Genomic DNA, 72,089 nt, shown 5'->3' with positions numbered 1-72,089 from the left:
GTGTTTGATGTAAAAACTTGGGAACAAGAGGGGGAGAAAGAGGGGCAGCGTCCAATGGGGATACTAACACCGCCGAACTGATGGCTACGTGTTGGCTGGTGACTGAGGCTTTAATATCGTGGCAGGTGGAAAAGAAAGTACAGAATGCTGCTGCTCAGGCGGTAGTAGCAGCCGAACTGAGATCGGAGCCTGCAAAGTCACCAGAGCAATGTAATTTCATATACTTGGGGGATGACAAGGAAGAGGGCTGTGGACCACCGCCGCTGAGCCCCTCCCCACTGCCCCCCCTTGGCTCCCACCTCGCCCACCCCTGGTAGCGCCTCTCTGGGGGCCCAAGCTTTCAACCTGCGGGAAGGATGGGAGCAAGTGCACCGGGATGCGCTGAAGGATGGGGACCAGGTAGGAGTGCCTTTCCTGGTGCAGGTGCAACCCAACGGTCCCAATGAATATGACACCTTCCAATGGGACCTAATTAAAGAATTAAGGAAGACTGTGACCACACTGGACTACACGCGCCGTTCACCCAATTGCTATTAGAAAATGTGATGACCGGTCAGTTGCTGGTTGCGTATGATTGTTGCCAAATAGCCACCATGATCCTCACCCCGACTCAAAAATTGTTATGGGAACAGAAATGGAGAGAACTGTGTGAGATAGAGACACTGCAGAATTTAGAAAGAACGTCAGGCGACCCTCTTATGGGTTCAGGGCCCCTCAGCTTATGGGGACGGAGCCATTAATAGACCCATGATTACAAGCTCGGCTCAACGATGCCATCTGGTGACAGTCAGCCCAACTGGCATTACAAGCCTTGCTGAAACTGCCAGAAGCAGGAAGGAGCCAGCCTTCTTCGACTACCATACGACAAGGGGTCAATGAACCTTATATGCAATTTATAGATAGATTGAGGGATTCACTGGACAAGCAAATAGATAATCATGAAGCTAAAGAGGCTCTCATACTGAAACTGGCGATAGAGAACACTAACACAGATTGCAAAAAGATTCTGCAATCCATGCCTAATGGGACAACTTTGGTACAAATGATAGAGGCTTGCAATCATGGGGGTCTGTTGAACACTATATGACTGCACTAGCCAGTGTGTTTGCTGCAGCATTAATAATGGGCAATGATAAGCGATGTTTTCGGTGTCAACAGATAGGACATTTTGCCGCTAATTGCCCACAGAAAGGAGGGGGCTCTGTGGCGAGTAGTTTGGCCCCTCCTGGTGTCTGTCCCCACTGTAAAAAGGGATGGCACTGGGCCAGCCAGTGCCACTCGAAGTATAATGCAGAGGGCCAAACCTTAAAACCACAGAAGGGAAACGGGAAGCGGGGTGCCGGGTGGGGCCGCGTGACAACACAAGTGCCCCGGCCCTCCGTGGTGGGCCCCGGGGGATGGTGACCGATGGGCTACAGCCTCAGCCGCCTGCTGCTCCAGTGGTTCCACTGACTATGTCACCATGGACTCCCCCACCGCCCAAACCCGAGGCAGCGCTGGGTTGGATGTTTCCACAGTAATGAACCGAACCCTTTGGGATGCTTGGGTCTGTAAAATACCTCTTAGTGTAAAGGGACCAGGGGTCTTTTTGTGCTGCCCAGAGTAATTGATGCGGATTATGAAGGAATAATACAAGCAATGGCATGGACTCCCCCTCCTCCAATGCTCATACCAAAGGGAACTAGAGTTGCTCAGCTGATTCTTTTCCGAGCAGTAGTCTGCAGGAGTTGGTTCAAGAACAACTCCAACAAGGACATACTGTTCCGACAAACAGCCCATGGTATTCACCATGTTGTTTGTCATCAAGAAGAAGTGCGGGAAATGGAGATTACTGCATGATTTGTGATGAATCGATGCAGTGATCGAGGGCAATGCAACCAGAAAGCAAACAAAACAAAACAAAAGAGAAAAAAAAAAAAAAAGAAAAAGAGGAAAAGAAAAAGAGGAAAAAAAAAAAAAAGGATAAAATAAAAAGAAAAAAAAATGAAAAAAAAAAAAAAAGAAAAAAGAGAAAAAAAACAGTACCTTTGAATATTGTATCGGACTCGCAATATACTGTAGGTGTTGCTCAGCGCATTGAGAGGGCACATTTGAGACATATCCCAAAGGACAACTTGTTTCTAAAATTTAAGGGGGTGTTATTTTTGGTGGAGCAGCGAGTGCACCCGTATTGTATTATTCACATGTGGAGCCACACCATATTACCTGGTATTTTCGCAGAGGGTAACACACAGCTAGCTGCTGACCAGCTAACTAATATGACCCTGACTGCCCCGGTGCCTCAGTGCTGCAATCAGAGCAGGCCTTAGTAATGGTAAAAAATTTAAATACAGGTCTTTGGGAGGGATCCCAGCCTCTATTAACTTGGGGTCGAGGGTATGCTTGTGTCTCCACAGGTCATGGACCAAGATAGGTACCAGCAAGGCGAGTAAGGCCGTGGCTGGCCTCCTTACAATCACCACTGTTGTTGGCTATCGCCAGCCCTGGGTCTCCATCCAACCACACTGCAACATCTGGGTCAACCTCGCCAACATGACAGGACAAGAAGCGATGTGCCTGTCCCTGGCTAGTGCTAATGACCCGTTTACGACATGTCTGGTGGCTGGTGGGGAACCCAGCAGATAACAAAGACTGGACTGTCTACTTGCCACAAGCACCCCTAGAGCCACAGGAATTAGATATTCTGGGATGTGTAACAGCAACAGCATGTGTAAGGTTCAGTTGCTCCTTATTGCAATGCATCTCTTTGGTGTAATTATACAAAACTATAATAACATCATTCCTTTTGCTAGGAACTACTCTGCTTGGCTGTGGGATCGACTGTGGAGTGGACGCCCCTAGGTACACCCTGAGCTTTTTCCTTGGAGGGGCCTCCTCTCTCAGCCACTCACCGCGGGAGTAGACAAGGACCTCCACTTATTTTAAGTGATATTTTCCTGTGGTATGAAAGGGAAGTGCAAGAGGCCTCATTGCGTGATTGTGTGATTGTGCTGTGCAAGTGAGAAACAGCATCGCTGCGAAGCAACATCCCTAGCACTTAGTGGCTTGTTGACTGCTGCAGATTCTAGTAGGCACGCTACTTTACAATCATAATTCTGCTTGTGGTTTTTACCCTGTTGCTTATTGTACCTTGCTTACTGCAATATCTGCTGTGCTTGATAGAAAAATCTATAGAAAGTGTTTGGTTGGTTGAAAATAAAAAAGGGGAAATTGTGGGAAAGGAATTTGCTTTGTGCTGTTTCACACGTCCCTGAATTAGAGATAATGAGGAAACAAGCAGTAGAAACAAAAACTTGAGCAAGGTCGAGATAAAGTAACTTGGCTACAGTGTTAAAAATGAGCTTGGCAGTGGCCAATTGCTAGCTGGCATGAGGCGCATGTCTGAGGGTCTCTAACCAATTTTATGACAGATTCGGGTGCGTGGACAGTGCACGGGGCTACAGGGAAAGTATATGTAATAGTGAAAAATGGCAATAAACGTCTCCTGTTCAAGAGCCATCAGGAGTCCTTGTCCTTTATCCCTTCAGAATAAGAGCATGATAGTTGCGCAATCACTAGTATAGCCACCAATGAGCAAGCTTGCCAAGCAGTGTAACAGGCAAGTGCAAAGACGCTAAGGATAAAAAAGCAAGAATGCATACTCAATAAACGCTTCAGTTGCATACCAGCCTGGAGTCGTGTGCTTCTTTCCCTTCACAAAACAAGTGTTAATACAGAAAAATAAATGTAAGACAAGAGTAATCGTTCTCCATCAGTACTCACAGAAATGTTAACAGAACCTGTTTACTTGGGAAAGACTGCCAGCAACTTGTTTATCTGACTTAGAAGTACTTGAGTGAAAAATGATGCCAGCTGGATTTGTTATGTAAATAAAACTTTCAACAGATTTTTGAGTATTTTTGGTTTCAGTAGAACAGTATTTAATTTGTTAGCTACAGGGATATACGTGCTGTACGATTTCATGTTTTGGCACGTGATGATTCTATTAGTACTTTCACAGAAAAGAGGTGTTTGTGAGGAAATGAGTGCATTCCATTTATTTCCATGCAGTTTTTAAAGCAGTCTAATCCAGGTCAGACTGGCTGCTGCTTAAAATGTGTCTCAGTTCTAGCACAAAGTAGTTCTCTAAGTCTGAAATAAGCTCTTGTAGGTGATAATGTGCAATTCATCCATCGCTCTAGTCAGCTGCCAAGAAAGAGTTCAGTAGCTTTCTCTTTATATTTTTCTGATTGATGAAGTGTCCCTAAAGAAAAAGCTGTTAGATTTGCAAGTGTTTGTGAGAAGCAGAGAGGATTTGAAATGTTCAAAAAATATAATACCCAAATCACTAGCTGAAATTTCATTAGCCACTTATAATTTTGAGTTGATTATATGCGAACTTGAACAAAACCCATACAGCTTTGCAGACAGTTCAGCAGGGAAATGCTAGGCCTCTCTTGAATTCTACCTAGTCCAGACAGTGAACAGTTTGTTTGCATTACTCCTTTTTCCTTCAAAATCTGTTCTTTACTTTGCATTGTTCTAAACAATGATATCCCATTGGCTGTCCCCAGTGGGACTCCTGATTTGAAGTCATATTAACCTAAATTACATATATGCAACACTTAATAGGTTTATAAATAGCAATTAGTTACATTTTCATGAAGTTAAAACTTTCACCAATGTTAAATACTCAAATACAGGGTAAAACTTAGAAAATGCAATTTGTATTTCTAAAGAGACTTAATCCTTTATGTGCTGATAAAATCGATAGAAGTTACTGTTTTATCTGTTACCTCTAATTTTTAAAGTCCTAGGTTTAGACTTCTAAATCTGAATGCTTATTCCTAGAGTCGCTTTGAATCTTTCTCCTGTTAAGTGAAGGCACTGACAGCCAGTATTTTTGCATTTTACACTTTTTAAATATGAGGAAAGAAACACCCACCTTCTAAGGTTTAGTGTTTTAAACATGTCAGAGAACCTCATTTTGTATGGAGACATGAAGACCAGAATGACATGAAGACTAATTTGTGTACTCTCCTTAAAGAATACAAAAAGGAGGAGCATCAGAAAATAAATTTAATTTTGTTGTTCCAACAGAAAATGCTACCTTGACTCAGTTAGTTTTGTTTGTTAGCAAACAACACTGGACTCAGCTTTTGCACTATTAAGTCTAGAAAGATGTAAGGCTCTTGCTTGTTCAGTAGAGAACTTTCTGGAATAAAAAAACACTGAAGTTCTCCTTCAGATGATTGTCGTCTATGAATGTGGTAAGCCTGCAATTGCCATTTCATCTGTAGTGCTTGGCTTTGAGCATCCTATAGCATGGATTATTCAACTGATCGCGTGGTGCAACAGGCTTGATTTTTGTAAAAGCTGTTGATATTGGCAGCTTTGACAAATTGTTTAGTTCCATCCTACAGCCAAATGGTTGATAAATACCAACAAGTATCCATAGACGGTTTCTAAGGGAACTTGCATATTAAAATAAAAATATTAAATGTGCCTTTCACATGCATAATCACTTGTTGGTAACAGTTGAAAACGCTGTCAATTATTTTAGGTTGTTTAAATATTTCTGTATATTAATAGAGTTTATATACTTTGAAGGAAATAAGTGAATAGAGAAAATGAGGTAGTTCAGAGATAAAAGGTACAATAAGTAGTCTATTATACTTGGAATGCAGAGTCAGTACCTCACTTAATTTGCCACTGTTCCTGATTGAGGAAGAACGATGTAATAGCACTGGTAATATTCACTAGGTTGGGACTGATATTCTGAAGTTCTCATTATGGAAGCAACAGATGGAGTTACCACATTCAGATCTTTGAAATGCTGAGGGATAGTTCATTTTGTGTGCCATTTAATGCAGTCAAGGTAGTGAATATTTACAATATCACTGATAACTAAAGTAAAAAAAAAAAAAAAAAGAAAATAGTCTGTTTATGTATTCAAACCTACAGTATAATTGAAAATAGAGAGCTTAATTGTTGCTTTCACTTTAAGTCATTTTAAATATTGATGTTTGCTAAGGAAATCTAGGAACTGCTTGTCATCAAGTGCTCCATTGTGCTGCCCCTGTCAACTCAGACTGGCCGTCACACCAGTCTAATAGCTTTCCCTTTTCTTCTTTAAAAATATTTTAACCACTGGGATAACTGTAGTTAGTAATAAATTAAGAACTCGTAAATGTATGCAGTGTAAAGAACTGTTTTTTAAACAAGATTAAGCTCTTGGGAACTTGGAACACAATATTCTACTACGTGCGCATGTAAAAGAAGTACTGCATGCCACGAAGAATGGTTGCTTGGCTGACAGCAATTGAAGAGTGCTTGAAGTTTGCATTGGACTAGTTCCAACAATCTCCATATAAATACGTTTAAAAAAAAATCCATTTAATTGATTTAGGGATAGGACCTTGAAAAGTGAGAGATCAGAGCAGGATTTATTCTACAAGTTTCCCAGATGAGGAATTTGCTCAAACTTGACCTAGTTCTGATAACTTAAGAAAGCAGTTTCACTTACCTATATATCTGTATGAATGAGGGGGATCAGTAAGGTTTTATAAAAGCCTGTAATCACAGTAATAACGTTTGAAGTCATGAGTGACATACTCAAGGACTATTCAGTTTTTGTCAAATTAATGCCTGTTACTAATCTGTGAGCCTATGAGCTTTTCTCTTTAGATGTACCTCAGAACCATAGAGGCTTTTGGCAACAGGATTTTTATAGCACTAAGTTTTCCATAATGATCTTAGCTTGGGAATATTGTGCCTATGTACGTGTACAGGTAATGTAAAATAATGGAAACCAAGAAGGAATCTCTAACTAGGATAATTAACTGTAGGTGCTAATTTTCAATACATTTAAAAGCACTGGGGGGGGAGGGGGGAAAGAGAGAGTCATAAATTTGAGACAGCTTGTACAATTATATTTTCATGCAGTGAGGATCAAAAAGTAAGTACTGCAAAGATCTTGTAATTTGTGCTCATACCTGCTCAAGACAATGTAATATGTACGTGTAATGTACAAACATAACTCTGCAAGGAGAGTATTCGTATGCTGCCAAAGAAGTACGTATTCCTGTACTTCAGAGACTGTTACAATATTGCTCATTAACGTGACTGATTCATTTTCAGGTGGATGTCCAAAACATTTTTTCTTCCAAACAGGTGGAGGGAAAAAAATAAAATCAACCAAGAAATGGTCTGCTAGTGACTTACAGCCAAGGTACAGCTCTTGAGTAGAGCTGTGGCTCTGCATTGGGACTACCTTGTGGGACTGGCTGTGCTAATGGAAAGGCATCTGTGGGAGAACTCGAGCTCCAGTGGAAACAGGTCACTATGGTACACAGCAATACACACACACCAAATTAAGTAGCAGGAGTCCCCTGCCTATGATCTAGTCTGCAAAGTATGTCATACACATCTTCTGTCTCTTGGCTGCAAACTGTTGCCATGACCTGTGGAAGGTTGCTATGTTTCGGGCTGTTTATGCACTCATTCTAAGCTGCAGTTCATATTTTCAAGGGTTTTTAATGGTTGATGAAAATAATGTTGGTTCCTCGGAAAGGATTATTTCTGTGTCTGTTAAGTGAATTCAGTGAAGCTTGTCAGATCAGCTGAAATGAAGTTTCTTTAAAAGAAAGACAATTACAATTGACAGACTGGTGAATACGTGAAACCAAGAAGATGAGGAAGCAGCAATGTATTGGATTGATATGGTGGTACAGCATCATCTTGATACAAGAAAATAGATGATGTAGATACTCAAGATCCCCGTATGCTGTTATCTACCTAAGCATTAAATCTACTTCTTTACTAGCTTTGGCTAGTGATGCAATCTCATGTATGTGGTGGGACTGTCAGGTAGGAGGCAGTGTGATTTCTGGATATTTTTTTTTTCACTCTTCTTGCCCCTTTACTTGCATTTTAAATATAATTGCTTCATCCTCCTCCACTTTCAGCCTAAGGAAAATGCTCTAAGTTGTGTTTGTTTTTTAATGTAATTGAAGGAAGAAATTGATAAGGTCAGTCACCAATAAAATGGATTTCTTGTTTTATGAGGAGCATATAAAAAACAAAGAGATCTATTGCTCAAGAGTATATTGGGGACAAACTTTTCTTGTTTAACTTTCCCACAGCTGCTTTGTAAACAGGAGCATTCTTTCACCTTTTACACAACAGAAACTGTTTTGGATTTTTTTTTTGTTCCTGAATTCAGGATTAATAATCTAGTCATTTATGTTCAGAAAATAACTAATTAAGCATAATTTATAACACTAAAGTGATGCTGACTGTAAAGACCATGTCAAATGCTTTGCCCTGTAATGCTGTGTGTGACGTGGTGAAGGCACACATAAAACAGTAGCAAGAAAAAAAAAATTCACAAAATGAAAAACAAACAGTAATTTTTTCTTAACATGGCTACAGGAATATAACATAAAGGAACCTCCTGTCAACAAGTGATTTGTTGGGGGTCCAAAGATCCCTGAAGCTGATGGTGCATTAGTTAGGCTGGAACACAGCTACTAGAGTCTCTGCATCTGCTTTTGAAGATGGTAGGAGTGTGTAAGTCTCCACAAAGAAAGCACGTTATTCTACTTAAACTGCTATATGGCATGTTACTTTTGGGGCAGATTGCATTTTCTGGAGTGTGCATTAATGGAATAAAATTGTGGTATTCCATGTCAAATGCTTTATGTTGTGCCTTGTTGCACAAGGCCTGAAACTCCCTTTTTTTTTTTTTTTTTCCTGAGATAAGTATTTTAATGAGAAACCTCACACTCCATTGGTGGTAAAAGGCTGGTTTCAAACAGCATACATGATCATGAGTACCAATTTACTGTTCCATACCACTTTTCACTTGAGAACCTCAAGGTACTTTGCAATCAGTAAATCTTTACTCCTCCCCTAAGAGTTCACAGAAGCCCTCTGAGTAAATCCAGGGCCTCTTTTCTGTCCCTTTGTGTGAGGTCAAGGAGCCACATTGATGCTAGGGCTACCAGAACTCCAGCTCTGCTTGGGGACGTACTTCCTTGGCATGGATTTCCCACAACAAATACATAAGGCTTCCCAAGATCATCCAGCCAAGAACCGTGTGGGTAACTGCTTGAAGCAAGAATTTAGCTGTGTTCTGGGTTTGTCTGCGACATTTGTTGATATGTGGGCACTGCTGAGGCTGATAGGGCATACTGAAAGGGCCGTCTGGTGAATTATATGGGGACTTTCTGCAGCTTCCAACACATTTCAGGCTGGGGAGGATGCAGAGATGGCTTTTTGTTTTTACTGGATTTATAAAAACCAAACCCACTAGAACAGTTATTTCTGTGTTACTGTAATGTTATTGCAAATTTATGCTGTCTAGTTACTTTTAAAGATAAGGAACTATTATTTTTAAGTTAAGGAAATATGCTATACCAACCTCTGTGCAAAAGTGAAAAAAAAAATAAAATCTCCTGTAGTGTCCTACCTATTATTTGAATACAATTTTCCAACACAGTTCCTGAAATGGTTACTTATGCCAGAACTCCTTAGCTTAGTCTACATAAAAGGCTGCTATTAGCACTAAGTAACTAAAACAGCACATGGAGTTATCACTCCCCTGAAACAGCACCTAAAAATGAAAGAAATGGACTAATAGTGCTTATCTGGCAACAGGTTCTTAAAATCTTTAAGCTGTTTTCAGTCTCCACACTTTACTGCATAATACACAGGTATTCCTTTTTTCCAGAAAGACTGTACAGCGTGCTGCTTTCTCTTTCCTATAATTAGAGCAAACATTTGGAGATTGCAATAACACTCTCTCAATATCTTTGCAAGAAAGAAAATAACCTAAAAAGGGAAGAAAGGCTAGTCTAGGAAGGAGCACAGCTAATCTAAACATCAACCAAAACTTGCAATCAGGGAAAAAAACAAACCCAACCACTCCTAAATGCCTTCCCTTCTTCAACCAGATCCTTTCAGGATCTGTGTTTTGGTTTTGTTTTTCAAACTCTGTCTTCACTACAGATTTCCCTACTTGGAAATATTATCATTTGAGATCACTACAGCAACAACAGATAAAGCTGTGCCAAACTGCAAACAGGCCCATGGTGTAAAAGTTTGCAATCTGTAAAGGACATGCATGCTACAGACATAGGCTATCCTACCGTGGAAATATTACGTTAATCTGTCATTTCAGTAGTGTTCATGTTGTTCAGAGAGCCGTGTGCTATTTCTGTATTTAGTAGACACGTCTCAAATAAGAAAATTGTGAAGAAAAATTCGGCTTGGAAAGTTGAATTGTAGATTGTCAAATTCTAGATTACTGTCTTTATTATAATTTCAGCCAGTGATACTTTTGCTATAAGAAAGGGCTTTACTTTTCAAATTTCCCATAGGTAACAAATGATTCAAAACGCTTAAGTTCATGAAAATAACAGGACAACTTTGTGCCAGGAAAAGACAGCAGAAGAAATCATAGGGCCTTGTGTAGCTTTAGGAAACTACAAACATTGCTGTGTTGTTAGTTTGTTGTTAGATTTGAAGCAGCTCTAGGCTCCCACTTAGTAGACTGTGTTGGTCCAAGTATCCTGCTTGAACCTAAAGTGTAAAGGACATGAAAGCACAATTTATATTATCAAAATTCAGACAGGCCACAGTGTTCAGATGGTAGTTTATTCTCACAGAAATGAACAGTTAACACTAGCTTCTGGGACACTTAAAAGTGATTTGATTATTAGGATTCTGGCATGTTTACACCAAAGCTTTTTGATGAGACCTGTAAGGCTTGCCAATTTGGAAGAAGGACCTAATACAACAAAACCAGGAAATGGTCCCGTCTAAGTTTGAGGTTGCAGAAGATGATCAGCTTATAGGGAAGGCTTTTAGGTTTGAGAATAGTGTTGAGAACTGCAGGGAAAGAGTGCTGGTCATGCAATACAAGGATAAGGGGTCATTTTGGCAAATGAAACTGTTTTTTTGTTAATGCCTTAGGGTCACACTTAAAAGTAGATTTAGGTTATAGCAATGGCCCAACAGTGAAAAGTACTTCTTCAACTCCTGCAATCCCAAATAATAACAGTATATGTAAGCCCCACCATGGGCCTTTGACTCTTGCTAAAATGCTAATTTAGAGATGAGAAATCCATAGACCATGCAAAGCCAGCAATGGAAATAAAAACACATTTTAATTTGCTTCTGAGCTTGAAGCCAAACCTTATGGTACCTTTAGCTCACCAGTGAACTAATTAGATCCCCAGATCCAGTGATAATCCCCTTCATCCTGCCTGCAGACCTTACCCAGGCCTCAAATTGATAGTATTCTTCAATAAATATTGTTCTATCTGTGCTGCCCCCAACCCACAGGACTCCAGAGTCCCAAGCCAATCTCCAATTCTAATTCTTATCTCAGTCTTGCAGCATTCAGCAAGAAATACAGTTTTTCATTTTTTCTTGTTTTCTCTCCCAGTGTTAACCCTAACCTGAACTATAACCACAGCCTGGAAACTATACAGCCATAATCCCTTGACAATTCAACAACAACAAAAAATAAACAAAACAAAAACAAACAAACAAAAAGCTCAAGTCTTCACTTAGTACTTTGCGAGAATGGCCCCCTCATTTATTTAGGTATAGCCTGGAGACCCATTACTGATAGTCATTTACCTCTCTCAGTCCCAAACACTCCTCTTGACCCTGTGGGTTTCTGAGGGAGGAATGTGCAGGGAGTCAAGCTTGTCACTTCCTGACATCTTCAACCTTAATCCAATACCCAATATTGGCAGGCCCAAAATGGATTAAAGCAGGATCTGGAGAAGAAATTGATTAAATTAGCTTTAAACCTAGGATTTTGCACACAATTAAAAAATTTCTTATGACTCTACATAGCTTACAGGTCTAAAGTGAGGGCTCAGTACTTACAGGCACAAAGAAATTAATGTTTGTCTTAAGGTACATATGTGTTGCTGGTCTCTTTAAATTAAGGCTTAGACAACATCCAGGAACTGAATTATTGGATTGTTGGATCCTTTAATTTCTTGGCTTGAACGGTGCCTGGAATGAACAGCAGCATATGGTTTTAGATAGATGCAAGATGCTTTTAAGGCTTGAATTTTGGGATAGAAAACTATCATCACATTCTGTATTGCCCATAATATTAAAATGAAGGTATGCTAAAGGAGTAGATATTTGAAAGACGATTATGAGATAGGTTATGGGTGACTTGACTGTAAGGTTGAGGGAAAAAAAAAAAAAAAAAAAGATTAAAATGAGTTGCTTTGTTTGACAAAAGCAGTAGCGCTCCAGCAAGGGTTGGTGCTAGCAGAAATGGATGGAGGACTGCCAGAATTCCCTCAGCTTTGGTGACGTCTGGGACAGTGGTGGCATGTCACTTACACAAGTTCAACGAGGATCAGGGAAAATGAGCTAAAGCATTCTTAAAAATAAATTTGGCTGCACATAGTCTTCAGCATGTCATCACCACTGAATGCAGGGAGCAAGCAGCCACCTTCTGAGGCAGGACTTCTTTTGACTCGCTGAAAGGCTTTCATCCTGTTCCCAGACCCTGACCTACATAAAGCTACTGCTCCTCTGTTTCTGTCCTTAAACGCTTCTGCAGCGGGTGTATTCGGACAAGGACCGTCCTATAAATGGTTGGATCGCCTCCTTTTTTCTCAGCCTTTGTGTAAACCCTGAGTATTGCTATAGGCAGGAGTTGCCAGATTACAGCCAGCAGGACAGACCTGCATGCATGCAGTTGGGAGGTGATTTTTAGGCAGCTTTGCAAACATTTCTCCCCCGAAAAGATACAAACAGAGAACATATCAACGCCTTGAACACCTAGGCTTTATTTAAGACTATTCCTCGAGAATTGCTTGTAAGGCTGCACGACAGCAGGAATTCAACAGCGTGCGTCCTGCACTGAGTGAAGCAAGTCCCTCAGGTCCAAGTGCCGCCGCTCCAGTCACCCTGCACGACGTGCAACCGGGGCTCACAGGAGCTCAGTTTCGGAGCCCCACCACGGCTGCCCGACCCCTCAGGGCCGTCCCCATCCCCGTCCCGGTCCCCATCCCGGTCCCGCCCCGGAAGGCCGCGGCGGCACGGAGCGGCCCCCTGGCGGCGGCGGGGCGGCGTGAGGAGAAGGGAGGCGAGGCCGGCTCGTCGTGTAGCCGGGCGGCAGCCATGCTGTTCCGCTTCGGCGTGGTGCTGCCGGGCCGCATGGCGGAGGGCGACGGCGCGGTGCTGGTGGCCGGCTCGCGGCCGGAGCTGGGCCAGTGGGACCCGCAGCGCGCCGTGCCCATGAAGCCGGCGCGGGCGGCGGCGGCGCTGTCGGCGCAGGAGCCGGCGCTGTGGCTGGGCGAGGTGCTGCTGCCCGACGAGGAGGCCGCCAGCCCCTTCTGGTACAAGTTCCTGCGGCGGCAGGGCGGCCGCCTGCTCTGGGAAGGTAACGCCGAGCTGCGCCGTCCTGGCGGCCTCAGGGGGCTGGTTGAGCTTTGCCACAGGAATTACAGGGAAAAAAAAAAAAAAAAAAAAGAACTGGGGAGAAGCGCTCTCACGTCTTTTCCAGCCCCTTTGCTGTCGCAGTCCTGCTTACACCGTGCTTCTCCGTGCGGTGTGACATGCTGAGCAACTTCGGCATGCAGGCGGCTTAGTGAGCTGGCCTGGTTTAAATACTGTGCATAAAGTAACACTGCAAAGCTGCCCCTTTGCCTCTTGTCACGAAGGAAAGGATCAGACTTTGTGAACGAAGGACAGATGACCTGAGAATTCGTGACTGTCATAACATAAAATAGTTTTACAGGCCGTGCACAAAAGTGGCACGTTACAAAGCCGTTTCTTTTCATCCATTTTAATGGCACATACCATGTTTCCAAACTTTTATATGGCCATTCTGCCATATAAATTTAAACATGGATATCGTCATAGCTACTGCATGAAAACACAGTTCATGTCATGAAGTACTACTTACGTCATGTCATAGCAAATGTTTTATTTTTAGTTACAATAAACCTTACATTCTGCCTGTTTTAACCATGTTTTTCTTTTGCAGACGTGCAGGAAAAGTGAATTTATGAAATAAAAATCTTTGCGTCTGTCCAAGGAAGCAGAATTTTTTTTTTTTTTTTTGAAGGTGCCGAGTTCTACATAACATGTCAGTGATACTGGTGTAGAGAGAGTGCTTCGTCACACATGATATAGAAATAATAATTAAAAAGAAAAGAAAAGAAAAAAGGTGTTCCAGTATGTAGAGAATCTGTAATTGTAAGGTGATGGTTACTGTCTAGTTCAGAGTAATGTTCCCTCAGGGTAGTTGTCCATAGCTGGGAGTGCCTTTAGTACATGTAGTAGCTTGTCAAAACAGAGTATTCTTATTACTCTGTAGTTCTATTGATCAAGTTTTAGGATTAACCTCTGTGGAATTTTGTTCTTGTCATTGTGTATGCTCAGCAGTTTGAGCTTACAGGTTCACTAGAATGATAAAAGATAAACTGGAATATCATCCAAAAGTAGTTATTTTTAGTTAGTCACTCATATTAACCCCTTTTTTTCCTAAGTTGTTATTTACAAAAAAAGAACTATGTTTGCCTAAATCCTGAAACTTATTGTTATTCATAGCTCCCATGAAGGGAGTTTAAGAATGTTTTTCTATTTAATAAAATAAAAAAGCCTGAAAGATATTGTTTGTCATTTTTTCTGATTTTATTGAGCTATAGTTGAAGATGCTTGACTGTCATCTGCTTATTCTTGAAAAAATCGTAGTTTGAAAAGACATCTACTGTAAAAATTTTTTTTTTTTTTAATAAGTAAGTGCTATACTTTGGATATTTACTATTCTATGTGTTTAGAATGAAGATGTGCTTTGGGAGACACTTAGCAGATACAAAACATCTGCAAGAAAGAAGACTTAGGCATGAGGAATAGAGGAAGGTGCAGAATGACACTTTAATTCTCTAAATTTATGAGTTGAGGCATTCATGTATTACCAGAGAAACTCTTGATCAGTTACGGATGTCAGACGTTTACATATTTTGGATGTGAAATAATACAAAACTTGACAAAGTGTTGTATTTAAGAAAATTCCTTTTTTTTTTTTTTATTAATATACTTTGCATGAGAATTCCACTGCAAATTATGCATGTTATTTTTACAACCCTAGAGCATATGTTGCATCATATATTTTGAGTATATATTTAGCTCATCCTCATAGCATTCAACGTGATGGGGAAGCTGAAACAGACAATGAGGATTTGTTTCCATGGACTAGAAGAGTCAAAGTCTTGGGCCAGTGTTTGGTGGCTTTTGGGTTTCGCCAGATGGTCTGATAAGAAGCCTTTGGATCAGGCTTGGCCTGTGGGAGGGTTGCTGGCTTGACACCTGTGTCTTGGGGGAAATAGTTTCCCTCTGTAGGAGGATGGGGTGGGAGAGGAGACTTTTGTGCCCCCAGGGGGTCGGATACTTACCTCTGTTGGTTCAGACTGTCCCAGGGTGATGATGCTGGTCTGCATCCAGGGCCTCTAAAGCTGTTGGGCTCCTCTGTCTCAAGTCACGATTCCTGCATGTGCTGTGGTCCAAATAAGGTTTATTGGGAATGGTGCTTTGCTTACCTACTGTGAGTCCAGATTAAAGGCCTGAAATTCAGGAGGATTTTGAACCATGCTGCAGTATTTGTGGAAAACCGGTTGATGGTAATGAGCCTCAGAATCTGGGAAGAGTTTCACCCATTAGAAAAGAAAAGTTTAGAAAAAATAAGAGGTTTTTTTTGTTTGTTTGTTTTTTAAGCTATATCCTGTGTAGCTTTCTGTACTCTGCTTTTGATGTAGATTCTTCAGAACTGGGTTTATGCATCTCTGAGTTTGGAAAGTACAAGTATATTGTGCCTGATGTCAAAACTAAATAAATTCAAGATGGAGCTTATGCTTGCATTTATTCTTGTGAGTTCATGCCTGAACACTAACCATGCTTTTTTTTTTTTTTTTTTTTCTTTTTTCTCTGGTCTAAATAAACAATGCAAGGTACTATGTAAGATACAATGTTCCATAAAAGAACAGACAAAATGCCAAGGGTATGCCCTAAACTGTGTTTTGATATGATCAAATTCAATCTCCTGACATACTTTCATATAACCATTGGTTTGAGATAGTAGGTGCTTGCTAGAAGCTTTGCAAAAGATAGAGTCATGCCAGTTAAAGCTTAGAAGCTGGGTTTTAGCAATTTGTGAATGTGAGCAGAGCCTTAATTCCTTACCAAAAAAAAAAAAAAATCAATTCTGGAGAGAATAGAAAAGGAAATGTCTTGTTTAAATTCACTTGTAACTATTGTTCTCTGTGGTTTCTTGGAGGCCCCAAGCAAACAATAACACACAGTTCAATTTAGAAACAACTATGCTGCACAGCCTCTGACTCCCTGTGTTGACCTTCCAATGTTTCCAGCTCGTGCAAGCTTGTTGGTTACAGTATAAGCCCTCTGTTTGATAATGAATGCTTCTCATAACAGTTCAAAAGGACTGGTAAAGTTAGGGTATAATAATATTTTTCATAATATTTTAACAAAACTAGTGGAAATATTACCAGAACTACAACTATTTGCAACTAAATTTTGAAGTATCAAGCACTTGATTAGTAACAATTAGAGCAGTTTGCACGTTTTGCTGTGCATGTGTCCTGGTTTTCTTCTGCAGTTTAAATGCAGCCATCCAGGAGTGGCAGCTTCCTGCTTCTCTTGTCTGCATGAGAAAAAGAAACAGGTATGTGGCAGTGGGATCCTATTCTCTGCTGGTTGTTATGAAGAGTTGAGTTTTTCCCCATATTGCAAGAATTGTTTTACCTACTTTCCAGTGCTGTATCAAGAGCTTTTTTCCATGCAAATAGGAAAAGGAGCTGCTAGGAGCTTTGATCACTATCCTCCAGGTAACTACACTGCAGCTGAGCCTCAGGGATTACTGGGTGCAGAGAGGATGGGGTGCTTGGTTTCTGGGGGAAGCCTGCAGGTGTGGGTCCCTGTTGTCCCTGGTCATGTCTGGCTGCAGGGTGCTGTGCCCAGTCCTGCTTGTAGTGCAGGTCAGACCATTGGGATGAACCCCCTACGTCTCCTGATCCACCAGGCTACAGGGACTGTGGCTTTGTTGCTTGTCTTTGACAGTGGCCACTTGCTTCATAAAGTGCTTCTACAGAACATTTTGCCCTTAGATCTTCCTTGCTGGATCTGCTTGCCCAGGGCTTGGTGCTGCAGGGGATGAATTAGCCGCCCTAGGGTAAGTAAGGCTTGCAACGCAGCCTCTGAGCTGTGCAGAGCTGGGGAAGATAGGGGCTATTGGTATTTTCCTGGAAATGGCAGAGCTCTTCACGGCAGTTGTTCTCACAGTTTAGTCCAGCTGCATACAAAACGAGGGTGAGCAAGTTATTATTATTATTTTTTTTAATAGGTGTTAATTCATTTTTAATGTGGCAACAGAAGCCAATCTTACCTCTTGGCCTCAACTGTGTAGAACAAGAACACTTGCTGATTTTAATGCAGTGATGTTTTAAAGGCAGAAAGGGAAGTTAATACCTAGTTGCCATTCAACTTCAAGAGACTGTAACAGAATAAACAAACAAACAGGGCTAAACTGTAGTGGTATAAGGCACAGTAAAACTTTGAGATAATTCTAGAGAAGTACAATTTAATGCAACATTATTTTTCTTTAATTGAAATGCACTTCTTCTTCTTTCTTCCACAAAGCTAATCTACAGATCCCCAAAGGTTACATAGAATTTCTATTACTAAACAAAGAAAAAACGCAAAATGAGAGAGTAACATTTCTTTGGTCCTTTTAAAAGAACTATTTTATGTGTCATTATTCCCACTGGGTGTCGCCATTTTACTTGTGTATAGCCAGTGACTGCTTAGCTTCATGCAACTGCTTACAAATTTCATCAGTATTTAGTGTAATCTGTTCCGCTTTTGAAAATAATACAGGATTTTACTTCCCCACCCCAATCTCATTCTTAAGTAGGTAATGTCTGGGAAGGAACATAAAGTGCAATTGGGTTTTGATGGTTGAATAATTATGTATAATATGCTTTTTGTTCATGCAAGGCTATTACTTCCTGAACAATGCTAGATTCCCTAGCACCTTTTAGGTGTGAGGAAACTTTGTTATGATTAAAAGAGAATAATTTTGGAATCTACTACCCAATGCCTCTTTAATGAATGGAGGGGAGTACAATAGCTCCTGTTATTTTGTTATTCAACCCTTTCAAAGCGTAGTTATCGTAAATTACAATCATCATAGATGGCGGGTAACAAGTTTTTTGTTCCATCCTCTCTGTATGTCAGCATTAATCAACTTGTACTGAGCAGACATATGAAGCAATGGAGAGTTGCCCAAGAAAGTGCAAAATTAAAAGAATAAAAATAAACATGCACACATACATTTCCCTGGATTTGGCAGGTATGTATAATTTCCTACCCACAGAGATAATCAGGGGCCAGCTCTGGCTGCCGTGAGAGGCTGATAAACATTTGTGCTTATAGTGATGAATTTACAATAAATGTATTACTTAACAAATGCCTTATTTACCATTATTGCCATCACCCACTTCACTCCCTGCCCTCACTCCCAAGGGACAGCAGCATGCAATATGGGTCAAGACTTTATTTTCAATGGTGAGAAACTTCAAGCAGTAATAAGTAACTGCCATGAGCCTTTGGTTAGGATTTTGCCATGGCTACTATCCTGATGTAGCTTTTTTCCTGCCTATAGTTTAGTGATCTTTTCTGGTATGGTCAAAAGCAAAAATCGGTAATATACAGTACAATACCATAGAGAGTTTGAAAGCAGTAAGACTGTATTACATTATGCATTTTATTATCAGGCATTTTTCTATCATCTGCATTTTCTTTATACTTATTTCCACCATCTGTCTAAAAAGAACTTTTGTTTTCGTGAGCTGAATTCCCTTTGAGTTGCTTTTCTCTGGCTTAATCTCCATCTGACTGGACATTTGGCTAAAAATTATGACTATAGTAGCAGCTCCCACTGAGAAACACCTGTGCCTAAGCAGACCTAGAGAGAGAAATAAAGCAGGTGTTTTTGTGAGTTGCCTTTGAAAATTCCTATTTTCTCATCTATAGTTAAAAAAAAAAAAAAAAAGGCCTTGTTGATTAGCAGCTGAAGAGGGCTTTCTTGTAAACCATTTACTTCTAATTCTGGCATAATTAAAATCTATGAAAAGAATGCTTTTAGAAGTAGACTAATAGGCTAACAAATCATGAGTTCAGTCTGGATTTTAATAGATTTAGAACTTCTTTCCCAGGTTATGCATATTAGTCCTACAACATGAGAAGTTGAAGCAGTCTGCTTTAAATCTGACAGAAAATAAATATGTAATGAAATAGTCTTTTGCTTTTTGGATATTTCTTTGGGACTAGCAAATGCAAGGAAACTTTTCTGAAAATCAAACCAGTCATGAACAAGAAGTTAGTGAACTAAGTGTGGCAAGTTAACAATTTTGTCTCAAGTATTTAAGTAATTATTTAAGTAATTCAATAAATTTGCCTACTGTTTTCTGAATCTAATGGGAAGGCAGTTTACTGACAGCAGAAAAAGCATTAAAAAGCAAGGTAAGTGTACTTCTATTAAGCCTGCAAGTAAGGATTAGTACATGACATACAGAATTCAAATGTGTTATTTGACAGTATTTGTCAGAGAGGTAAAAACAAAGGCCAACTGTGCAGGAGCTTTGCTTAGGGTTTAGAAAAGTGGGACTCCCATCTAAGGGTCTGTGGCAGCCTTCCAATGCCAGAATACGTAACCTATTGAGGAGTATTTCTGCCTCCCCTATCTGTTTTTTAACAATCAGTAGCAATTCAGTCTTGGGACTGAGACAGGTCTTATTTCCAGACATGAAAGACTGAATTTCATTCTAACAGGCAGGAGGAAGGCTTTCATGTCAGAGTCTGATATAAAGGGTAAGTAAATTTGAATATTCTAAGTGTAGTGGTGGAAGTCCAGTTATAATCATGTCTGATAATGACACCTTGCAGAATCACATTCAGATACCGTTCAGGTTGCTGATTCAGGAATCAGGTCCAAACCAGAACTTGAGGACTTTCCCTATTGTAATGTAGGTATGAAAGAAGCTAGCAAATACTTAGGCTTTTAATTTCTTAATTTCAAAGGGTTTTTATACGTTTCATTTAGTTCCTGTTCTATTTTTTTTTTTAATCTTTTATTCCTTTATTCCATTTCCTTATCTTCAGAATGTTCATAGAGCTTATGATGTTATTAAACTCTTCCAGGGGAATTTCGAAGCATGAACTCAAGATGTTCATTTACCTTGTTTAAAGGACCTAGTTTAATATTTCAGATTGTTTCAGTTGTACCAAAATGAGTCTGTGTGTTGGCAGACTGTTGGATCATATTTTTTTTCATCTCTGTGGTACAACTGTAGTAAAACAGTATCTGAAGGTTTTTCTTTGTATTCTCTTACTGTATGTGGTTAGTTCAAATCTCAGAAGATCCTCTTCTGGTCCCTGTTGATCTTCTCCTAGTCCTTGATCTTTGGACATATTTTTCTTACGTGTATGTTCATCTGTTTTTCCTTCATTTTATTCTTGTCTCAGTCTTTTGCCAGTCCCATTTTTCAGTTATGTGAAGGTCTTTGGTTTTAATCTTTTGTTTGTTTTTTCTTTGTACAGCCAGCTTCCTTAGTATGCCACTTTGATCATCCTTCATATGCATTAAACTAGGAGCCATATGTGCAGTCATGCAGATTTTGAAAGAGCACTCTGTAAAGCTTGAACCGTAGGCATGACTGCTGATTGCTTTGTTCTTGAGCAATTCCCTAGATCAGTGGATTCCACTGAGCAAGTATCAGCAGTAGAAAGAGCAACAAGTAGGCTACAAAAGCAATGGGATTTGATAATTTAACCCCTAGAAACTTATTTTTCATTTCTCTGTCAGATAAGCATTTTTGCTCTGAAGAGTCACACGTATGGAATTTAAACAAAATCATTCTGGACTTTATTGAAGGAAAAGAATGCTACCCCATCATTTAAACTAGGTCCTGTATCTTCTATTAAACTGTTCCAAATTCTTCATGTTCTTTAATTCGGATACCCCACTCAATCATTTAACAAGAGGATTGATACTGTTCAGATGTTTAACTCACTGCTTTTCATGACTAAATTATACGTGTCTTCAAATGATCTGCATATTTGCCTCCCCCAAATAAACAAAGAAACCATTTTTTGCCACTTGGAAAAAAAACCAATAAAAACAAGATTAAGAAAAATATTAATTTAGAAGTGGCTTGGACTATAAAAACATGCCCTTCCTGTTGTGTGTTGTTCTTTCTCAAAGTGCATATGTGCTTGCTTTCTTTTCCCCAAGGATGAACAGTAGAAAATGGATTTTATTTTATTTTATTTTATTTTATTTTATTTTATTTTATTTTATTTTATTTTATTTTATTTTATTTTATTTTATTTTATTTTATTTTATTTTATTTTATTTTATTTTATTTTATTTTATTTTATTTTATTTTTTTGCTTTACTACTGTCTCCAGGAAAGATGAAATGCTATTAAAATTCTCCCAACTGTTTGAAGATCCATAATGTTTTCTTGACTTCAAAAATTTAAATTCCTCTTAAATAATTGTTTATATCCTGTAAAACGTGCCTGTAAGCCTACCCAGTGGCCTGGTGCTGTGTGCTCTGAGCAACATGTGAGAAAATGACATTTAGTTCTGAGACCTGTGCTCTTCTCTTGTAAATGCTGCTAAGGGGATGCACAGCTACTTTGCCTGAGCAGAACATTTAAATGAGAGCTGTGATGAATTCCTGCCCTTGAAGACTGATCGAATCATGGGGAATTTATTCAAAGTATCTTGAAGTCTTTGTACAATGTTTGGCTAAGCTTGGAGAGACTAGCCAGTGTAAGGGAAAGATGTATTTATGCACCAAAGGGTTCCTTTTGGTGAGAGTTTGCCTTGTATCTCACATAGGGATTTTACAGTATGCCTTTATGAGTGAAGTCCAGAATACCCAGCTTCTAACTGGGATGCAAGGTCCTCCATATGCTCAGTTTCCACACTGGACTGGCCAGTGGTGCAGGCCTTATTGCTGGTAAAGATGTGATGCACCTGCGGTCCTGGAAGCATATTGGATTGCAGCAAATTTAGAGCTTCAGGTACAGAGATTAAATTTCAGCAGTAAACCTTCAGTTTTGGTAACTTAGGTTATGAAATGCTCTGTGTATTTGGGAAATAAGTAAATAATAAGTTGTGCTGAGCACAACATTTCTGTGTGGAATGCTGCTGACTGATTTAGTGAAGTCACTTAGAAGATCCAGTGGGGATCCAAGCCCAAGTGGAGTGAGAAGTTAGTGTGAATTCAAGCAGCTTCAACCATGAGGAGACATGTCCAGACTCTGCATGCATGCAGTCCTGTGGCGCTTCTTTCTGCCCTGGGCACTTTTCTTTCTGGTGCTTGAGCAGAAGGTAAGAAATTAGAAAGGCCACCAAGATATTTCCAATGCACTAAGACTTGGACACAGCTGAGCTTGGTCCTACTGCTTTCATCATGATCTGTTTCCTCCCAGACTAACCAACCATAGCACTCAGACAGCCCTGGGCTAGAGAGAGAGGGATGAGGTGATGTTCTTTTATGTCTGCGGTGCTGCTGGTCACTGCCTGTAGCTAGTACCCTGCCCAACTCTCTCTGCTAGGAATGGAGAAGTCCCACGCCTCAATGATTCAAATCCAGAAAATAATTTGCTTGGCCTATAATGGCAAGGGAGGGGAGAGTATATGTTTCACGTAGTGTACCAAATTTTCATCCTGCCTCAGACAGCTGTTTTGTTCTTGGCACAGACTCTTCCTGTGCTTCTGAGAAGTCTTGAGCTGGGTCTTTGGAGTCACTAAGGCATGATTGCCTGGACGTACTAAGCATTCGTCCATGAGGTTGCATCATGAGGTTGATGCAAAGGGAACTCACGAGGAAAGGTTTATACTGATAGGGTTAGGAAAGAAAGAGCTGAAGATTGCCTAGGTAATGATTTCTGCTCATGCCCCATGCAGTGCCCATTTTTGTAGTTGTATGTGCTCTGCAAATATATAACAGAAAATGTGATCCTATTTGTTTTCTATTTAAAAAATTGTTTATGATCAGTTAAATAAAAACTGGTTTAATTGGCTGACTTTTATTTTTGGATAAAATGACTCTGGAAGATAAAAGTTAAGAGAATTCATTCTTTAGCTGTTTTATAGCTGCTCTAAATTACAGATGAGTTCTGCATTAGTCCTCTAAACTTGTCATGTGGCTCTACACCTAAAACTGTTTCCTTGCATTGTTATTTTATAGCATCCAAAAAAATGGTTTTCCTGTGACAAACTCTGCTAGCAGAAGCATGATGTAAACTGATAAAACTGTTTTTACTTAAAAAAAATAAAAAAGAAAAAGAAACAAAAAAAGGTTTCTATAATGCATCTTGTGAAGCAAGTGGTGGCAGGAAGGACTTGTGTGGGAAGATATTATTTGGGAAGTAGGATCTTTCAGATATTACCTGGGTAGTGAAATCACAATCATTTGTGGTAAATGCCTTCTTTAATAACTCTTGCAAGAGGAATTTAGCATTCAGTATCCTGAACAATTCAGTATAATCTTTTTTTGTTGTTGTTCTCCATAGCAGAATCCTTTAGATGTAATAGCCCTCTTCCCTTTGTCTCTGAAATAGTTTCACTCTATTTGTTTTTGTATTCATGTATGTTCTGTTGCACAGACATCATATTTCAGTAAGAGGGGTGTTAATTCATAGACCAGTTTATAATATAAAGAGAAGTAAAGAGCTGTGTAATTCTCATGAAAGATGATATGAATGCAAGCTGTTACTGTTTACTTGAGTATTAAAATGAAAACAGAAACATTGGGATGCTCATTTGACTGTAGGCCACAGCAGGAATATGAGGTTGAGTGGTTCAGAAAAATCAACAGTGATAAATAACAGTTAGAGGAGGAAGCTTTTAAGAATGAGATTTGACAAAACCTGTTTGAGGAAACAAATGAAGCAAATGCCTAGTGGCAATTTACTCTTGGCTTCACTTGCGTGCATGTTGTAGGCTAGATAAGGAAACGAATGATGGTGGAGATGAAAAGATTACAAGGCAAGGAAGTTAATGCTACTGCTATTTAAGAGAACAGATGATAGTGAAGAAAGGAAAAAAAAAAAAAGAGCAAATAGTTAAAGCTGAGGAAGTATGATGGGCAGTAGAACTGGTGAATGGTAGAAGTACATGTACCTCAGGCAGAAGCAGCTGTAAACGGGCAAATGCAAAGTATGGAGTGGCGCAGTTGTGATCGCAAGCATGAAGCTTCAGACTTGCTTGTCTTGTAGGACCTACTCGCACTTTGGGGAAAGGAGAAATTAGGCAGGAGGGAGAGAACATGGTTTGATTGCAAAAGTTGATGCAGAAACCTTAATGGAAGAGGAGGATCAAATGGAAACAATGCCCACCCCATCTAGGAGCAGGGCACCAGGGGACAGGTTAGGCAACAATATGAGCTTGCAGGTGGATGAGGGTCAGGGTCAGACCCAGCCTTGTAATGGCTGGCCAGGGCTGTGGTGATGTGCATTGCTACAGCTGTCAAGAGTATAAAGCAGGGAAGGCAAGGTGTATTATTTGTGGCTGTAAAGATTTTGTTGAATGCATGATGTCAGTTAAGTGGTGTAAACATCCATAGGTTTTGTTGAAGTAAACTGCTTTCTTCAAATACTGCTTAAACGTGGTAGAGAATGTGTAAGCAATTAGAAATGTAAGATACAAATAAAGTGATAAGACTGATTTATTTATCAAAAGTCGTGCCGTACCATTGCATATGGTACATAATGGCTCAGCACTATTGAAAGAGAAAATAGTTTTCTGCCTAGTATTTTCTTTTTCTTTTTGGTAAATAATAATATTCACAATTATGGTAAAATCTGCTGCGTTGCATCTGGCAATAAGGAGTTTGTTTCAGCTTTACTATTAAATATTAGTCTTATTCTCTAATCATTGCATTTCATATCTCCTAAAATGAAATTCTCTAGGAAATTTCCCTAAATGCGATGCCTGGAAGCTGGTAATGCATTTATGTGCAGTGTGAAATTGAAGACATTCCTTCAGGCTTCATTTTACTCAGAAATTTTCTAACATTATTAATAATGTATAAATGTAACAAGTTTACATTAAAAGGAAACCTTAGACTAGGTCATTTCTGATCTGCACAATAATTCCTGCATAGCAATTAGTATTACAATAAGTTTGTAAAAACAGAGGGGAAAGAATATTCATATACTGAGTTTTTGGAGGCTAGATAACCTTTTCATTACTGACATGACCCTGTTCACTTCAAATTGCTCACTCTGGCATGGTATTAAAAATCAGTTGCCTGTAATAAAGCTCAGATGACTGATATAAGAGAAGTTGAAGGGGTAATGTATATTAGGTAGTGCATAGCTGTAACAAAAGTTTCTTACTTTACACAAGGCCATGTAAGGCAAGAGTGCTTGCTCAGTATTGCAGATGCACCAGCCTCTCTCAGGGTCACTTTGGACAATTTTCCTGTGTGCAAAGAGACTTTGTAAGTGTGACATATGCATCTAAAGAGCACAAAGCAATCTTTTATTAGTTAACAAACATAAAATGCAGGATTTAATGAGCTCCTAGGCTAGGCATTAGTATGCTGTCAATCCCCAGTACGACACTTGAAGAGTCTTTGCTGGCCAGATAGTTGCAGATCAGATGGAGGAGAGCCAGTCTTCACTGCTCCTCCAAATAAGTCTTCATTGCTGCTGGGTTGCTGTTTTCCACCTGCTTACTTTGCTTCTCTGGGATTTTATGTCATTCCACGTGGGTGTTTTTCCTCTTGAATCCTAGGCTGGTAATTCCAGCATCAACAGCCCTACCTTTGTTTTGCATAGCTATACTCTGTATTTTCTCCAAGGTCTGTCTCAGTTTAGCAATTTCTTTAGAAGTCTGAGGCAAGGTTAAGCAGCTGTGCCTTGGATCATGGAAAGCTAAACCCCGGAGAGGGAGGTCACACAGCACAAACATTAAACACTGAGGTCAAATATTATCAGACATCAAATGAGGAATTTCAATGAAATTAATTATTCTTGAAATTGCAAGTGCCATGGTTCACGATTTGGGATACTTATACAGCTTTAATTTTTCTTTAAATCATTTGCAATAAATGATTGAAATGCTGCATTTTTTATTATTTTATTTTATTTTATTTTATTTTATTTTATTTTTTTTTGGGGGGGGGGGGGCAGTGCTATTGTAGTTATTTCAATTGTTAATCATATGTTCTAGAAATGTAGTCTGAACAGGTAGCAAACACCACTGCTCACCTTAAATACTCAGTTCGCAGCACCTGCAGATCATTTGGAAGATTTTCAGTATATGCAGACTGCAGTCATCCTTTCTTCTATTCTAGGTAATGGGCCCCATCATGATCGAAACTGTGTTTACGATGAGCGCAATGTAGTCGATGGAGTTTACTGCCTCCCAATAACACACTGGATTGAAGTCTCTGGACATACTGATGAGATGAAACATACAACTGACTTCTATTTTAATATTGCAGGACATCAGGCTATCCATTACTCCAGGTAAAATACAAGTCCATGCCTTGGCCTGTGTCAAGTATTCGAACAGAAAATCAGTATGATATCAGCAAACTTTGAATTAGAAGTGGCCAATGGCAATATGCATGCAACAGTTCCTCAGAAAAGCTGCACAAAGACTAAACACCTCTTTGCAATTAAATGTCTCTTTTTTTTCTCTCTCAATAAAATGCAGAGTTTTGGAGTTCAAGGATACCTGCATTCTATGAAAAGCTGTATGAGTTGCATCACATATGAAAATGCTTATCACTAATTTATGGATAAATTTTTGAGGAACTGTTATCTTCAAGTGTTTGTAAATATGCATCTATACACATGTATACCCAATGTTTTTGTATTTAGGATTATTTTAACAAAGTACATACTTTGGGGAAACAAAAAGAATATATTCCTGGACCAGAACTCTAGGGCATCGTGTTATTGCTTACTTGTGGAAGCAATGGCAATTAGTGACATTTCTTATAGATGACTTCTGCTTCTTAAACAGAATGAATGCATTCCCTTGAAAAAAAAAAAAAAAAAAAAAAAGTAAAATTGAGTTAAGTCTTAAAATGCATTTACTTCTGTGGGATTCTGTTGAGTCTAACTGATTCCTTCTTCTTTTTGAGTCTGGAAGACCTCTGTAAACTTGGGTTCCTGTAATTGTAACTCATCTTTGTAGTGCTGGGTTCAAGAAGTGCTACTAGAGCCATTGCTGCTTTGTGAGGTAAAGCAGAATAAGATACAGATATCTCTAAAGCCTGCACTGAAATGAGTCTGACGCGCTCACTAGTGAAGCATGCTGCCTGAATTAGGAACCAGTAAGACTTAAAGAAAAGATAGTAAGCATTCTTCAGGGCTGTACATAAAGCAGAGGCTGTGTTTAGAGCAGCAGACTTGGCACTGGTGGCTAACTGTGCACTGAGGACTTGGGGACCATTTGTAACTTTGACCTTGTCTCCATCTGTGGATGTGACAATAAGTTTGTTGATTGATTATCAGCATCAGTACTGGCAAACCTGATATGCCATGTGCAGCTGATGAGCTGAGGTTGCTTACGGAATAGTTAATGATCTTAGGATCATTATTTATTTTATTTATTTATTGAGAATATTTATTTTTTGAAAATATCAGATGCTTATACTTTCACTGGGTCTTACCATTCCTTTGTGTGAATTTCTACAGATTACCCTTTCGGCTACTCCAGCCTCACTCTCCTGCCTCCTTCTACTGTTTTATCTGAACCCTTATGTAGTGTAGGAAGCAGAATTGTTTTTTTTTCTCATGAGAGTTGCAGCGTATGACAGAAAAATTTTCTTTTCTTGGTGTCTTCTGGAATAATACAGATTCATAAATAGTGTCAGGCATATGTGGGTATTCATGTGACTTGGTACCATTCCGCGGAGACCTCCTCAAGCTATATAATACTCCTGACAGATTGTTATCTGTATATCTTAAGCATCCATTTCCAGCGTCCTATCAGAGAAAAGATCTTGTTTCCTCCAAAGCAGAAACTTGTCAATCCCAAATAATCTTAACTTGGCAGAGGAAGTTTGTGAGAAAGAAGAAGAGCTGTCAGAAAAAGAATATTTAAACACCAAAGGCTAACTTATCTTTATTTCCAGAGGCAGCAGTGATCCATTTAATACTTCCTTATCTGCATGACTATGTTTCCAAGATGAGGTAAAAAGCTGCAGATTCCACTAAAGAATATTTGGATAAAATTTTCTGTGTTGCATAGTCAATTCCAGATGAGGATCTCCTGCGTTCCCGTCTTACATACTTTCACTGCAAGGAAGCCTTACATGTACATCTTCAGGAATTCTTATCTAATTTCTTTAAGCTCTATTAAGTAAGCATACCCTGTGCTGTCATGTAATTATTAATATTTTGAAGATATGCACCCTTAAATGATTTTTCAGATGTTAACAGCTGGGGGCAGTTTCACCCTTCCACTGGTTATTAACACAGCAGCCCAAAGCTAATGGCTAGTTGAGGTATTTTTTTTCTTCAGTTAAAGCAGTTAAAGTGAGCTAATGAAAATGCCATTATTTTTTATGGATTTATTGATTTGGAAGACTACTGTGAACATTAGTATCAACAAAACAAACAAAAATCCAAAACCAACAACAAACAAACAAGCAAAAGCTAAGCAGCAGTCCCTCTGTCTTTACAGCTGAAAGCTTAGTTTATGGTCTGGTCTTGTTCCCCAGCTGAGATTACATTTGCCCACGTAAAGCAGCGGTACCACAGGGAGCTTTAGGAGCACAGATTCTGAGTACTGCCACTAGCTGTAAGATCTGCAAAGAACAGTGGCACCTGGAAAGAAGTTATTTATTGGGGAAAACCTGTGATGTGTCTGTTCTCTACATTGGTGCTGATCTGTTACAGTTAATAGGATTGCCATGTGTAAATCAGTTAGAGAGGAAAGTTTTTCTCTGACAAAATGGCCTCCCATGTGTGCTGGTGAAATGATTTACTTGTCATCTGGCTAATCACAATGATTAAAAGCAGTTGCTGCTGTTAACTGTTTCTTTTTAAAACATGTGCTTAAATTTTAAATGGATTGTAGTGGCATGAAATGTTGCCAAAAGTCGTTCTGAATAATGTTGAGGATGACAGCAATGCTTTGAGATTTTTTTTTTTTTTTTAATTCATTGTATATTCATTCATAAATCAGTGAACTTTTTAGACTTACAGGTTGGAGAATATGTGGTGCATTTTTAAACCATAATAGGATTTTAATTATTTTTTTAAGTGTGAAATGGAGTTCACCTGCAGCTATAGAGTCATGACTGATGCTAGTGTTAGTGTTCACTTTTTTTTTTTTTTGAAATATAGTGACACACATCACTTAAATCTGATTCAGAAAAGAAAAGAAGAAGTCCCTTTCTCTTTTGTGTTAGGTATTATTGTAATAAAATGCCTTAAATTGCAGAACAGTTCATTTAGGACACAGTAATTTTCCAACACAAAGATGAGTTATTTCATCTTTTCTGGGAGAAGGTGGTTTCACAAAGTCAGTAAATGTGGGTCACTTTAATGCTGTATCAGTTCCATCTGTGAAAGGTGGAACATCATAATTCATAGGTGTTATCTGACTTATTAATATTCTTCTGTAGCTCTCAGAAGAACAGCTCTGCATAAGGATGAAGAGGGAGTGACACCTGAAATTTCAAAATCCTTAAATAATATGTTGGAGACAATGATGCTTGATGGCAGAATTAGGTAATAGGAACACATATCACTGAAAGCAAGGGCCATCTTGTTACAGTTTTCTATTTTCAGACTGTTGTTAGGTCCCCAGATCCATATTTACCACCCTCCCACCTCTGGGAATTACTACAGACAAAAGAAAGGTCAGCATTTATCAGCAGAACACTGCTTTAATGCCTCAAGAGGCTAAACAAGAAGCATCTGGATTTTGCCTTGGGTTATACCTCATTCACTTGCATATCTAAATTGAGATTTTAGTGCAGATCAGGGGTACACATTTTATGTGGCTCTCCTGACCATCCCCACTTTCCACAGTTTGCTTCTTAATGCAGAGCAGTCTAAGAGTGAACAATCCTTTTAGTGAATTTGAATGAAATCTTGTCAGATAAAGCTAAACAACAGTTTAGTAATTCTTCTGTGAAGAATTGAGCATTTATTTGATTGATATGAAACTATCTGATGATAGTTTGGGTTGAAGATAAGAATCTGGTTGGATATGTTTTGCTTGGGGCTCACTGGAGAAAAGAAAACTTAATTTAACTTAACTGGATTGCATTTATTGCTGTTTGAGTGTTGCAACAACGTTGGTATTGATGAATTTAAAGGTATACTTAAAAGACATTTGTGGTAGGACTCAGTTTGAGGCTAAGTACTTACTTTGGATGTCTATATAGAGCAGTTCAACTCACTGGTGAGTAGCTGTCTACTTTAGAGTGAATTGAAGGACTGAATAGATCTGCAAACTACATTGAGTATGCTGATGAGATCTTCATTGATTTATAATGATACTTTAAACATCCAATTCTCGTGTCCTGTTGCTTGAAATTTGATGTCTAGTGTTATTTGAGATGATCTAGAGTTTACTGTCTGGCCTTCAGCTGCTGCAGTACAGGAACACAGTTCATGATAGCTCTTTGGTTGTATCTGTGAGGCCCACACAGATGATCCAGATGCTCTAGTACATCTCAGAGGTTATGAAAGCTGTAATTAGGCAATGCATTGAGCATTGCTGTGTCTGAAAACACCCACAGTTGTAGATACCCAGGGCTAAGTGTCTTTGTCTTGATACTGTACCCCAACTCAAGCCTACATTAATGAGTAATGTGCATCTCAGTTCAGTATGAAGTCAGAATTACCTTTGAATTATGCAACTGGAAAAATGCAAGAGAGAGCTTTTATTTGTTTTTACTCTTTAACTGGAGAAGAGTTTCATTTCTAGTTTAACTGTTTTTTAATTCATTCAGAAAATAAAATACCCTTCTGTTGTATGTTTCTGTGTCATTCTAAAGCAATTTTTTAAATTACTGATTATATATACATATATAGAAGCTTTAAAGAGGAAGCTGTCATTCAAAAAGGGGGAAAAAAAAACAAAAACAAAACCAACTAGAGTTCAGTGAACTATGCTACTGTAGTAGAAAGCTGAACTGATACTTTATGCCTACATTCAGAATTAAGAGAAGAGGTGATGATATCTACGGAGATTACCACAATTAACATTAAAAGCTGAGAGCTAGCTGTCCCCTGTGCCTAGAGAAAGCTTGTGGTAACAATATTAGAGAAAAGAATAAGAACTAATGAGTTCCAGATCAAAAGTCTTCCGTTGTATTCTAGTAAAATAATCTTGATTAAAAATACTTAACAGCAATAGGAGTTTGTCCTCTGATTTCAGTACATGGGGCTCTAACTGTAAAGTTATCTGGCCTTTTTATACATTAAATTATGATAATATTCTAAGCCACATTTTGTGATATGTTTACCCCATAAAGTAGGACGTTTGTGGATTTGTTTGAATTTGTTTTCATCATACCGAGCTACAGCATAGTTTAAATTAGATCCACCTTTTATTTAGCAATAGAATAATCTTTTATATAATGTTTTAAAAATTATTATTATTTTGTCTCATATTTATCTTTTTTTTTTTTCTTATCACTCTCAAGTGGAGCTGTGAAATGCTTTTACTAGTCTCTGATGTGAAGAAAGCAGGTTTCAAATCAGTGTAAAAAGTGACTTTTAAGTAATTTTACATTCAAGTTCTTGAGAATTCGGAATGTATATGGTGGTATTGTGGGAATGTATATCTGAGGGATTAGGAGCAAGGGTTAGAAGAGAACCATATTGTGAGCTCAGAACTTTATCAATTTTTAAAGTCCTTATTGGTTTATATTTAATTTATCCCTGTAGTGAGTAACAAATGCATTTTTCTTCCACGTTTGCTGGTGATGCAAAAAAAATCACAAACTTTGTCCTTTCATGAACTCCCCACATAGAGCCTTCCCTAGCAGTATCTGTAAACTTGAAAACTGATTCTGTTTTTCCAAGTTTTGAGATTTTGCAAGAACAGAATGGCACTTGGCTGTGTAATCTAAGCCAGGCTAGCAGACAAACCTAAAAACCAGGCTAGCTACAAACCTAAATCCCATGAACTATGCACAGAAATAGTTAGGATATGTTGTTAGTGAAGTCACAAACTGTGGAACCTTTGTAATGACATGCATAATCTGGATTGAGGGAACTCACATTTTGGTCTTTTTTTTTTTTTTTTTTTTTTTCTTTTGCTGATCATTAGCAAGCATCTGTTGCCAACATAGCTCTCACTATGACCTACCACATGAGCGTTAAAGAGAAGATTGAAATGGAACTCCTGGATCTCAATTGTTCATTACTAAGCACATTTCTTGTGAGTGCCATAGTAACAAAATCTGACATTAGAACAGGTGATGCAGATTTGCCAGAATAAAAAATCACAGAGCTTTTACATTAAACACTTTTGCATGATGGTCATCAATGTCTGAATTCTCATTATTACCTCTGGCTACAGTAACTTCTCTGTTAACTCTAATAAGTGGCTACTACTCAACATGCCATCAGATTTATTGTGCACTGCAGAGTCTGAGGGACATGAAATATTGTCTAGACATTGAGATGACACTGTTAAAGTAATGACTGATGAATGGTAAATCATCAATGTAAACATGATAAAATTGTGGGAGGGAATGATTTTGGCAGCAAATGGGACTGAAAACTAGCAAACTTGTGAACTAATAATGTCAGGTATTTTTAAAATGTCATGCATTGTTAATATTCAACAACTATTCTGAGTGTTTCTATAAAGCTACAATGTATGTTGTCAGCATTATTGATAAATTAATATTTTTGAGCTTTTTTACATTGTTCTAGGTTATGAAACAATTAGAGTAATTCTTGATAGCACACCAAGGGCACACCACACTATGTGGATTTCACTTCTGGTGAAAACCAATGTATTTCTAATGATTCACAGAATATTTTCACAATTCAGAAATTACTGAATCCCCCAAAGTGATGTCTAGCACTCATCTATACTAGAAAAAAATGTCTTCCATAGCACCTTAATTGCACCTTGTTTTCCTTCTTTTTCTTAACTCTGGTATACTCCTCCTTATGAAGTTTGTGAAGTTCTTGCCATTTCTTATCCCTTCAAAGAAACATATAGGAACTAAACATTTTGGTTGTTACACATGTGAAAAAGTTTTTCTTTTTTTTTTTTTTCTTTTTTTTTCCCCCTCCTAATCATATTCTGAATCACATCCAGAGGTAATGTCAAGGTCCTTTAAACTTCCACCTGACTGAGCCAACAAAGAACCAGTAAGGCTTCTCTAAACTTTGATGGCTAGGGAGGTGCTATGAATATGCAATAGTCTCTTGATAGTATTACTAGAAACCTTAAGAGTAAGGCCCTGTAGGCACAGGAGAGCTTTTGCAGAAATAAAGTTCTTAATGTAGGTCCATCTCAGAAGTTAATATAATTTTGTCTGTCACAGGGATAGGATGAGGTTTACGAGATCTGTGCAGTGCCACTGTCAGCATGGGCATGGCAGATACAGAAAGAATGGGACCACCGTATTGATTCTGATGCTTGTAATTCCACATCAGCACAAAGCTCTGAAGGCCAACAGTTGTTAGATGTGACATTCCTCTGGAAAACAAATAATTTTTAAATACAAAACTTGAGCATGGCTCAATGTACTTCTAAGCAGCTAGGTGAATGTGGCAAATTTTCAGAATTTTTAAAAATTGTGTTTATCGCCAGCACCAAGAATTACCCTGATCATATTAAACAACGTGTTTGATATGCTGTTTACAGAAATACCCGGTAGGAAGTCTGTAGCTGAGTGTTGTGACATGGCAAGGGGAGGGGAAGCTGCAAAGAGCAGCTACTGTTTAATAGAAGCAAATGTTTTTTCTCCATGTGCTAAGAGCCTACGGCTTGCAGGGAGCTTTAGAAAGAAACCAGGAATGATGGTTCAACTCAAAAGTGCTATAGTAATTTAACGGCATAATTTCCAAACAAGGTGTGTGCAACAGGACCCAAAGGGGAGCTTGGTGTGCTGCTTTGATAGTCTTGTGAGTTTTATCTGGATTTTTCTTTTCCATTCTACCATTCATATGTGGTATTTGGAACTGGCACTTGATTGAGAATTATTTATTTGGAGGGGGTGACTGTGCAGAAATTAGTATTTTGTTAATAAAATGGCAGCAAGCAGAGCCTGGCTGTTGATGGCTAGATGAATGTTTTTCATCAGCTGGCTGGTATTGGGTAATATTTTCTTAAAACTTCTGTTGCTCTTTAAAATGGATCTTTTCATAGCTGTGTCAGTACACAAAATGATTTTCTTACCTTGTAAGAAAAACTCACAATTCTGTGTTATTATGGGAGCAAAAGTCAGAAGGAATACTGGGAACCCTGCATAAAAAAAAAAAAAAAAAAATAAATAAATAAATCCTGAGGAGTAAACATACTTATTTGTTCTGTTTTTTCTCTGTGGGAAAGAACAGACAAATGTTGATAGTCTAGTAAGTATGAATTTTATGTGGGGTATCACTGTTAGGGAGCAAAAGCTATTGCTGATCCTAATTTCTCTTTCTGAGCGTACCTGTCTTTTGACTGTATTTCTTCTGAATGTCTTCAGCCTTATCCACTGCCTCTTTGCTCTTTAACATTCAGGTGGCCAGCAAGAGAATAAAGTTCTGCCTCTATTGGAAAGCAATTTGCTGGTGGTGCCGGCTGTGAATAAAATTGCCTGTGATGGTGAAATCCTGCTCCATTTAGCTCACAGCTGGGGCCGTGAGGAAGAGAGGCAACAAAGCTTTTTCACCAAAGACGATGTTTCAGTGGTCTTGCAGATATTTATTGCTTTTTATCTTTTACATATGTTTATCAGGTGCCCTATAATGGCTGGAGTTTCTTAATATAGTTTACCTCTTGATAGTGGGAGTGCTTTTTTGAGACCAGATATTGTACACTCAGTCTTCTTGCTATCTACCAGGAGGGAGGGAATTCAGATACTTAGATATTTGGTTGTTATTGAAAGAACTTAACTGAGAAATCTCCAAAATTTACAACCAGCAAAAAAGCTGAACCACTGACTTGTGTTTGCTGTCCCCTTGCCTAGCCTTTCTGTGGTTTTCACAGATACAGCTCCTGGGCCAGGGTAGCCCAGCAAGCCTTCAGCTATCTATTGCAAAGGCAATTTTCTTAGACAAACATCCTCCGAATGAAAGAGTTTTCAGTCTGCAAATGGGAAAGGTGATGCCATCAGATAGTTTACTACCAGCAACTGCTTTAGTGTTTGCTTACTGAGTGTATAACACATATCTGAAACCATTAGTCTCCAACTCAAAATATCTGAAAAAACACCATGTAGTTGTTTCAATGTAAATGACGGGAAAAATTTAAAAGATACTTATTTTTTATTTTTTAAACAGTAACAATCTGAAGTTATTAAATTATGAATTCTACCTCTATTTTAATTTTTTATAGGTGCTCATGGATGTAAATGCAAGTTTTTATGTTTGAATGCTCTAGATATTTACAAGATGATTTAAAAAAGGATCCTCCATATAAAAATGTGGCAGATACTATTTAAAGGATAAAAATAACTTATCAGAAAGGAAACTTGAATGTAGTTCTAGTTTCTTTGAAGTTCATATCAGAAACATAAGTATTTCATTTCCCAAGAATAAATGAACATTATCAAATTGCTGTTGCATCTTCCCATTTATAATTTTCTTTCTGGAACCAAAATACATATATATATATATATATTATATATATATATATATATATATTATATTTTATATATATATATATTTTATATATAAAAAATATAAAATATAAAAATATAAAATATAATATAAAAATAAAAATAAATAAAAAATAAATAAAATAAAAAATAAATAAAAAATAAAAATATAATATAAAATAAAAAATATAAAATATAATATATATATTTTGGTTCCAGAATATAATATATATTATAATATATATTATATACATATATATATGTATATAATATATATTATATACATATATATATATGTATATAATAATAATAAAAAAGTGTCTTCCCAGGGGAACATATTAAGAGGCTATACAGAAAACCTCTTGTTCCCTTCTTTAATGCTTGGGAAATTTAATTTCAGAGAGTCAGGTACATAATCCATGATACTGTTCAGAATTTAATGTGTGTCCTCTTGTGAACTATGATAAAAATTGAGTCAAATGTCATAGAGGTTGCCGTGTCATAAGAAATATGGATTTCCTCTTTATTGGCTCAAATGACAATGGTTTGTAAGTTTAAGCAAAATGTCTTTTGATATAAAAAGACTAATAATAGAAAAGATGATTTTAAGCATACAGGAAGAGGAAAAAGGGGAAATACACATTTCAGTTTTAATACAGAGACTATGTATAGAATATAAATTATGTCAATAATGAAGTAGAATCTTGATTTTTTGTCTATTTATTTAATCTATCTATCTATATGTCTACCTACCTAAGTACAGTTTAAAGTAATTGAATGAAGAGTAGCAGCAGAAATAGGATGATAGCATTCATGCACAAAGTCAGCCATGGACCAGCAAGACTCTCCTTGGCTCTGTCATTCAGTTTAGGGGCTGGATGCTAAGTGCTAGTGTTGAAGTTTGTGGGTTTCTGGAGCCTTCCATTTAGTTTATCTAGCTTCTCCAGGGCTGCCTTTTCAAAACTCTTCAGAACAATTATAGTCTATGCCTTCATTGTCCCAGGATGAAGGCCTGATGAGGGGGATATGCAGTTTCTTTGATACAATACTTTCCTTAGCATTCCTTCTTTCTGCTGTCCAGCTGCCATCTTGAAGTGTTGGTCTTGTACAGACCATTCCTAAACACAGGGAACTAACTGTTGTCTTCACTGCAGAAGGTAGATTTGCTGAGCTCTAATACTGAGTTGCTTCAATCTGGTAAGATGAAAGGAAGAAAAACCTTCTTGTATATATTTATGGTCTGGGTAGTAAGGCTATCCAGTATTGAGTAATGTTTTACTAAGTCATGCTTCAGCTGAGAATGTAAAGACATTTACATGAACTTCTATAAGAGTAGATGACTTTAATACATTTTTTCAAATGCCTGCAATTCCAGTCTCCAAGCACGTAAAAATATACTACTAGGAAAAGAAATAAAGCTGAAAAAAAAAAATATTATTTTTATTTTGGTGGGCGCTTGCTTTTTTAGATATTTATGTGGCTGACTGTGGTGATGATTCATTTTTTCCCCATATTTTTAAAGTGTTTTCTAGAATACTCAGTCTGTGGTACTCTAGAATGCATCTGCCCCTCTTTAAAATGAATACAAATGAGCTGTTACAGTTTTGGAAATTCTGGATAAATATTTTGACTGGAATAGACTCAGATGCAGAAGCTATCAGGATTGTTGTGTTTGGACAGTACCACAAGAAATGAATGTACTTCTTCCTCTGACTGTCTCTGACAGCTCTGAGGAGATTCCAGTACTCTGTGCTAATGTATTACCATTAGATTGCAAGGACACTTTTCAATAAACTATGTTTTGCAATTATAAAATTTTCACAAATACATACTGGTTTCAGAAGCATGGTAAAGCATTGTAAAATTTCTATTGGATCTGAAAATCTGCATTTTGAGAAGTAGAGTCATTATTTATTATTTTTGCAGTCTAGGTTTGTAAGCAACTACTAAAAAGAATACAAAAGATATTTTTACCAACACTTCCTGAAACTTCTCAGGTACTAACTTAAAGTTCATCTGCAGTGGTTTAAGTCAACTTTCTTAAGCTCCTTTAACTTAGATGCCAGCAGTGGCATCATTCCCATTACTAAGCATTAATGTTAGAAATTCTCATTACTATTGCCAAGGGATTCATGGCTCATTACTCTCTGGCTTAGTTTAGCAGCCTGTTGTTCTTGTGTTTCCAAGTATTTGTTCTAATTCAAAACAAATGGGAATGTTGGCAACCTAACAGAGACATATGTAGGAAGTAACCATTGGCAACCAGTACATGAGGCAAGATTCTATAACTGGAGCATTTAAATATTAATTCCTACAAGCCAACTAAGAAGTCATTTCCAGAATGTGATCCTGAGATTGTTCAGTACAAGCCTTGGAACTTGCTTCTCTTCTCAGGCTATATTTTTTGCATTTGGCCATCATTTGCTTCAGATCATGTTTATACAAATTAAGTTATGAGAAGAGTCATTCCCTGCCAGGGCAAATGCTGTTTTCCACTGACTGCAGTGTGCTCCTAGAATCAGTAGAAACTTTACGTGTATGTTTCAAAATAAAGCCTGACTAACTCCTATAAGGCTAGATCTGAACACGCCCCTATCAGTGTGCATATAAGATGATGATAAGATTACTTTGTTATCTTCATGGTATCTTATCTTCATGCTAGAAATACACAGTAAAATATGACATAAAGTATTTCATTTTGAATACAGGGAGGATAAAATTTTATCTTCCATAATTTAGTTTTACTCATGTACGTAAAGTATTGTGTGACCAAGTTATATCATTTCTAGAATAGAGATAAAATAGACTATTTAAAAATGTATAAGTTATAAATTCATTGGCTTCAAGCTTTCTAATAGAGTGAGATGAATGAGAAGGGAGAAGAGTTTATGGTGGTGTTTTTTTTTTCTTTTTTTTCTTTCTTTTTTTTTTTTTTTTTCTCCTGTATAGGTTCCAGTGTACTGTGAGCTTAACAAGAACAATTTCACTGAATTCACTGGAACATGCCACTAATCCCTGAGGCAAAATTAGGTTTCATTTGATCTGTTATTGTGACAGAAGAGCAAAGATGGTTTACAATCCCGTTGCACTTCTGTTTCCCGAGGGATATGTTCTAGTCCTGGCATGGAAGAAGTCAGCTGTATCAGGTTCTCTTTTCAATTCTGTCAGTAACTAACCTTTGTGGTAATGTTGTAATCACTGTTAATGGGAATATACTTCCTCATCTGTGTTGCTTTCTTCGGAGGAACTTTGTGATCAGGTGACACTCCATAAAAAAGAATCCCCAATACTTCTGGTTTGAAGGTCTTTACATCCTCTTTGTATCATGGGATCAATGGGAACGACAGATTTGGTTTTGCAAACCCATTTAAAATATGAAATGACAGAACATTATGTTTTTGGTTCTATGTCAGGTATTCCATGATGTGAGATATGACTTCATCACAAACTGCAGTGAAAAGCAGAGATAGCTGAGCTAGCTTGGAATGAACGAGGGCATCATCCAGAGGTTGTTTAGCAATCATGACACTGAAGCTGTAGCAAAGTAAATTTGCTTGCAAGGAACTCTGTGTTTCCACAGTTTGACTACTTCTGGTATTTGAGATAGCATAGTTAAATGAAGACTGAGAGAGAACATACGTTATCAGTTAAGAAAGACATTCAGGAATTAGTACAATTCCAGGTTTAAACTGAACCTGCTTTAAGATCAAATGGATATTAATTGGTTCTGAATGAATTTAGAGTGTAAAGTAGAACAAGGTTTCTGACATCAAAGGAATGATGTCTGAATTCTGGCACGACCTTTCAAACAGGGCAGGGAGGATGAGGAACCTAAATTATTTCAAGATGGATCTTGATAAATAAATATAGGTAGTGATTCCAGAGATGGAGATCAAAGTTTAGGATTATGGTATTGTAGGTCATAGGCTCAAAGAGACTTCAGAAAATATCCAGTCCATTTTCTTGCTCTCACTTATTCTCAATTACATTTAAACTATTCCGGTTTTATCCAGTGTGATCTTAAATATGATCTCATCTCAGTTATCAGATTCTACAGCCCTGTCACTGTTCCATTCAATTACCTCACTATTCTTGCCATTAAAAAGCTTTCCTAATGTTAACTTAAGTCTCCCTAGCTGCAATTCATTTCTTGTCCTCTCCACAGCAGTTTTGTAGTTTTTTAATTTTCTGTGCTTCCATCCTCTTGAGGTTAAGTTGTACAGGGTCAGTTAACAGATTTCATGTCTATGTGTTTATTAAGAAATAACTCGATGCAGTAGGAATGGGTTAGTAGACAATAGGCTTCTGATGTTTCTATTACATGCAGTGCCAGAAGACTTACTTCAGATTGTCTTTCTAGCATGCATAACACTGCCTTTTTATATGTTGCACAAATGATGGTAGCCTATCAGTGGCCCTGATTATCCATGTGAAGCCTTGTTTCTGCTCCTGTTTTATGCCATTTCTGAGTGACACTGGTACCTAATGCCTTTCACACTTCTTTGTGGACAAAATCTGTTAGAAGGCACTGGGATGAGAGCCATGAACTATTTAATCTTGCAACTGCAATAGGTACTCAGAAAGAATACTGAGAGAACTGATAACTTGTATCCTGGGCATTTGTTTTCTGGAGAACAAGGCAAATCTGATGATTTTCTAGGACTCTATGCCATTGCAGCAGTTCTGACTGCAATTAACTGGGGCTCATAACCCAGAGAAATAAGCTGTCATGTTCACTTCACCTTAGGTCATGGGATGATGAGCAGCAGATATGAAGGGACACAGTTAAGAGTATCTCCTTTGAGTTGGTTCAATGTATTTCATATTCACACATCTCAGAAGCACTTACATGTGCTAGGTGTTGTTTTTTACTGGCACATTTGAATTCTGTGTGTGCTGAAGGCTCCTCTGGTGTTGTGGGATGCTTATTGCGCTGTTCCTGCATATCCGCATTAGGCACAAAGGTGTCTTTGGAGTGAAGCTTCCTCATTCCTCCAAATGGAATCTGGGTTGTGCCCGCCACAACAACTTTGAGAACAAACCTGCCATGAGTGAAGACAGTTCAAATCAACCCAGAACCACAGTGATGTGCTGGACCAAACTGCTAGTGTGGGCAGAGCACCTGAGAGTTGCCTAGCTCTGTTATGTGGGATAGGGTGTACTTCCCAGTCATCTGGGTGTCTTCGTCAAATAAGGTCCCTACTGTGGCAGGATTTAGGATGTTAGAAACACCTTTGATCTCTGCTACTGTCTCATGTGATATTTTTGTGAGTTTCTTGTATTATGATAAAGCTCTTATGCTCCTTTTAAGGGAATATGTGGGGTTTCTGTGGAAGATGAAAATAGGCCATAAACAGAAAGTATTATGGACCCACCTATAATAAATTTCTCTTATGAATAACTTTAATTTTTCTCAGGTGGATCCTTCTTATCCAGTGTTCCTAGAACATTCAAAGCTATAACAATTCATATACAGACACAGAATACAGGTTTCCTCCAAATCCACCAAAAGATTATGAATGAGGTGACTATGCTTAGTCATTAGCGTGGCTGCTCTTTGTCTCATAACCTAAAGAGTATACCATGCCACTATCTGTAAATCACAGAATAACAGAATGGTTTGGGTTGGAAGGTACCTTAAAGATTATCCAGTTCCAACTCCCCTCCCATGGGCAGGGACACCTCCCACTACCCCAGGTTGCCCAGTCCCCATCCAACCTGGCCTTGAACACCTCCAGGGATGGGGAATCCACAGCTTTTCTGGGCAACCTGTTCTGGTATCTCACCACCCTCTGAGTGAAGAATTTCCTCCTAACTTCTAATCTAAATCATCCCTCTTTTAGTTTAAAACCATTCCCATTTATCTTGTCAATACCTGTCCAAGTAAAAAGTCACTCTCCATCTTTTTTATAACCTCCCTTTAAGTACTGAAAGGCTCCTCTACTCCAGGCTGAACAATTGCAGCTCTCTCAGCCTTTCTTCATAGGAGAGGTGCTCCAGCCCTCTGATCATCCCTGTGGTCCCTAAATGCAGGGTATTGGGTGAAGAGAGGACAACTTTGTCCCTTTTGTGTCATCAGCCTGATGCTTCAGGAATCTTCTCCTAAGAAGAAGATTCAATAGAACCTGAGGACACTGTACCACTGGAACTGCACTGTGTCTGAATATCTGTGTATTTCAGTTATAGTTTGGTATTACATGTTTTTATTTTAGCACATTGTCAGCTTGAGGTAAAAACTTAATAGTTTGTTAGTTTGTTTGTCTGCGTATCAGCAAATGAAGTAGTTTCATGCCACATTCATACATACATTTGTGAGCATGGAATAAATGTGATATTATTAAGCATAACACTCAGAATTCAAGGGCTTGAGAAACTTTGCGTATTGCTAAGCTGACGAAGTGTTGTTCTAAGGTGATAAAAGCAGGTTTTTCTTTTTAGTTGCCAAGTCTGCTCCCATGTGAGAGGCTAGATAAGTAGTCCAAATTACATCTAAGAAGAAAATTTGCTAGAGCATAATTACTTTTCATCACAATGCCAAATCATAATAATAATTAAAAAAAAAAAAAAAAAGGAACTACATTGTAGTCTGCTTAATTCTCCTCATTTAAGGCCCTGAGGTAGAATTCTTAACCTCAGAATAAACTGCACTCTTTCAGTGGTAAAGCAGAATATTTTATCAACAATGACTTATGCTCCTTCTATGTTTGTCATTTATTTTGAACAAAAAATAATTTTTACCTATAAGTAGTCATTACAAGGTTTGCAGCTGTGTCTTTTCAGCAGGATATAGTTTTATCATTAATCGGTGCTTTACTCTGATGACTTCTGCGATGATTATGGCCTTTTAATCCATCTTTATTGATGAGAATGATGTTATTAAGCCTGGCTATTAGATCTTGGTGTTTTGTGAGTTAGCCCATACTATCATCAAACCTTGCTCTCCAACTGTGGCCAGTAGTGCTTGTCCACATGCTGGGCAACGGAGTGCATCAGACTGTGTTCATTCAATCCTGCTTAAATCAAGTCTCTCATCTCAAAGCCTCAGTCAGCTTGTCTTCTGCAAGGAGACTTTATCAGTAAGTCAGCAGGAGTGTCTTCTGCAAGGAGACTTTATCAGTAAGTCAGCAGGAGAAGGTATTAAGACCATGGTCATTTACCCACATGTCATGTGCAATGAATTGTCAGGGTCATGACTCCTCAGTTCTACATTATTATTGCAATAGTAAGGATACGTTTTAGTGAGGGATCTCTCTCTGTCCTTTATTTAAAGAGAATTCAATGAAACCAATATTATTGTAAAAGACCAAATCAGGGATTCATCTGCCTATCTTGACAGTATTTTGGAGGAAGATTCAAGAACTAAAACAAATCCAACCCAACCCAAACCAACCCAACCCAAAAAAACAACCAACCAGTCAAAGAAACCCCACTATTTTACTTATTTCTGAGCAGTTGCTTTGTAGGTGAAGCTATATGGAACCTGAGATTCTGAGATTCTTTATTTCTTTTATGTAGATAGGGCCACTTGCTTTGCTTCTTCCATGTGATTTATCCTTAAGCACTAATCTAATTCTCCCTTAAATACTTTACATTCTTAGTCTGTCCTCATATGGAAATATTTTCATAGGTAATAATTGGCATCTCCTTTAGTTTGAATGTTTTAATTTTTCTATGTCTTTTTTTGATACAGTGCAATAGTTAATAAAAGGTTCAAAGTTTGTGTGCATAGACCAAAATCATTGGTTTGAGAAGGCTGTTATAAATTTTGTATTTCTTTCAGTCCACTTCTTTGTACAGGCTAATATTTCTGCTTTGACCTCTCTACAAAGCAACACACCAAGCATAACTGCAAGTATACACTTTTTCCTCTTGGAACTGATTATAGTTAATTTAAACCTCAGTGATGTGTGTGAGATTATTTATTCCAATACATATTACTGAGATGCATCCATCAACTGTGAATATCATCTGCTCCTTTCTTGCATATTCATTTAGTTTTATTTGATAACACTGGCAGTTGTAACTAATAAGATCTTAAATAATTCTGCTTCAGGCAGATTTCACTCTGTCATTGAGTAGCCTAATTTCTTGTGAGAGATCTTAACTTGAAACCAGAATTTCATGTTGAAAGTAGGCCAACAGGGTCATACTATAAAAAGACAAGCAGAGAACTATACATAGGGATATAGCCTTTGGGGTACAAGAAGTAATTAATCTTTGCTTCTGCTCAGAACAGGTAGGACCTCTTTCCAGTACTAGGCATAACATCCTAGGAAAGACGTTCACCAGCTGGAGAGTCTAAAGCAAACAAGAATCATCAAATGCTCTTAATGTATGACAAGGAAGGAAAGATTGATTTTTTTTTTAATTTATTATTTATTTATTTTTAGTATAAAGAATCCACAGCTGTGTGGGTGTGTACGAGTAATTTTTGGATATGTAAAAGCATTTTTAAGAGTGGAAGGGAATAACCTGTTCTTCATGTCTGTTGTTGAGGCAATAAGAAGTCATTGTGACCTGTGACTGCACTAGTCTTATTAGACATTAGGAAATTATTTCTGCAGGCAAGAATAACCATCAGTGTGCTTTCTATATCTCAGGCAATATTTGAAAATGTTCAGATTATCCATTGGAGAGCAGAATTTAGTCATTTAAAAATGTTTCTCTGTTTGTTAATGCATTTCAGGACTTTATTTAATAAAGAATTAAGAATTTTGAATTAAGTTCTTAAATTTGAATTAAGAATTCAAACCTTATTCGAATTCTAGCAAGTGCTCTTATTACTTTCATCAATACAAGATCAGAAGGAAAAAACAAGTAAGGTCCAGAAGAGAGATGTTTAAATTGGTACTTCAGCGAAGGCATGCATGTATTTAAGTATATAGTGCATGTGGCATTAAAAAAAATGCTAATGCCAAAACGGGGAACACATACAGGAGGATAGTTGTGGGTTGTCATAATCCAGTGGTATCACTCTTTAAAATGATGTGCCTTGTCACAAGGCAGAGAGAGAGTAGAGGAAAGATGAAAGAGCATCTCATCTACAGCTGGTAAAATTTACTATATTCTCATTTTTAACATGCCCAAATCTCCTTTTTGTCAAGTGAGAGAGAGGGAGAGAAAGGTAGGATCTTTTTTTTGCTTGTATCCCTTGGTCTTCCTTTATTTCTCATCAGGCATTTAATCTTTGAATTAGCTTAAACTTGGTTGAAAACTATAAAGTCTCACTGCAAACTTTTGGTTTTGACAGATCAACATTTTCCATTAAGTTCCACCTTATCAAAAAAGTAGTATGTACCAGTTTCTCTTCCAGTGTCATCAGGAGAGGAAATGGGAATGCATTGTAATTTGAAGCAGTCTTCAGTAGTTACAATTCTGCAAATCCATCTCTAATAGAGTAGCACTTGAAGCCTACATTCCCCTTGGGCTGCTTGCTTGTACTGGTGTCAGGGTTTGCACTGCTGGTTGCACTGCATCAGTACAAAAACGCTCCATGTGCATACGAGCACCACAAAATGCTGGGAGCAATCTTCTGGGAATGCAAAGCAAGTTTTGCTGTAAGTTACATGTAGCTGTAGTTGTGTGCTGCACCTTTAGGAAATCAAAGCCTTAAGGGAGGGCACAGCCAATTTAATCAGTATTTTGCTTGTTGTTTCAGCTAAATTGCTCTACCCTGTTATATGTATATATTAGTACACATCCTGCTGTCATTGGATTCTTAATAAGATCTAAGAGAAGACTGCAGTGCAGTGCAGACGACTAAATGAATTGCAAATTTCAACACTGGGCTACATCTTGACTTGGTGCTAAGGGATGAATCCATCACTTTCCATTTAAAATAATATGCTGGACCTTGATCAAAAATATTATCAATATAAACAAATGGAATAGCTAATGGATCACTCTGTTGCCAATAACCAGTGAAGAATACCTATGGTTTGGCAAAGTCCTCTTTCTTGATTAAGTCTGGCAACTAAATGGACATCTGAAATATCGTACCCAATAGATCTTCTAAGGAAATGTGTTCCCCAAAGGCTTGAATCCTAGGTTTATGTAAGAGCTGTGCCACCCCAGAAGGGCTGACTGATTTTAGGAGAGTTTGTAAGATGAATTCTCCTAGTGTACTGATGATGGAACAGATCTGGAAACGGTACCTGAGTCATCTCTGTTTACAGCTCAGCATTTTGAGGAAAACTGAAATTGGTGCCCATTTGCTTTAAACCATGATCAACAAAAATAAGGAGCTGCTTAAGAAGCAGTGTCAACATCAGTGTGGTGGAGGAGCAGTTGTCAGCCAGATGCAACAACTTCGTGCCTTCCCCTAGGGCAGGTCACCTGTGCTCTGAATCAGACCCCTACAACTGCAGTGGTTGGGTTGGTATTGTACTGCCTATGGAGGTCTAGGAATTAAAAGTCCTGTGCATCATTCTTTGGGAACATTTCTTCTAGCCTGAAAATGACGATCTGCTCCATTATAAATAAAAGTATGAGAATGCTAATCTTCCATTGCCTCAGACTCATTTTCTCCTTACAGATGGGAAGACTATTTGCATGTGCATTGATTAAATGGAATGCATTTCTTGTTCCAGATGCATTCATAGTGAATAGTTATAATTTAATCTAGGCTGTGCAGGGTCCTGGGGGGAAGCAGCCGAGTGTGATATATATCTGCATCATTAAAAATAATTTAAGTGTGATGACAGCTGGAAAATAACCATACAAGTGATTTCAGGGTGTTCCATATTTATTCCCTAGTAATAATAAATTGTTATTGGGTTTTTCAGTTTATAAGTCAAAATGCAGTTTTTTTAACATGTCAGCCTTCAGTCTGGGATCTGTAAGTCAAGTAAATCAAGCAGATACCTGCCTAACATTTAATCATTTTTACTACAAATTCAAACTTATCACATCCATTCGTTCATTTAATCCCCCAAAGTTCCCTTGAGGTAGGTAAATATCATGTTCACATTACCTATTGGGAACTGAGGCATAATGCAGGCTGAAAGCAACTGTACAGAAAGCAGCTTTAAAGAAAGGGTTTTTAGAAAACCTGCAAGTCTTAATCTCCCAAGTTAGCCAAATATTTTTTGATGTTGCTCTAGGGGATTTCTTCATTGCTAAACTGTGACTGAATTTACTGTGTCTTCTGAGACCATGCACGGTATACTATCCTTAGTAACATAAGGAGTTAACAATACAATAACAAAGTGTCATTTTAATATTAAAACAGAATTCTAAGTAAAATTTTGTTAAAACATGATACTGTTGTGATATTTGGGGAATATAAAAAGTGTTAATGGCTGAAAAGATTAGAGAAAGATTATAGGTTTACCAAACAGACATAATCCCTAAACATTTTTTTTTTTTTAACTGATGTAGGTTTCACTTAATCTACTGCTGGAAAACAATCACATGTGAGCTGGAAAGCAGAAGCTTCCAGGCAGCTCAAAGCAGTATTACATGACAGTAGAGGAAAAAGAATAAAATAACAGAGGTCTCTTTCCCATGCTGGGTACTCTCATTGTTAAAATCTAGTTACCTACTGAAGCACAGAAGCAGTTTACAGAAGGAAGGCCATATTGGAAAAAGAAAACTAAAAGCCTATTACTCATGTAAGAGATGTAAAAAATGAAATTAGCACTTTCTTGTTTTTAATAGGTGTGTTTGCTGGTCCTTAGCACAGTCAAGCCCTCAGCAGGGCTAACAAAAGTCTTTATATGAAATATAGCTGCTAAACTCTTTATCAGTTGCTGTGCTTGCATTTGCACTGACCTTTTCCTTCTTTCCTTCTCATGTAAGACAAAGTCAAGGTATGAACCAGATGAAGCCAAATAGAAATACAAGTACTCTACAGTGGGATTATCCCAGAACTTTTATATAAACCGGCCAATAGAACAGCTGTGCACTCCTGTTCTTTGCAGGAACTGTTTTCCAGAAAAAGAGCAGTAAAGGTACATCCAGCAAGACTAAGTCTTTAGAGTCATTAGTAAGTAAGGAGCTTGAAAACCAAGATCAATGCTGTATCTTTATCCTTTCAAAAGACAAACTCTAGGATGTGATCAGAAGACTAGTACACAAGAGTTTGTCCAAATAGAGGGATATATCAATTGTTGTTGTGGTCATTTTCTGAATATTACCACTGATCTGGCTAACTGAAGGGAAAAACAGTGATAAAAACTTGATAAACCATCAGATGCTCGGTAAATACGTGACTATTATTGTTAAATAAAAAAAGTTTTTCTCATGGACCAGACTTGTTGCACTACAAAAAAAAAAAAAAAAAAAAAAAAAAAAAAGATCTATATCCCAGTGGTCTTGCAGATAGTTCATCTGTAATGTTTTCCCATTCAGTAATCACTAGGGAGAAAATTGTAAGGCATTGCTTTATCTGTAAGCAAGAGTACTACCCAGGATTTTATTTATCTCAAGAATGCTTTAGTCACTCCTAATTCAATCAAATGCTAGAAAACATGCTTTTTGTCTCCTGTCAAGGTAACTTATAAGATGTATTAGATGTTTCCCAAAATATCAAGAGAATTACATATGTATGAGTCTCTAGGAAAGCCTTTGATGGAACGATACTAATGTTCTTGTTCTTAAAAGACTATCCTCATATTGTCACAAAGCATTAGTGATATTGCCATTTTTTCTTTCAGGCAGCACAGTTGAAATGGTTATTTTCTATATTTGTCTAAATTCTCGGGTTATCATTCATCGTCTGTGATCCAGAAAGTTGGTACTCAGTTACTCTATCCTGATATCAAGTTCTTTTTCTCACTGGAGTAGGGGCTGTTGGGGCCAATGGCTGTGTTTGGGTAGTTGGTATGCTGCTCATTGTGGATGCAGCTGAAATACAGTAAACAATAATAATAAAAAGTGTTTCATAGAGTGAGTTTCTGGTTTTCACAGTCTTAGAGTCTTAGTCTTCCACAGTCTTAGTAACATTGCAGAATTTAATAATTACCCATTGCACAGCTTAGCTAAATGCTACTTAGTACTTATTTCTGTCATAGTCCTATCAAATGGAAATAGCTAACTGATTAAGGTCTGTTTATATGAGTAACTATTCCTCAGAAAGAATAAGTTTTCCTGAAATTAAAAATGGGAAAAAAAAAAAAGTATCAGAAATGTATGGCAGATATTTTATTTTTGAGGATCTTGCTTTTGTTGTAGCTTGCATTCATTTTTTTGCAGTTAATAAAGTTTGCAAGATTGGATACTCTACTGTGAGTGTATTTGGTGTAGTTTATGGATTATATGTTCAAAATAGATTCAAATCTATTTTAGATAACATCAGTTTAACTATGTGCAGATTAAATATCTCAATTGACAACAAAGCTCTTAATATTCAGTTTATATAAAAATCTGTTGGGACATAGGATAATTTTATGATTATTATTAACAGGGAAACTATAGAAGTCTTGAAGTTTGATTTGGAGAAGTACCAAAAAAGCAGATGTTTATATGCCCTACACATATCTCTTGAGTTTTCTTGACAAAATTTCTTGTTCTTCAAACCCTGAGGGAAGCTAGACATGTACTGTAATTCTGCATTTGATTTCTACTACTCCACAAGTGAAGAAGAAAATGAGAAGAAAATTACTAATTCATTTTTTAATTTTCTCATGGAAGGGTGGTTAAAGTTGTTCTTGTGTGTGTGTGTTTTTCTCCCTGTCTCCTGTCCTCATACCAGCAGCAACAAAGCTGGAAGAGAGTCCTATGTTTTTGACATTTTACTAGCATAATTCAGATTTGGATCATGTGAATCTTCTGTCTTTTTCTTTTGTGTAAATTGCACAAATCTTCAGAGTTTTCTTATTCTAATCTGTGATGTTAGTAAGTATCCACTGCAGGCTTAATGATTGATGCCTTGGAGACCTGTGCTACTAATTATGCTCTGATTTTTTCTCAGACTCTCTGGCTCTTTGTGGTACGTTAGGAGCTCGATCCCCAACATCAAACATTACAAAATAAACAGTAATAAATTAGGAAATTGCTTACTGTATGACATGGAAATGTTGTACTTTAGAGTATTCATGTGATGGTGCAAAGCAGGTTTTGAGCTGGAACACCACTTAATTTGGCAGTTTCTGCATTTAGATATTTTAATCAAACCTACTTCAATCTCTTCTCCATGCTAGAATTCTGCCAAACATCTGGCTGGGAAGTTGCCCTCGGCAGCTGGAGCATGTGACTGTCAAGCTAAAACACGAGCTGGGTGTTACAGCTGTGATGAACTTCCAGACTGAGTGGGACATTGTTCAGAATTCCTGGGGCTGCAACCGCTACCCAGAACCCATGAGCCCTGAAATACTCATGAAACTATACAAAGAAGAAGGTCTTGCCTATGTCTGGATGCCAACCCCAGATATGAGCACTGAAGGTAATGCTCAGACCAATCTTGCAGCTAACTTAATAGTAACAAAATCTGTTAGTTACTAATATGTTGTTTCTGTTGCTTTCATGACTGCTTTTTTTTTTTTTTTTTTTTTTTTTTTTTTTTTTCTGTGTAAATTTCGTGTGAAAATATAGCTAGAGCCCAATGTGCATTTTCAGTTTTATTCGTATATTCTGGTATCTAAAATACTTCGTATCTGCAGTATATGTATATTTGAGTTTAAATCCAGACGACATTGATAACTGCTTGACTGTTGTTGCTTTCAGTTTGAATTCAGCCTGTATAATGAAAATGTGCTGTGTAGGTGGAAGACTGCAAGCTTGCACAGCAGGACAGCTTGCCATCCTTGCTGGTTAAAAACGGTGAGGCAGTGCTGCGTGTCTGGCTCAGCCGCTCCTTTCCCCTAGCAAATCATTTCTCTTTATCTATAATATCCCAGTCTGATGAGTCTTTACAATCATTTCTTGCCGAGACCACCAGCTCTGGTGCAGGCATGTTCTGCAGTGGAGCAGAGAGTCACAGTGCACAGGCAAGTTTCCTGAGCTGGGAAAACCCCAAGGGAGCACAGAGACCACGGAGGGCCAAGAGTAATGGCGGCCACCATGACAGCTGCAACCCACTTGTGAGGAGCTCCAGTCATGGCATCCACCCAACAGAAAGTTGTGTCCTCCATGTCCCTTATGGCCTCTCTAGCCACAGGAACCAACACAGCTACCCAGACAGAGCACCCAAGGGAACGTGTGGCTACACAGGTCTCAGGCTGCACAATGTGCCCGAGTTTTCTGACAGTGTCTGATGGCAACAATGAGTACACCTGTGGGAGGTACACCATGTAGAAGAATGGCTCAGGCTGGTGACAGAGGTTTGGGAGGAGGTGGGCATGCTGAGGAGCATCAGGGAGTCAGGGGAGATTGACTGGTGAAATTGTGCTCTCCAATGCAAGAAACAAAGGATCCTATACCATCTTTCCACCAGGTAGGAGGGGACCTAAGGGATGGCAGGGAATTGAAGCAGGTTTCTGTTTGGGGTAGCAGGCAAATCCCCTCCCTGCCTATCTCACCTTCTTAGGTGCCCTTACACAACAGGTGTGAGGCTCTGGCATTTGACGGGCAGGCAAATGATGCAGACGAAGGTCTGTTCAGGTTAGAGGGGTCACTTAAGCAAGTCAGCCTACCCCCTATATTGCAATCACCTTCATCATCATGAAGAAAAGAAGGGTTGTGACTCCCTTCTGAGGGGAACGGGGGGCCTGATATGCTGACTGCACTCAACCCATAGGGAAGTCTGCTGCCTCCCTGTGGACCAAGTAAAAGCTGTTACTAGAAAGCTCACTAGCCTGGTACAGCCCTGTAATTATTATCCATTATTTGTTTTTCATGTTGGCAGTGATGAAATAGCAAAGAGAAATCCAAGGGCAAACAAAAAAGACTTCAGGACCTTGGGGCAATTGGTTAAAGGATTAGGGGCACAGGTAGCGTGTTATTCTATCTTTCCAGTAGCAGGAAACAATATTGAGAAGAACAGGCAGACCTAGCTGTTCAAAATGTGGCTCTGAGGCTAATGTTATCAGCAGAATTTTGGATTTATTGATCGTGGGATGTTCTACACAACATCAGGCCAGCTGGAGCCTGATGTGTTGCATCTTTCTCAGAGAAAGGGAGAAAGATTTTTGCACAGGAGCTAGGGCTGATTGATAGAGCTTTAAACTAGATTTAAAGGAGTAGAGGGATAAAACCATGCTTTCCAGTGATAAGCTAAGGGACAGCATGACAAAATTTGAGGGATTGGATGCTAGTGATATCCTTTGGTGAGCTCCATGAGGTGCTGGGTACAATGAAAGCACATTTGAAAAATTTCTACACAAATACACACAACATGAGGAACAAGTATGAGAAGCTAGAAGTCTTGGCTCAGTCCCAGAGGGTTGGTAGGCATTGGAATAGGCTGCCCAGGGAAGTGGTTGAGTCATCCTCCCTGGAGGTCTTTAAAAGATGTTTAGATGTAGAGCTTAGTGATATGGTTTAGTGGAGGATTTGTTAGTGTTAGGTCAGAGGTTGGACTCGGTGATCTTGGAGGTCTCTTCCAACCTATATGATTATGTGATTCTGTGACATCATTGGCATAATGATGGGAAGAAAAGTCTTGTGTCTGGTTTGTTATGATGGATGATTACAGGCTCTTCAGAAGGGGCAAGCAGGGCACACGAAGCAGGGGGGTGCTGCTGCATGTAATGGAGGTGCTGGGCTGTATGGAGCTGGTACCTGGTAATGACAGGGTTGAATGTCTCTGGGTAAGGATTAAGAGACAAGCAAATAATGTGGATGTCATTGTGGTAGTCTACTATCAGCCACCCAGCCAGTATGATGACACCAATAAATTGTTCTTTAAGGAACTAAGAGATACCTCTAGATCATCCACTCTTGTCTTTATGGGTGGCTTCGACTTACCAGATGTGAACTGGGCTGGTTCTCATTAAAGTTTTCATAAGTGACTTGGATGCAGGACTTGAAGGTATAATAAATTTAGAGATTACACTAAACTGGGAGGACCTGTTGACTCTGTTGAAGGTAGAGAGGCCTTGCAGAAAGATCTTAACAAATTAGAGGGCTGGGCAATCACCAACCATATGAAGTTTAAGAAGAACAAATGCTGGATTCTGCAGCTGGGATGGGGCAGCACTGGCTCTACGTACTGCCTAGGGGTTGAGAGGCTGGAGAGCAGCCCCGTGGAAAGGAATCTGAGGTTTCTGGTTGATGGCAAAATGTATATGAGTCAACAGTGTGCCCTGGCAGCCAAAAGGGCCAACCATATCCTGGGATGCATCAAGCATGGCATTACTAACTGGTTGAGGGAAGTGACTGTCCAGCCACTTCCACAGGTGTGGTCTCTACACTACACAGACCACTACACAGGTGTGGTCTCACCTCGAGCACTGTGTGCAGTTTTGGGCACCACAACATAAGAAGAACATGAAACTATTAGAGCATGTCCAAAGGAAGGCTATGAAGGTAGTAAACGGTCTAGAGGAGATGTATAAGGAGTGGCTGAGGTCCCTTGGTTTGTACAGTCCAGGAAAGGGGAGGCTGAGGGTAGGCCTGATGGCTGCCTACAGCTTTCTCACAAGGGGAGTGAAGGTGCAGATGCTGATCTATTTTCTGTGGTGACCAGAGATAGGAACCGAGGAAATGACGTGGAGCTGTGACAGGGGAGGTTCAGATTGGGTGTCAGGAAAAAGTTCTTCACTGAGAGGGTGGTCAGGCAGTGGAACAGGCTCCTCAGGGAAGTGGTCACAGTACCAAACCTACTAGACCGAGTTCAAGAAGTGTGTAGACAGTGCTCTCAGATGCATGGTCTTATTTTTGTGTGATCCTATGTGGAGCCAGGAGTTGGACTCGATGATACTTGTGGGTTCCTTCCAGCTCAGGACATTCTATGATTCTATGATTCTATGATTATGTGTTTTGTATAATTATTAATTATTCATTATTTAGGACACCCATGGTGCATTCTGTCATAACATAATCTTTTTAATTTCTACATTAGAATGCTTAGTCCAAAATCTTGGTTTTAGCCAGTAGTCTAGGAAGCGTGCATGTTTTTGAGTGAGTAGTCTACCAGCTGAACAGAATGCTTCCAATAGAGTGAAGTATCACTGCCACAAATAGGGAGCTGTCATATCTGTAATAGGATATCAGGGAGGACAGGAGAGAGAGGACAGGAGACCTTAAGACAGGGATTTGAAAGGACTTAATGTCAGTGCTCATCTGTGCCATGTGGAAAAGTTAAACTTTGATGTTTTCAGCTTCAATTTGCAGAGTAGTAGGGAGAGGTATAAGGAAATGTGATATTATCAAGAAATACAGTATTCTGACTCCCTTGGGAGTCAGAAAGGCTGTTTTTCACTTTTTTACCATATCCTTAGTACACGAGTATATCATAAAATGTTAAGGAGTACAGGAAAACTATCTTTTGTTCTCCCTCCCTCCCTCCCTTACTATTGGCATTATGGTCTTCATTACCAGGTTTTGGAAAGCAGCAGTATGTAGGTAGATACACAGACTGGTGGTAAAAAATATTTTATTTTTGGCTTGCTAACATTAATGATATATAAGACGTGCTGCTTGATGTAATTTGCTGCCTTATCTCAGTCCCTGTGAAAATGAATACGCCACACACATCCAGCGTTAATCAGGGTGTGTATTTAGAGAAGACTTGGGGCATTTTACAGATTTTGTGTGATCCAAATCTACATTGCAAGAAGAAATGAAGGTTAAAATAGAAGGTCATTTGAAAGAAAATAATAAATACATCAGGTTTGCCCTTGTGACTCACAGTGAATCAGGCTATACTGATAAAATCTCAACCATGAACATAACTTTCTCAAATACTTGTGACTGTGCCTTGTTTTTATCCTTAGGAAGAATACAGATGTTGCCACAAGCTGTCTGCCTATTGCATGGGCTGCTGGAGAATGGACACACTGTCTATGTTCACTGCAACGCTGGCGTTGGCAGGTCTACGGCTGCTGTCAGTGGCTGGCTGAAGTACGTGATGGGATGGAACATACGGAAGGTGCAGTACTTCTTGGCTTCCCGGAGACCAGCTGTCTACATAGACGAGGAAGCCCTGATTCGTGCTGAAGATGATTTCTACCAGAAATTTGGACCTCTTCGTTCCTCATGCAAAGTGCAAGAGTAGAAAAGCAGGAGAGGAAAAGGAAGGTGAAGACAAATCCTTGCATGTGAACCCCAAGGATTTAGAAATCATGAGTCAAATTCCTGCCTTTTCTCATCAGATTATACACTTGTCATAACAGCCTGAAAATTTTGTTAAGAAGTGCCTTTGAGTGTTTTTTTATTTGCCTTCTTTAAGTTGATGCGATTCATGTTTTCAGGCCTTTAGCTGCAAATACAAGACCTAGAAGCTCTGCAAAGGGAAACTAAGATTTTGTTTTAATTACTTGCCTACAGGAACTTAAGCAAGGTTCCTAGGTTTTTAGGGTAGACACTAAATAAGATAAGACATAATTACTGTTGGCAGTATTTTAGTGAGAAGAAATTCTGAAAAAGAATTCTCAGAAAAACAGATACACATGTTGACTGACTTCATGTTCAAGTTTTGATGGGGCTGATAGTCAAAGTTGCTCAGTTATTTTAGAGTGTACATTATTGAAATGTTTTCTAGTAATTTTTAGAATAATGGTATTAATGAGAAAGACCAGAATGAAAGTGATTTTCCATATGAGTTCCTTAAACAAAAACTGATGGCTAATGCAGTGAACTAAAGTTTGCTTTCTTTGCCTGTCCAGTCAATGTTAAATATTATGAGTTACAGCTATGTTCTTTTATGACATTGAGGTTAAGCTACAATGTGACATGAAGAGAGGAAGCAGCTCCACTTAATAGAGTCTTACTGTGTTGCAGAGAAAAACTGCTATTTATTACATTATCCTAGTCTGTGAGCTCTGTAAGTCACAGGTACGTTTTGCTTTTCTCGTACATGCAGTGCTATGAAGTGGGATCTCTGGGTGCTATGTCAATCAGTGATATAGTGACCACTAGCCTAAAGCAGAACTATTTGGTGAGCATCTGCATATGACTGGCAGCACAGCCTCTGTGTTGTTCACCTAGATGGATTTCTTCTCTACAGCAGAAATCTCTTAATGTGGAAGAAGTCTTTTCAGCCTGTGGAAGCTGATGGTGGGATGTCTCTGGGGTGAATGGAGCAAGTGTGTTCCTCTATAGGAGCAAAGAAAAACTCTTTGGGCAGTTTACTCAGGAATGTGGTCTAGGTCAGGCTGGTGTTGGCTCTGTGGATGATCCCTAATGTTTTCCAGAGCTGCTCAGTCCCTTAACTAAACTAAGAAGTGGTACCAGTAGCTTCCAGCCCTGCTCAGGTAAAACCAATTTATCGTAGGTTATGTCCAAGAGAGATCAAGGGAGAGAAAGCGTTCCCTAAGTAACAGAGGATTAAGTATGCATCAAGATATGAATTTAATTTCTATGGGTTCAGTAAAATCTCTTTACTTTTCAGCCAGACATCTTATTCCTCTAAAGAACCAGTCAGTGCCAGAGTAGTTTAGCTGATATATTTTGATTATCTGAATACTTAATGGAAAAACTATTGGATTTGAACTGTTTATGGAGAAAGTCCAGCATAATGCAATGTAATGTTTTATTTATCTTTAATTATCTTCAAAAGGAAGATGGCAATTTAAGTTATTCTAAGTGCATGGTTTTGATCTCGATTTTATTTTTTTTTGTTGTTTTGTTTTGTTTTGCTTTGAAATAACATTGCCTGTTTAGATATGAACTGTTAATGGATAATGTCCAGCATAACACAATATGTTTTATTTATCTTGTATTTATATCATCTTCAAAAAGAAAAGTTTATTTAAGTTATTCTATAAGTGTGATTTTGATAATTACTTTGTTTCTGGTTTTGTTTTTGTTTTTTGCTTTGAAATAACACTGCCTGTTTAGAAAGTGGATGACAAAAGTTCACTATTAAATAACTATTCACTATTAATTCCAGCACTTTATTTTCTTGTATGTGTTTGGCTCCCAATTTCATAAATAGCAAGAAGGGCAATGGCAGATATTTCTGTATAGACGTGGGACCAGCCACTTGAATGGTTATGATCTATTGCTTGTCCGCTATACTGAGTAAGTTTTGATGGGCTGTTGAGAAGGAAATCTCAAAAAGCAGAGCCCAGCAAAGATGTGTGGGTGATAAGGCACCTCTGGTACCTGCACAGACCAAAACCAGGGGTTACTCTGCAGCCCAATGGGATAGCAGAAGGGGTGTGTGAGTGCTGCTCCCAGACTGTTTTGGGTGCTGCTGCTGTCTGCCCCTCCAAAACAAGCACTGAGAATGGGAGGATGGCACAAGAAGTAGAAACTAGAACTCACTTAATTTTACAGTTCTTTTGAGATATGTTTGAAACCCCAAGCTTAAAATGTGTTTCAAAGCCTCCCTGACAGACAGTCCTTTCCATTAGATGCAACTTGTAATGTATGTTGGGACCAGCAATTGCAGTTTTGCTCCTGACATTTTATTTGTTTCACAGCTGATTATATTTATTTTTAGTGCTCTTGGGACTGTACAGTGCATAACATGGCATAAACAAGTGAGTATATAGCTAAAGAGGTATAACCATGCTGTGTTGGCTATTCCCTAATACTGATTTTGTTGGCAGTGGAAGCAGACTTTTGCTTCATCTCTTGAAGGGTAAAAATTCAAATTATACAGAAGCTATACATTCAAGGAAGGCCTAGCAAGGGGACGTTAATTAATTGTTTATTGTCATTTCAGCTTCCTTGTCTGCTAACCTGCTGGGGGGCAATATCATATACAGATTGCATTAGCTGATGAAAAACACGAAAACAACTTGCCAAAGTCACATTAACAATGAATGCAAAGAGTTCCCATGACTTGCAGTCCCTTTGTACCTATTTGTAGCTTACTTTTTTTTTTTTTTTTTTTTTTTAATCATTGCCACATTCCTGCTTTTCTCATTGAAGACCACCCTGTTGGGTAACATTCATTAAAAGTTCTGTCTGCTGAAAGTCACCAGGAATTTAAATGGTAAAGCGATTGTTGCAAGAGGGTACAGTAACAAAAAAAGCAATCATATAAAAATATTCAACTTCTCCAACTGTATAATTACATGATAGAGCTGCATCTAGAGGTTAACTATTAGAATTGCAATCTGTAATATATTCTTTTGCTGATTGGATCATTAGCTGTTTCCACATACTAGACTCCTTATGCAATTTGGATGTCAGGATGAGGACAGCTCTGATGTATCCTTGTATACTTCTTCACTAGGTTAGTTATAAAAGTGCTGTGATGCTTAGACGAGAACAACTCCTATAGAAGGAATCACAAAGAAATAAAGAATATAAGTTATTTTACAGCGCACCCAAGAAGCCAAACACATGCATACATAGACAACAATGGGAACTAGGTATAAATATTTTGATATTTCATCGTCTTAAAACATTGTTTGGAGAAAATACTTTTCAGATATGAAAGTATTCTCTGCTCTGTTCCAGCATATTTTTTATCTTTGTGAAATTGAAGAAGAGGAGTTTGCTACTTGGGATGGGACTATTTATGATTCGGGGTACTTAGGGAAACTCAATGCATTATTAGGCCTAGCCAGAGCTGCATAGATAGCAGAGCTATGCTCAGATAGCTCTTAGAAGCAATTTTGTAACAAACTAAGCCCCTTGAAGGATGGGTTGGGATTTGAGTGGTCTGGTTTCATGATTTTGTTGCCTTATGACATCAGAAGGTGAGTAATGGGGATCTCCTGTGTGAGATTTTAGGTAGGCAATGCGGTCTGGTGGTGGAGACTGGGTTGGCTGGCAGGGCTGCTAAATACCTTCATTTCTCTCTTCCTCCTTATGGGTAATTGCACACTTCAAACTTTGTTCCTTTTGGTACGTTTCTGCTCTACGTGCTTAGGTTACAAGTTTTCCCTGTCTGTTTGTACAGTGTCAAGCACAGTGGAGCTCTGGATGAGGCCAGGACTGCTGTATTTTTACTATGTTGTGCTTTTGAGTAACTGAAAAGTCTTGCAACTGTTAACTGAGTGGGGTGTGCTGCACAAAAACATATGCAAAACTCTCTGCTCTGGGGTAGAATTAGGGTTTGGACTGCAGGCCAGTCCTCCTGAGCAAAGATAATAGAAAAGGCTAGGCTGTATGTTGTGCAGGAGCAGGTAATAAACCCCGTTTAAAACAAGAATGTTCAACACACAAGAAAATACTAGGCAACTCTGTACATGCCAAGGTCAGACTCCTCTTTCTGAGTTCAAATTCATAGCTTAACACATTGACTTTACTTGTCTGCAGCTGAGAAAAAAAGTTTGATTGAAATTCATCAAATAAATTTGCCATAACTTTATTATCTCACCTCTTCTTTCATACTTCATCATTAAATTGCAGTGAGAGTTTTCGTATCAACGGTACTTTAACTACATATATATATATTAATATAATTCGTTTAAATAGATACACTGGGAGGCTGTGAAGAAGTATTTGGAAGCATAATAACTGCCACAAAAGCATATATTTGGCAAGCAAGCCCTAACTTCCTGAAGGATAATGAACATCAAGCTGCCCTTAGCTAAAATGGAATTGGATTAATGTAACAGAGGGTAGGATATATAGGGCTTTCTCCAACTCTAGCTGTTTGCATTCTCAGTGTTAAACCAGCACCTCTGCAGTTATTTCTTTAAACAAATTCTGCTGGAAAAAAATAATGGTTTATTTTCCACATTTATATAGCTTAAAGGAAAAGGGGCAGCTCTGAGGAAGAAGCCTTTTGAACAGTGGAAGCTAAAGAATTAACCCTTTTCCTGTTGCACCATGACACAACAATGACATCACCAATGAAACCAAACTATATTAATTCATAATTGATCTTCCTAAATTAGCAAAGAAAAGCAAATTTTTCAAGAGCAATGACATTGCCATATATTAGCATAATTGCATAGTTGTGATATAATCAACCAAATACATGTTGTTGGCCCTTCAGCTTTGATAACATTGAACCTATAGGGTATTTGTTCTCAGTTAGATATCTATTTTCTTGCTGCATACTCTTACCTCAAGATGATTCATCTTGGTCTTGACTAATTTTGTTGACTCCTTTCTTGACAAGAAAGGAATCTTGACTAAACATTACAGTATTTGTAAAGATAAGTAATAAGCATTTTTTAAAAAAAACACCTTTTATAAGTATCAAAGCTTGTCTGGGGATAAGGAAATAAGAACAGTTATGCCCTGTAAAATAAGCATGGTGACAATGTGAGCCCTAGCCCTATGCAATTCAGACTTTTTGCACTTAAACATGTCCTATTTGGAAGACTGAATTTGTAAAGATTGCAGAATAATGTCTGTGATTTGGCAATTATTTCCATGCTGATATTTTTATATTTACATCAAGGAAATTAGAAGGCCTGTTTATTTACGTGCTGGTAAAATATTAAATGATACCTCATTCTTGATTTAGATGATGTGAGGAAAAAGCATAAAACAGATGCCAAGAAAAAACTTCTAATGCTGGGTAGGTTTCTATGGCCTTTACTTAATGTCATTATAACAAAATTTGTTTTGTGCTAATGCAGTTTCAGCAGGGAAATATTTAACAGTCAGGCCATCATCCAACAGTAGCAGCCATAAGTTGGGCAGCCAGCCCAAAGTCACTGCAACAAATCAAATCCTGAAAATGAATCTAATCTCCAAAAATTCAATAAAATACATAAACATAGAGGTTAAATTAATGTAAGGATTGTATTTGGAGAAGGGGAAAATACATGGATATATAGTATAATTGTGTCTAATGTCAAAGGGAAAGGTATTTGGAGTGGGATAGCAAACACCATGACTCACTTGAAAATGTGATCAATACATTGGATAGAAGTAGAGCTGGTATTTAAAATCTGTTAACCTGTTAAAAGACTCTACCAAAATATTTAGACTTAAAATGCAGTTACAATATTTAGCTGTATAGAGAAAAAAACATAGAAGAGTAATTTCTCAAGAACACAGACCTATTTTACACCCTCTCTTGGGCAACCAACTGATGGAGTGCACTTAAGCAGGTGGAGCTTTATGAGCACAAAAATGGTTGCTGATGCTGTGTGGTTTGGCAATCAAACAATTCCCTTCCATGGAGATGTGTTGTTCTGAAATAGGATCAATGAGGCTATTCTTTAGAAGAACTAAAGGGAAGGGCACATCTTAAAATGTGCTTAAATGATAACTGCAGATGGAGGTGTAGAGAAATGGATGTCTCCATGGAGTCTTTCCCTTGGCATGCATCCTGCTGAAACAGAACAGCCTCTTAGAGGTATTCTGCCTTGCAGAACCTGTGCTTGAAGCCAGAGCACCATGATAGGAAATTTTAAAAGTGAGTGGCAGTGGCCCTGACACCCATTAGCTGATTGTTAAATGCCATCATTCAAACTGCTGACATGTTTGCCTGAGCTGAGCAAAATTAGATGAAGGCTGCTGTGTGGGTGTCTGAGGCACTCAAAGGTGGGAGCTAAAATCATCTTGCAGGACTAAGATGTACCAGCATGATCCAGCCAGGAGAAGGTTGAACTGGAGAAACAAGAGACAGGTCTTCCACACACTCTGACACTGCCGGTGAAATGGATGAAATAAATTCAACTCTCTTTATTTGAGTTATTTGGTGTCTGACAATGTCATGAACGATACTTAACTTCAGTCCACTATCAGTAATTGTATGGGACAACTGCTGTTCTCAGTGCCTCCATCCACAATGGCTGTGCGGGTGCCTGCACAGTCACTACTACAGGCAACCAAACTGGAAAATGCTGCTTTGAGTTCTTGATTTCTCCTGCCCTTTCTATATAGTAAAGCATATGCATTATTTTGCAGTAAGGTTCATGCAAAGGACTATTTTTCTCAAGAAGAGAACAAGGTATGTACTAGAGAAAGATTTAGAAGCAGGAGTTGGAAAATATGTGAACTGAAGAACAAAGTGAACTGTGGAGATTAGACAGAGCTCAGTGAGACACAAATATATCGCAACACCCAATGAGCAATAAAAGCACAATGATATCCACCGGAATAGCAAAGCCTGGCAAACTATTCAACAAAATCTGCCAAGATCATTATTTCTGAGAGGAAAAAATTTGATTAGGTCTCTCTTGATTGCTGGGAACATGACTCGAGTACACTTCAGAAAATGCTGAGTTATGCCATTTGTTATGCCATTTCTGCTTATGGAACTGAAATCTATAACATTATGTTAGCTGTGAACATGGTTCTTATTTTACATTCCTGAGTAGCAATAATTTCAGTGTGTCTTCCAGTGGCATCCAGATTTAAAAAGAAAAAAAAAAAAAAAAAAAGCAACCCTGAAGCATCCTACCAGAAATTTATATAAATTATATATATTTAAGGTAATTTCTGTGCTTTCAATGAACATAATCCGTGTTTATTGGGGCATTACTGAGCTTAGAATGTGCAGTTATCTTTTACTTCTCTGCTGTCTCATATTCCAGGCTAAAACACATGCTTAGGTTGCACAGAAAATATGAAAATTAGCCAGGTTGAAACTGTTGCTGAAACTGCTATGCTTTTGTGCTGCTGTAAATACCCAGAGTTCATGGTATTAAAATTTGTGATAGAGAACAAACAAACAAACAAAAAACACAAAACAAACACACCACAACACCACCCTTTAAACTGAACATTAGTGAGAAAAGCAGTAGCTAGCAGAATGTTTATCCTGCCACTAATCTGCTTTTATATGACAAAACAGGAGGGAAAAAAATTTCCCTCCCACAGACTGAAAGGCTCCACTCAAGGGACGCCTCCTTTAGATAGAAAGTGACCTAACAAACCACTTGCCACTTGTGGAAATTTGAGTACAAGAATAGTCCTGGGGATTTCAAGTTGAAAATTTTACACTTGGTGCCCAAGTGCTTTGCTGCATTCTCTACCTGGGTTTTTGATGAGATGAGTTCTAAATTGGTGGATTGCTATAACCAAAATGCCCCCAGCATATGCCGTGAGTCATCAGCTCTTAGAAGAGGGTAAAGACACTTGCTTACTGCATGACTATGTGATTCAAGCAAGCTGTGCGCAGTGGTGAAGTGAAATCACTTCATTTGTCAAGGGAATGGGTGTTAATAGGTGTTGGAACCTCTCCCACTTTGTTTTTAAAACAATATCCAAAAACTCTGCAGTGCACAACAGCAGAGCTGTCTAAGCATCAATGTTCATGTGCCACATGCCTGTCTGAGAAAGAAATTAAAATAAGATAAAACTTATGAAAGATTGGAGTTTTCAGGGTTGCAAAAGGACAGAATAAATCTTCACAGGTCAGATACACCATGGCTGGAAGCACAGATAAGCTCTGCAGCATCTTGGGGTAAGCCTGCAATTTTTAGCTATATTTCTGTTGTGTTATGAATTAACATGATTTTAATTTGTACAGATTTACTCTTGTAGTCTTCTACTTCCTTTCTTCCATATCCCTCTTGGAAAAGTGGCAGAAGTTGAAGAAACTCTGTTTGGTGGAGCTTCTAACAGGGAAGTGGATGGCTACGTGAGAACAGTCGACACGAGCTGATCACCCACAGCTTGAGTTTGCTTTACTTTGTGCTTGGTATCTCCTGGTAGCTTGTCAGAATAGCAATACTTTTCTGATTTCTGTGGTCATTTCTATGGCTACCTTGTTTTATCAGCTCAAAAACATAAGTTACATCCCTGGGATATCCTGGAAACAGGATTGGAGACTTAATCTTGGCTTCTGTATTTCTAAAATAGTATTAATATTAATAATATTATTAGTATTATAAATAATACATTATATTATTATTATTATATAATATTATTGCTCTCCCATAGGCCATATATGCACAGAGCAACCCACTTACAGAGTGACTATGCCGTAGTGTTCATGCTGAGGACTCACCCTGACCCCAACAGTGGCTGCAAGCAGAAGCCCAAGGCAGAGCTGGAACAGAGCAAACACGAGACTGCTCCTTCAGCCTCTGACTGTAGCTTGAGGGGTTTCTAGAGCTGGTGCATTTTCTCTGTTAGCAATCTGTAATGTATCTTTATTGAAGTGCTTGCTCTGCCTCTGCCATGGGCATAAGCTTCAAGCATTCACAGTGGCCTCTGGCAAGAAACTGTGTGAGTCTGTTGCACAATGGAGGAAGAATCACATTGTTTTGAGGATTATTTCATATCCCTTAGATTTTTTACTGCAGAATACAGAGTGCAATTAATCTTCTCCGCTTTCTCCATCAGATAAGCATGTGCTCTGTTAAGCACACACATAACAGAATATTAAATGCTTGATGAAGCTCAAAGGGAGTAAACAAAACCCTAGCCCACACCTGAACACAAGCCCATCTGCAAATGCTGTGCTGAACGTGAGGGCTCCAGCATCCTTGCTGTGGAGCTAAACTACTTTTGTTCTGTTTTAAAGTAGAACTCCCTGTTCTGAGCCTTTGTTTGGGTTTAGACATTTAAAAGGCCACTTCTAAACCTGTTTTCTTAAAGACAACCTTTTTCCCTCCATCCCTGTTTGTTACGTGCTGCCTCAAAAGCCTGCTGGCATATTAAGCCATTAAATACAGCGTGCATGCCATTCCTACAAACCTTGCTTTCTTCTAACTCCTGCTTACCTCCAGTTTCTGTTTGTTCACTGCTCCTGGTCAGAGGCAATAAGCACGAGGAGAGAAGTGAGCACGCATACTCAGCTGGCAGTCCCACGGAGGCCTGAAGATGCAAAAATCCTGCAGGCTTGTGAATGATTAAACAACCAAGTGAAAGCAACCATTACATGAGCTCCTCTGGTACTTGCACTTGTGTGGCTCCTCTGGTTCTTGCACTGCTCTAATTCTGGTGGATTATTTTATTTGTAAAAGTCCTGATAAGTATATGCATAGATAAAGGCCTAGAAGTAAAGGAGGGTGATTTAAAAGAATGAAAGTCTTCACGTATGTGCCTGAGAATGCCTCAGATTAAAAACTCCCAAAGTCCTTTTCCCAGTCTCAATCCCTTTCACCAAAGCTTTATTTCCGAGTATATGGCCTGCAGCCATTGTAATATCCTAACTACAGAGCATGCAGCAAGAACATTCTTAATAAGCTTCCCCCCCCACCCCCCCCTTTTCTTAAATTACCAGCTAAAAACCCAGTCAATATAATAAGTTTTAGTGACCAGTAGAGTTAGATAATTAGTGTTAGGTGTCCCAGCCCCACATGCCATCTGCATGTTGAATGAGGAGTCACCTGGAGATATCTAATAGAAAATAAAAGGTTGGGGGGGCAAATCCAATGCCTCCCCCTAGAGTTGGGAGGGGGTTGTTCAGCTAAACACCTCTCCTTTGTCTTGCAGGGTGGCGTGGAGGCTGTAGCACTCATTGTGCTTACACAGGGCTTAAGCATTCAGGGCTTAAAATGTTGACCTAGAAAAAGAGAGTGTAGGCTTGATTTAATTTTCAGCCAAAAATGTTTCAAGACAACATCTGTCAGGTTGTGGTCCTAGACACTCATCTGCCCACAAAGACGCTTTTATTTTAAAGAGCCTTAACAAGTCAAAAACATCTTAATGACCAGGTAGCACAATACCAGGCTCCTTCTCAACCTAGTTTCTAGATCCCACCATCAACACTTCTCTTGTACTTTTCCTTTTTCTTGTCTTCCCCTATGCACACTAGCTCAGCTCTGGCATACTACTGGGGGAATGACTTATTAATAAAACAACTTGCACATTTTATGCTCCTTTCCAAAGCAAGCAGTCTCATGAGAACATTATACATAATATTATATATTTTGCATATCTCATTATGCAAAAGATATCACTACAACTTCTGGCATTTCAGAAATGAGGGAAATGGTGGCATATGCTCACATAATAATATAAGTAACTCAAAGTCAACAAGTGGTATTTGTGCTGTGAAGCCTAGACAGTCTACTGTGAGCACTGTTGAAAATTCTGTCCTTGGTGGCTGATGTGTACAAGCACTCACTGCTGGCACCACTGACTCCCCAAAACCTGGGTAGGATTTTCTATCTCATCTCCTTCTGGGGCTGTCATCTGTCATAACAGACAAAAACATGTATACATGCAATTTGCGTTTTATTCAACAGCTTGCAAACATTTGCTAGAAAGAAGAAAAATAGGATAAAGAAAAGATATTGCAGCAGAAAGAGGGAAGATTGGCTGTTGCTTTACCAAATAGGAAATGTCTCCTCTCTTCTCCTTCTTAGTCCTCCATACAAGATACTCAAAAACAGCCAGCAAAAGCTATAGTCCATAATGGAAAAATATTACAAGTTTATAATGTAAAGAATTTGTTTTTCTTGCTGTCTTTTTCTTCTTTCCACCAAATAACCAAATCATTTAAGTAAAAATTTAAAGGAGAAAGCTATACCTTTAGTGGCAGAGTAGTCATTGAAAACACCAGTTTACTGATAGATTTCCAGAACTGATAGTTTTGCGGAAAGATGAAAAGTGAAGAGAAAAGAGAAATACAAGTGCCTTTACAACCGTCCCCACACTTCTTCATCTACCACTTTCACACAGCTGGTGACGCACCTGGGGAATCCTGAACTGGGCTGAAGTCCCTCAGGAAATATAACCCTGAAAAACAGGGCATACCAAATCATGACCTGAAGGTGGATGCCAAGGTGAGGGATGGCTTTTCAGTTGTTGGGGGAGTTCATTGCAATCTCTGTCTTGCACAGACAGGCCTCACTCTCCTGGTGGAAAATGCCTTCATGAGCAGATTTGATGACAGCCTCACAGTAGAGACTGACCCCTCACCTCAGCACTGTAAATGATCTTTAAATATCCCAGGCCCAAGCTACTGAATGCCTGCTGCCACAGATTTTTAGGCACTGGTGGTCCTGACCCCTCGCATGGTGCATGTCTTGCCCTCAGAGAGAAGGAAAGGGAGAAAAATAGAACCAAGTCAGTGCAGAGAGCCCATTACTCATCGTGGTGTGCTGCTGGACCAGTCAGCAGGGGCTGGTATTAGGGGGAGTTTATAGAAATGGCAGCTGTTTCGGCCTGGCACAAATATAGAGGCAGATTAAGGTTTAAACAAATAATGTGAACTCTCTTATATGAGTAAGGTTTTGAGAGTTGTCACAACATGTATTTGGGATATTGCAATGAAACTTGCTCTTTAATTTTGCAAAAATGGAGAAAACAGCTTGAGAATGTAATGAAAGTCATAGAAAGTGAGGCAAAGTGCACCAAGAGAAGAAAATACGCAAACACTCTTGGGCTTGTTTGGGTTGGCAACTGTGTCAAAGTGTTCCCAGCAGCACCAAGAAGGTAGAAATAAAAGGCTCTGGCTTTACAGATCCTTGTGTTTGTGGCATCCCAATAAAAGACTCAGTCACCCACATATGCACCAAAGTCTGCTGCCTATGTACAGTTCCAAGCACAAAATACTGTTTCAGATTTTTTTTATTGTGTTCTGTGTCTCACTGACTGAAAAATATGCGTGGTATATGGTATTTGCCAGAAATACACAAATGAAGATCCTGTTTTAAATATCAAGTTCTGTGATGTTTACAATATGACTTTGCCATGGGCTTGGTCTTTTATAGTATATGATAATGCTTTTGCATTTGGCAAAAAACAGCTGTTTACCCTGCAAGTAGCCATTTTGTGACTTGTAGATTTTCTTAAGTTCAGCTATTTTCTCTTCTAATTTCTCCCCTGAGATATTCCTGATGTAATAATGCATTCCCCTATAATAATTTTTCATATCACAACATCTAATATGAAGGGGAAAGATGGATGAGACTTTCCTATGGTTTTCCTCATATCTCATCCCATTTTTGTGATTATTCCGCATGGGGGATCTTGACAAGGGAGGCCAGATGCCCAGGTAGCATTTTGCAGGGAAAACCCTTTTCTGTGGAAAGGACAAGTTCTTGCAATGCCCACCTGAAAAGGCTTTTGCCTCAACTGCGCATGGCAGGGCAGAGCTGGGCCAGGACTCTGTGGCCCCAGGGCACCTTGTAGCACCAAGTGACTTGGTTTCCTCCACCTTCATTCATTCTCTGTCCCTGCAGATTTCAGGACACTGACCTCAGTAACACAGGATTTGTTCCTTTTATCTCTCCAAAACTGGATAAAAATTAGTACCTGTGGAAACTCAGATTTCTTTGTATGGTTTTGTGCAGGGACAAAATTTTCATTTCTCTGTCTATAGAGCAGCTGAGGCAACAAGCTCCTTTCGCTGCTGTAACTGGATGGTGTGTCTGTAAAGTACTTACATGTTGAGAATGGGGATGTTGAGAATGCAAATGCTGAATATGTATCAAATGTTTATGGAAAAATACATGCAAACCCTGAAAATCTGAAACACCGTTTCAGCCAATATTTGCCTTGCTTGAATTGGTCATTCCTAGGCGAACCGCCCTTTATCTGTATTATTTCATAGTCAATTAGTAGAAGACTGTCAAGCTGGCTGACTGGAAATCTTTGCTGCAGTCTATCCACAAAGGGCAGGGATGTGAACTCATGAGGGGAGTTCACTCCGCTCATTGGTTTTGTCACAGCTTGAACAAGCCAGGTGCAGCACTGCTTACTGCTGGGACTGGGGTGTTCACACCCTGCCGCAGGTGGTTAATTTGGTCAGGAAAAGATGATTGTAAAGATTAACACAAGAAAACAGGATTGTACCCTGCTTTGTAGTGTAGGTTGAAAATTTCACTGACGTCCTGGGACTTAGCACTGCTTTGGAAGTGCAGCATCTGGCCTGTATGAAATACAAATGCATGCATGTGAAAAAGATACAGTATACAAAGAAAGAACTAAAAGATACAGATGAGAATGATGCTTTCCCCAAAATATTACGGATTTAGATGTTGATCAACACATCAGCACCTTCTTTCATTACTTACTAATGCACAGAACTGGCAGTCCCAGAAGAACTGCTGTAACAGCCTTCACATGCTTCCAGTACATTTCTCTTAAAGTGCCTCCCAAATTAACTTGACTTCAGCTCTTACCCCTCTCTCCCTCTCTTCTCAAGTGTTCCCTTGCTATGCATTTTTTTTATTTTTGAGATGCTGCAGTTTCTATTGGTCTTTGAGAAAAAGATATGGAGAACCCCCATAAGGTTTTGAGCAGCCTGACTTGCAGGGCTTCATTTTTAAGGATGTAAGTGATAGTTTTAAAGAGTTTTCCTTGTGGGGCTGTTGAAAACTTTTTTTTCACCTTAGAGAGGATTTTTTTTTTAAATGTTTTTAAAGTAGAATTTTCATTTTCATTTCTATTGCTTGGTCAAAATGAAACTGAGCTCCAAGGAAGGTGACTTTGCTCATTCAGATTATATTGGTATGGTTTCTTACACACAAACACACAAAGCTATAGAAGGATAAAAATGATGAAGTGTCTGACAGTGCATACATATCAGTCTTCCCAGATCTTAACTTTGGAAGGACTAGGGTGTTTCTGAGTTAGTCTTTCATCAGACTGTCAGGACATTATTTGTCTTATAAACTATAGGTTCTATTTGCATTTCTGTGGCATCTTCCATCCCAAAGGACTGACAGCTTTTCACCTTCTATCCATCTGGTCTGTCCTCACCCTCTATTGAAGTACAGCTGCCACAGTCTCAGGAGCACAAGCAGGAAATGTGTTTAATTGTGTGTAACAACAGTGGCCCACAGTGAAAGACAGAAGCAAGGCAGAATCCAATAGAAACAGCAGGGAACCTTTAGATAAAAGTGTAGCCAAAAATGAATAACTACTAATAAAAAAAAATCTGAACGTATTACATCTCATTTCATCTCTTTCCCTACCTGTTTTAAGCCTATTTGTATTATAGGTATTGTGTGGAGGGTATCCTGTCTACCTATCCCACTCTGGAGCTAGTATTTTGATAAATACCCATTAATTTCGAACTGATTCTGAATTTTCTTAGGTAGGAAATGCTTTCTGAGTCTCAGAGGTACTCCTTGCATATTATCAGTGGGTACCAATGTTCCCCAACCCACATACTCATCCCACCAAAACCCAGTCTCCCTAGATAGCCCAAGTCACGACTGTCAAATTCATGGTTACTGCTGAAAGTGTTGATCATAACAGCAGTACCCTGTTAATGCATGACAGGTACATCAGTGAATGGGTCAGGATCATCTCAGACTGCCTGGGGAATAAAGTGGTTCAGGACCACATGAGCACAGATGTTCAGGGGCTCCAGCTGCTACAAACTGCTAGTAGCTTAGCAGCAGCAGTATTTTGGGACTTCTTTTCAATGCTGCACGGTCAGTGATGTGACTGTGTGCAGCTTCCCCGTTGTTCTCTGCAAAAAAGCAGGGCAGCAAGCATGGCAGCCCACAACATACCTCCGATGTGCTCAGTTTTCTCTCCTGGAGGCTGCTCTAGGGGTAAATGAGAGGCAACTGAGTGGTGGTGTGCTGACAGGCATGGGCAGGGTCCTTGGCAAGTAATGCCCAAAGCAAATGGCATATCACACTGAAGGATTTCAGCCCCAATTAACTGAAATTGTAGTGAAGAATGTTTACGTAGTGAAAAAAAATAGTTCAAAGGGGCAGAAATTTGTTGCAGTCAATGAAATGCTGTTTGTTTAATGCGGAAGAAAGTAGTTAGGTCATTCTTGCAGACAGGAACTCTCAAGAGTCCTGTTTTCAGCAAGGTTATTCTGATTTAATAACACGCAGCATTGTCATGCTGAGGCCATATGGGGGGCAGTGCATGCTCTAAAGTCATCTTTAGCATTGGCCATTTTTTTAATCATCTGTGAACATGATTTTTGGGTGATTCTTCTGTCAATCTGTTGGAGGGATTTGGTGTTCGTGGTAGCAATCCCCTTCCTTCCAGCCATCTCGGTGTACTCATTTGGTGATGTCTACCAATGCAATTATGTTGAAACCCCATTAATTAATTAATGTTAGTTACTAATGGTTATGCAATTAATTGCATTTGGAATAATATAAAATTGAGTAAATAACTTCAAAGTGTTGAGTCCTATTTGGCAAGCTAATACAGCTCATCCTGCCCAATTACACTGATAAGATTTTAAACTAATTGAGCTCACACTGTGCCTCTCCATTACCTGACATTCAGAAGCATGCAGAGAAGATTAAAGGGATTCAGGGGATGGTGTGCTTGTAAAACCAGGAATAGTCATTCCTGGTTCTCATTTAAGCATAAATACATATTAACTCACAACTGAACAATACTTTGCATGGAGGTTGCCATAGAGATGAGCATTCTGAGATTTTGGGGGCTTTTGATGGCATTTCAGGTTAAAAATAAAGACCCAGGTTGCCCAGGAAGTCATTATACAATGGCAGGTGCGTATCCTGCAGTCCAACTGCTTGCTCACCACGGCACTACAGGAGCAGAGGACTTGCCATACCAGATTAAAACATTTGTTCATCTAACCTGACATTTTGCCTTCTGCACTGGTATTCTTGAGGAAGGTAGAAGGCTCCCATAATGTGTATTACCTATCTAATTATTCTAGGTGGTGTACAGGGAAGAAACATCCTTCAAGAGCCCTGCAGGCAATTAGCTTACACCCAAAAGTGTGTTTTCAATTACCCTTATTATTTCAGCATGCCAAGCAGCAAGAGGTGGTTAATGATTGCATGAAATTTTCCAGCCTATTAAAAAATCTGCTCAATGTTACCAGAATCTTAAATCTCAGCAAACCCCATGTGAGGCCCACAAGCTGCACTAAAATCGAGGGAGGGTGAGTGACAGATCATTCATTTGCATGGCACAATTTGTCTTTTTGAGCCTCTTGCTCATACCCACAGAATCAGTCCTGAGGAACATTTTACAGAATTATGAAGTTCATCCAGAAGCAAATCTGTGTCTTCCCTGCTGAAGTGCTTGTCTTTTAGTTTGCTCTACAGAAATGGCTGTTTTTTGTTTGTTTGTTTGTTTCAGGGAAGGTTTTGGGCTCCTGAGCTCTCAGTTTCTGCTGCAGCACTTTGGATTCAGAAGGTATTGGTGGCCACATCCATAGTATGTTGATGTCTTCTGCAAAACTCTAGATTCCCAGCAACACACCCCATAATGATGGAGAGTTTCTGATATAATGTTGTGAATAAATGTTTTTGGAGGATTAATTATTTTTTATTGAATGAGAATGGGCAGTTGAACTAATCAACAGATTGACTTCTTAGAGAATAAAACTGAAGTTCATTAGGTGGAACAAATTAAATGTTGAAAATTGAGTTGTCTTTCAACAATTGTCTTTTAAAAACTTTGCAGCAGAGATTGCACTTGAACAAGTATTTCTAATGTCATGGAAAACTGG

General features: G+C 38.7%; 1 protein-coding gene across 1 annotated transcript; it reads left to right on the top strand.

Moving 5' to 3' along the window:
• Positions 1–12,719: 12,719 nt before the first annotated feature.
• Positions 12,720–56,877, top strand: EPM2A (EPM2A glucan phosphatase, laforin). Its single transcript, XM_082755768.1, has 4 exons — positions 12,720–13,405; positions 26,420–26,594; positions 50,011–50,252; positions 54,685–56,877. The coding sequence occupies exons 1-4, from the start codon at positions 13,144–13,146 to the stop codon at positions 54,963–54,965; spliced, it is 960 nt and encodes a 319-aa protein (XP_082611894.1). The 5' UTR covers positions 12,720–13,143; the 3' UTR covers positions 54,966–56,877.
• The last annotated feature ends 15,212 nt before the right edge of the window (positions 56,878–72,089 follow it).

The sequence above is a fragment of the Aythya marila genome (assembly GCF_965140915.1).
Source record: "Aythya marila genome assembly, chromosome: 3".
Taxonomy (NCBI): domain Eukaryota; kingdom Metazoa; phylum Chordata; class Aves; order Anseriformes; family Anatidae; genus Aythya; species Aythya marila.
This window is presented reverse-complemented; position numbering and strand designations above follow the sequence as displayed.

Coding starts and splice junctions, on each gene's coding strand:
- EPM2A (XM_082755768.1), top strand. CDS start 13,144: ATGCTGTTCCGCTTCGGCGTGGTGCTGCCGGGCCGCATGGCGGAGGGC. Junction 13,406..26,419: donor CGGCCGCCTGCTCTGGGAAG/GTAACGCCGAGC, acceptor CTTCTATTCTAG/GTAATGGGCCCCATCATGAT. Junction 50,253..54,684: donor CCCAGATATGAGCACTGAAG/GTAATGCTCAGA, acceptor TTTTATCCTTAG/GAAGAATACAGATGTTGCCA.